General features: G+C 37.5%; 1 protein-coding gene across 2 annotated transcripts; it reads left to right on the top strand.

The window, feature by feature from the left end:
• The first annotated feature begins 20,395 nt into the window (after positions 1 to 20,395).
• Positions 20,396 to 54,181, top strand: HECTD2 (HECT domain E3 ubiquitin protein ligase 2). 2 transcript variants are annotated; one of them, XM_032191300.1, is made up of 21 exons: positions 20,396 to 20,684; positions 25,862 to 25,991; positions 28,895 to 29,033; positions 31,501 to 31,603; positions 32,485 to 32,574; positions 33,151 to 33,215; positions 34,013 to 34,058; positions 35,148 to 35,257; positions 36,654 to 36,802; positions 38,112 to 38,235; positions 40,135 to 40,231; positions 41,153 to 41,260; positions 42,288 to 42,420; positions 44,286 to 44,374; positions 45,755 to 45,913; positions 46,401 to 46,475; positions 47,478 to 47,565; positions 47,824 to 47,930; positions 49,127 to 49,242; positions 49,994 to 50,137; positions 51,984 to 54,181. In XM_032191300.1, the coding sequence occupies exons 1-21, from the start codon at positions 20,445 to 20,447 to the stop codon at positions 52,102 to 52,104; spliced, it is 2,433 nt and encodes an 810-aa protein (XP_032047191.1). In that variant the 5' UTR covers positions 20,396 to 20,444; the 3' UTR covers positions 52,105 to 54,181. The 2 variants fall into 2 exon arrangements, 1 of the variants encoding a protein (XP_032047191.1); XR_004253480.1 differs by lacking the exons at positions 41,153 to 41,260; positions 42,288 to 42,420; positions 44,286 to 44,374; ... (5 more) ...; positions 49,994 to 50,137; positions 51,984 to 54,181 and adding an exon at positions 39,343 to 39,456 and having other exon boundaries at positions 40,135 to 40,197.
• Positions 54,182 to 60,948: the final 6,767 nt, after the last annotated feature.

Consider the following 60,948-nt stretch of genomic DNA (forward strand, 5'->3'; position numbering starts at 1 on the left):
CAGGTTCAATTTTAACCCCATTCTTTTTGCAAATGACAATTTATTTAAATTTATTGAAAAGTAACATTAGCACCAAACCCAAAAATAATCTGACATTTTTTGGCAACTGAGGGAAAGCTGTAACACAAGACAGGAAAAAAAGCTTTCCTATGTTATTGACCTGCTCAGGGCAGGTGGAGATTGGCATGGCCACTGATGTAATTTTATCTCAGGCTTTGCTTGATGTCTTGCTACCCCCCGGTGAAGCCTGAAATGCAGCACACTGAGCTGAGCTGTTGTATGGCCATCCTTGTGCTGTGCTGGAAGGAGGGACGGGGCTGACATAACTACTTCAGGAGACATGGGAGATCCTTCACACAGTAAATGTGGTGAATTTTGGTTAAAGTAAATAAAGCTCTTTAGTCAAGGAGCTGTTACATGAGAATGTCTGCTGAGGCCAGAGTTAGTTTCTTTAGCTTTAAACTTGACATTTTATCTTCATGTTTTTCTAACTCATTTAACTGTGAGACGTTGGTATTGGAGTCAATCAGATATGGAGGTTTATTTGTGCTGTTATTCATATCTGTTCTCATACTTCATTGGTTTTTTAGGCTGCATGACAGGGAGAGGTGAGGTCTATCTTTCTCCTGCTTGTGTGTTAGTTATTCTAGCATGGGATTGATAACGCTCAAGGTTTATTGCTTCAATAATGCCTGCAGAGTGCTTTCTCATCATTGCTTGGATGTGTTGGAAAGTGCCACAGGCCTGGAGCAGAGGCTTGAGGCCTGGGTTTCTGCCCATGGCAAAAGAGCTGCTCGGCACAAAGCAGGGTATACATAGAAGCTCCACCAGTGCAGCCCGTGTTGTCACCAGGCCTTGGGAAGCAGGACCAAAGCTCAGCCACAGCCCAGCTGCTGCCTGACCTCCTGCTGCCAGTGAAGGAGAGATTTCAAGCATTTTCCAGAAATATGGTGCTTCCATAAAGGTTCCCCTTTTCATCAAATGGAAGACACTTGTGCTGCTGAGACACTCTGGGCCAGTGGTGGGAGTGAAGGCAGACAGAAAGGTTTTTGTTTTGTGGTGGGGAGGTGGATAGCTCTTCATGTTCAGTTATCGGCTTGAACATTACTTACCAAATCTGACATCTGAAGCATGATTTGGCTTGCTGAAAAACCTACAGTTGCATTCTTGCTGAGGTGATGCAGGAAGGGCAAACAGCATGTAAGTTCTTATGGGCAAAGGCCAGAAGTCCTACATGGTCTTCTCCTGATACATCTTTTGGTAGTTTGAGAAGTTTCTGTATCCAAGATTGCAATCAGGCTATCAGGCTCAGTAGTCTCAGACTTATATATATATTTTAATTTCTTATTAGTCTGTTTAGGCTTATGACCTACCACTCTGCAACAGTCAGTTCAACAATTTAATTTTACAGGGTAAAAAAGGGGAAGAAAAAAACATAATTAAATTCCTCTTTTTTTTTTTTTTTTTTTTTTTTTTTTTTCCCTACTTCTGCTACAGAAAGACCTTGTATTGTGAGAGTGAATAATCATCTCCAGGCAGACATGTCCCTGCTTGCTGTCTGTGCCCTTCTAATGTCCTAGCCTAGCGCTGGATTGATGCCAGTCGTGGATTAACATGCATTTCCTTAACATGGGGAAGTGGGACATCACATGAATATTATCTTTGAATTGCCTCTGGCTGTTTTTGCCAGCCATCTGTCCAAACTCTGCAACAACAGCCATTTGTTTGGGCTGAATACGGTGCTCTGGTTCAGGCCTGTATCACTACTCCTTTCCTTAGGACCTCACTTGCTCCCTCCACTCTAACCAGTACATCCCAGCACACAGCAACCCACATGAAGCACTGAATTCATGTTTTTGTTGTATGCCAGAAGGAGAAAGCTGTCACTGAGACAAGCTTGCTCTAAAATGGCCAGTGGCCTTGGGCTCAAGGCCTACACACCAGCAAGGCAACAAGCCCTGGGTGAAGCAAGGGAGCAAGAGCTTGGCCCGGTCATCTCACGAGTGCCCTGAATGCCAGCTGCTGCTGTTATCAAGACCTCTCTTTCTTAGCTCTGAGTGGAGAAGCCCTTATCTCAAAGCTCTTGCAAAAATAAGAAGAAAGAAATCTACCTTTCCAACTGCTACCCCAAACCATGCAACTGATAGATCCTAAATCTGCTCTCCCAGGTCTCAGTATGGCTCAGTAGTCAGTCTTGTGTATGTGTGTGTATATATATATAAAATAATAATAATAATAAAAAGCTTCTGAAAATATTATACTGAGGCAAGCCAAAAAGGCTATGATTTCTACAGGACAAACATATGAACTGTGCTTTCAAAAGACCTAACCCGTAGTGAAGTACGGTAATTGCCAACATGTGTATCTTATTTTCAAATGGCAATTCAGCCAATTTCAGTTAATAAACTGAATTATGTATTTGTTTACAGTACTCTATTCAAAAGAAAAGTCACATTTATAATAATCACATGCACATGGAAGTTCTTTTATTCACGTCTTATCAGTTGTTCATGCTTTTAGAAGATTCCTCTTATTCCAATTTCACTGAAGCAAGAATTATTTTAGTTCAGAATATGATTAAAGAAAAATTAGTTAAGCAAGCTTGTTTACTAAGCAGCGCAGATGAAATGAGAGTCATTGTTGCTCTGTATCAGATCTGTTCTGGGGTTTCTGCTGACAGACAAAGCTGGTGTGCTCTGTGCCTGCCCCACAAATCTGGCCACGTGCCAGTAGGACTCGGGAGCTGCAGCTGGAGCAGCAGCCCAGTGACCAGCATCACCTCCTTTCCTTTTGTCCCCCTCTTTTCCAGAGCAAGTGAACGTTTCAGACTTTTGACAGATCCAAGTGCCGCTGTCACTCAGTACAACCTTGCAAATAATGTCTTTCAAACACTGCTCTCCACATTGTCCAGATTGCGTCATTCCCACACAAACCAAGCCAAATTAATGTATTTTTAAAGTCCCTATTACAAAAGCATAGAAAGTGTGTACATAGCAGTTTAAAGGAGAAAGGACTTGCTGCCAAAACCAATGGAGAAGTTAACACCATATTCAATTGTTTTTAACAGTTGCAAAACAGAATGTTCTCTTTTCCAGTCCATTTAAGTCTTATGATGGGTTTAGCCAAAATTATGATTGTATTACCAGAAGGAGGTAAGTAGTGATGGATTTTCTGCTGGAATATATTTTTTTCATTGTTGTGCTTCAGCTTTCATGTGAAGAACCATTTTCATTCATCTAGTCTTTACCTAATTTATATATTTATATTCTCTACCTCTTTCCTGTGTTTTGCAATCCCAAAATAAGTAGTTAACCACACAAAAGTACTTTAATATTTCTGTCTGCTGTTGTTCCCCTAACTCCAAGCTCCTAGCAGGTAGAACAACTGCGAGATATCCTTACTCCCTTTGAGTGATGCCTCACTTCACAAATAGCTTTACTGACATCGGTGGATGTCCTCGTTATGTCTGGCAGCAGCTATCAAACAGATTTATCAGCCTGGTGAGATTCTGGCAGTTCCAACAGGGTCACCAGCCTGACAGAAGTACAATTGTTTATACAGTTTATATGGTCGGAAGCCCAACAGAAGTGGGATAAAACAGGAAAAAAATGAGAAAGGCTGCGGTAAAAGCTAAATAGCTGTGAACACAGATACTGTGATCTGCCTCTCATTTGTAAACACTGCTGTTGAATTCTGTGAAACTCCTTTAAGTGTTTTATCATCTAAAATAGAGAAACAATTTTTTGCATTTGATTATAATCTGTGCACATCAGGATGGTTCATACATACAAACATTAAGGACACACTGCAAAGAGCTCCAAATGGCTATCTTCAGATACCATCTCAGCTTTGTTGCAGAAGTCGTTGCAATAGCTTTTATGGACAGATGGAAAATATTATGCCTTGTTTTTTTTTCAGCTACAATGTCATGAGGGATTTTCCTTTAAAAGACTTAATCTTGATCATACCATGCCCCCCCAGATTGTCCTACTTGTTCTGTTCTCCCAAAAGAAGCACCTGACAGGCATTTATCCTTGTGTTTGCTAAATAATACAATAAGAGGTCCATTTAAATACAGAGCTAATCCCACAACATTTCCTTTCATTTCAGCTACTTTGTTGTTTCATCATGTTAATTAAGTATTTAAGAGGCCAAAATCACTGTTGTAATAGTCAAGGAATGGGAGTTAGTTAAGCTCCACATCTAAAACTAATAAACTTGTCAAAATCTATAGGGTCTGATAATAACCAGCATGTTGTTTTGTGATGATAACTCCATCCTTATAGAATGCAGCACTTCATAAAACTTGAATTATTCCGTATGTCTGAGTACTATGAACAAAGATGCTAGGCACCTGGGAGACTGGCTGTGGGAACCGGTAAGAGCTAAGAGCATGCAGAGCTATCCAATTCTCAGTCAGAAAATGTTGTGTGTGTGAGTAATGGCCATGTGTGGCTAGTGAGGGAAAAGCTGTCTGGATTATCTGAAGCAGTGAAGTTTGGTTCCTGAGAATAGTGATTTTAAAAAGTCAGAACTGATCTTGGGCATCCACTCAGAAGTTGAAGGACAAGCAGTGGAAATGTGAAACTCCAGCTCTGTTCTCCTTTGAGGTGTTTCTCCAGCTTCAGGCTGTTCCAGTGATCCAACAAGCAGCCTGGAGAACTTATTACCACTGTTGATCGTACTGTTTGTTGCTCTTTGACTGCAGTGCTCTTAATTTTGGCTGCTCTGTCAACACAGAGCTGCCCGAACCACTTAATGTCCTCACCTGGAGGACTATACCAGCAAGGGGTAGGCAGGCTGCCGCCATGAGCCCTTGTGTTCCTGTAGGCCATTCCCCCTGGCTTTTGTTATTCAGGTTCTCAATCTGAGGGTCCACCTAGACGCTCAGCTAGTCTGTGAAGGTCAGGCAGAAGCCAGGACACAGGAATGCTCTATTCTAGTTGTAGCTGATGAGAAATGGTCTGCTGAAGGTTGAATATGAGTAGAGGAAGAAGAAGGATCTTCAAAGGGTAAGATGAAGAACCTGGACTTTACCTTACTTGTGTTTCCCTCAGTGTGCACAGCACATGAAGGAACTGTGACAAGAGCCTCCAAAAGTGTGTCTGAAACAACATTCACTAACAGTAAATGAAAATTTGGTTGTGCACAGAGTTGTCCTGACCTTGGTCAAGGTACATGGAAAATATTTCCAGCTTTGTACTGCACACCTTTTCATTTGATCAAATGACAGTCTCTGAATAAGTGTTGGGTTTTGAAGGTTCTTTTATTACCTCTGGGTTCAGCAAATTGCGAATTTAATACTGGTGGAAGGTTTTTGTTTGTTTTGTTGTGTTTTTACCACGACAGTGAAGTGACGTGTAGCTGAAACTGTTTCTCAGCTCCACACATAGAGGTGTCTAAGCTCAGGCAATACACAGTTTAAGCTTGAAGAGTGAGGAAGGTAGGGATTAAATTTTAATAGTCCTGCTTTTTTTTTTTTTTTTTTTTTTTTGACTTTTAGCTAATGAGGCCATAGCTGGATAGCTGGTTAAGTGCAGGGTTTCCAAACCCTGTTTCATTTTAAACTGTGCCACTTCTTTAAATGGGGGATTCTAAAAAGTGAAAATGAGGAAACACCAGAAACAGGAACTTTAACGGTTGTATGAAGCCAGTTTTATACTGTAAATGCAGACAATCTAGAGAAGTGACAGGATTTGCCTTTAGTATAGGTCTTGTTGAAATAATTAGCACTAAAGAGATGAAGCTTTGAAGAACAGAGTCCTGATATACCATGAAATATTCATTTCTAGTAAGTCATTTAAATTAGAAGTGTTGAAAAGGGAAATTGTTCCAAGACTTCTCACAAAGTCTGTTGAACACTGAGTTGGGAATAAGGAGGGGGAGAGGAGAAGGAGGGTTGTTTTGGGTTTGTTTTCTTTTTTTTTTTAAATTAAAGCCTGAGATGGAGCTTACCATGTTTATCTTAACAATGAACTCCTTGGTATTTCTCTTACATAGTCATATGATGCTGACCAGAACTTGGAAGGAAATGTTTGAAATTTATACCTAAGCTCCTTTTCCCATTCCAGAAATCTGTATTGTGGGGTATAAAGTAATATGAACCAGCAAGACTGCCCAAGGTGTTGGTTAACACTGTTCTGAAAGATTTATTACCACCCAAAACATGAGAAATTCTTCTCGGTCAACTGACTTTATAGTAATAAGACCTTGATTAAAAAAAAAAAAAAATCATTCTGTGGCAATGTTTGAAAAAAAAATCCCTTTGTACTGTGTTGTAACAGGCTGCCAGCCAATGCCATCCACATGTCTACTTGGTAGCAGAAAAGATTTTCAGCATGTCTTCTTACTAAAATGAAACATTTTATATACATTTCAAAAGCATCTTGGCATTTTAAATCAGATGATTGCATACATTTAATTTTACTTTGAAAAGGAAAACAAGGTTCACACCATTTATAGTTTGGCTTCACTTCATATCACTAACTTTTTCTCTCCCTTTTCAAGCGTCTTTCAGCAGAAACCCCACTATGCCAACCAATTTTAAGCAGAACTGCTTGGATTAAATGCGTCTACATTTATGCAGCAGAAACTAAAGGGCACAGTGCTACAATTTAGGGACGTGCCATCAGCGGAGTTACAGACATGAACCAGGGGTCTGGAATCTGCCTTCCCATGTGAGCTCAGCTCACATGAGCCCCGAGTTCATCACCGTTAATGCTTTGCCCACAAGACTGGAACAAGCAACGGGAACAGTCAGATAGTCACTGGAGACATTTGCATCGTGAGCAAATGGAAAATTGCTGGGGCAAGGATGTCTTGTGTCCTTGACCTGTGCTTCCAGTTGTTCAGCAATCTGTTTCCATCAATTATTCTTACTTGTATTGTGGTAACATCTAGGAGCACCAGTATGGATGAGGACTGTGTCATCCCTAGTGTGATACAAAGACCCAAGAGACCTTTTCTGTTTGGGGTGCATTTGCCATGACCCATGGACACTGACAGCAGACTGGCCTCTGACTGATTCTCATGAAAAATCTATGCCAGAGCCCAAGGTGAAAGGTTTCTGGATGCAGAGCACCACCAGTGTATTGCAAGGAACTCCAACAGGACCACATTCAGCCTTAGGACAGGCTGCTTGACCCTCCTTCATCCAGAAATCCCAGTTTATGGCCATCCAAGAGTTCATCAAGCATGCAAGAAGTATAAGATGAAATACTTCAAACTCACTAGAGACTTAACAGACTTAAGGCTACTGGGGAATTTCCAACCAGATTGTAAAAAGATACTGAGCAAAGTCCTATTTTGGAAACAGTCTATTTGCTAGAAAACAGGAAGCTTTTCTCTTCTCTTCCCTGCAAACTATTTCTTTGGATCACTGAGCAGCCTATAACAAAATTATTTCCTTATCTCCATCTGTTAGCATTTATTTATAGTCTTTTGTATCATACACAGATTGCCAGCTTTCTTTGGGACTGCCCTTTTATTCCAGTTTTGTACAACATTCAGCACAACAGCTTTCTAACTGAGGTTTCTAGGCACTCCAGAAACATGGATGAATATTGCCTGCACACAACTCTGCTGGCTTCTCAAGTGCAACACTTGGAAGCATGTATAAAAATCCAAATTAATGTCATTTTACCTGGTTTTTGCCTTTTCATCTGTAGGGGCAGTAAAGTGAAATCTTTCCTTCCAGAGCTGTTGCTCTGCTGACAGAGCCAGTCACCTTCTCAGCAATGCTGCTGAGAAGAAGGGGCACAAAAGAGGCTTCTAGAGTGTCACCTCTCAGAGGCAGAAGGAAATACTTGCAGCTACTTCCTAAATGTGCTGTTGTTTAGGGATGATGTGTTACCCACAAGATCATAGGAAATTCTGCCAACTCATCTTCTCAGGTTTTTGTAAGTGTTGTACACACACATATTAAAGATCATGATTTTTAAGCTAGCTACTCACCTGAGTAGATTTAAATAGGAGAGGAAAGGAAAGGAAAACACCTCTTTTGAAGAAAACTCATTGCTCTTAACCAATACATACATAGCCACCTCTTGCTCTGTGTAGCATAAAAAGTCATTGTAAATATAAAAATGTGACACAAAAAAAAAAGGTAATATTTTAAAAAAATCACTTAGTACTTTACTAATATTGCTATTCATGGTATAAGAAAAGGGAGACTAATTTCTCAAAATTCATTATTAAGGTTACAAAACCTTTATTGTTGTGTGGGTTTGGACTGTTGATTTTGGGAATGCACCTTTCAGATACATTTATAAGTCTTGTTTTTATGCCAAATAAATGATTACTGTGTTCAAATCTATCCCCGCTGGTGTCCGCACAGTATTATGTTCAGCGGGACAGGCAGTTCTGGGTACTCAGCATACCTCTCGTGTGCATCAGATGCTGTCAACATTTTGGCATGGAATTCACTGGAGTCCCACCTTCTGGATCCACCCTCATGGCTCTGCAGGGCTGTGTTACTCCTGTGGGCAGAGGGAATAGATGGTTGCATCATCCCCCTCATGCACCTGTCCTGGATGTATTTACTTGTGCTCTACCTCTTCTGTGGGTGCCAAATTCACGGTCCTACAGAACTGGGATACCAAGGGGTTTAGCAGAGTAGCTTGAAGTGTATGTTGCAACACGGGAGTGTAAAATCACAAGTTTTAAGGGTTATGACTAGAATTATTAAAATGAAGAACAATAACGAAGTAAAGCAATAAGTTTAATTGTTTTTATTGTAACTGGCAATTTACTAAGAAGCAGGTTGCTCTTAATGAAACTATTCATATGAGTAAAATGGGCAGGAATTGGTTCTATAGCTCTCTAAGGCTGAAATCTAATCACATTGGTTAATTTGTTATTTATCCAGAACATTTTGTTTATTACCTTATTGTCCTTCACAAGTAACTCTGCGTATAAATTTCTCTGCTCCCTCTCTTCTGATTATATGACTGTGGAACCTGAATGTAGCAATTTAAATAATTCAGTGGCTGCTGCTCTCTGTAATCAGCATTTCAAAAAGGGTCATGGATACCTTTTCTAAAAAGGTTGTCAGAACAACCCTTCTTTTCTGGCTGCTCTCTTAAATCACAGTCATTGTGTGCCACCCAGAGTTGGGATAGCAGAGCCAGGGCACATCACAGGCTGGAGGAGAGCAGTAGTCACTGCAGTCCTGGTATATCAATCATCTCCTTCCATGTTTTCTCCAGAGATGAGTGACTTTATATACAGCTAAATAATAAAAGACTTCTCCTGTGACAAAACACAGGGAGGAAAGCAACATCCTCAGTAGTTACAGAAATAAAATGTATGGCAGAAAACTGAGATTTAATGTGGTGCACATGCTTACCTTTATGTGTTTTATTTACTTATGACTCGCTTCCAAACAGATCATGTATCATCCTGTGAGGGACAAAGGAGAGGGAGGGATAAAAATGGCAACCTAGTCCCAGCTTACCTTGCTGGCAACAAAAAAAAGGCTCACCTTAAAGTGTTCGGTGCTAAGTTGTCCCTCTTCAGTGGGTGCTTCTACTGGGACTGACATTCCCTCTCCCCCTCCACATGTGATAACACTCTGTATTTCCATGTGCTCAACAGTATTTTTAGCACATATTGCAATTCCCTAGATGGGAAGCAAAACCACAATGTTGTATCTCAGTCCAATGGAAACACTTCAGACTGCTGCCATGAGCTGGTACTTAAGTCATACATCCTTAATTATATCAGATACCTACTCGGATCACATTCTTTGTCCTGGAAGCTTGCTGTGCTACGTCATGTCTCAAATCACACCACAAGCAAAAAATATTCACTGTACCTTTTTTGGGTAGTTCTCACAATATGCTACCTATGTAAGCATTCCCGTCCTGTGCTGCAGGCAGCTGGGCACCAGAAGTAAATTTGGAGTCCAAATCCCAGTTGAAGGGGTCCCTGTTTGAGCGTCCCCCCCAGGTCAATTTTGATGCCCTTTCCTGTACCACACCTACGTCAATGGGGTGAACACCAGCCTTGGGGCTGGTGCCTGACTGGCACAGCAGAACCACTGTGCTCAGCCCTGTTGCTGGCCCTCCCAGCACTGGGATGTTTTTTCATGAATGGTCTACCAACTTTCTTTGGTTTTCCCCTTGTTACAGCATAGCCGGATCTCCGGGTGACCACAAAAAACATCTCTGGAAACACAAGGGAAGGGAAGTGGTGGGATGAAAGCAAGTAGCTGGAAGGTGGGGAAGGTAGACAGCTTCTTTCAACACCAGAGCTGGTTTGTGTTACCTGAAATCATTCATGAACAGACAGCCTCTGCTGTCTATCAGCAGGATGAATAACTTACAAAGGAAAACCCCAGCTTATATTAGTCTCATTTGAAGACGGGTAAAAAAGAAATTCTTGGGAGCTAGAAAGCTGTCCTGTTAGGAAAAATGTTAGGGAAAAAAAATTGCAATTTTTAATTTTTCTTTTATCTTTTCAAAAGCAAAGGATTTATAAAGAAGAATCCCTTGTGGGCTTGATATTTATTATTTTCTTTTTATTTTTTTTTAATGTAAAATTAATTTATCATTTTGAAATTGTTAAAAACCACTCAGATTTGTATACTGAGGTGTTTTTTTTTTTAACAGACATGATTTGACTCAATCTCTAGGGCTGTAGTGTTAAGAAAGTGGATCCCTGAGTTTTCTGTAAATAAGCTTTTAAATAAATAATTCACAGAGTACATAATGACCAGAAAATGTTTGCTATTTCACAAGGACAGCTGTAACAGGAGAGGAGGAGACCTCCTGACAAGGTTCCCATCAAATGATGACATGAGATATGTGACCTTCCTAACAGTATACTGGAGCATTGGTTTGAAAAGCAAGCTCCTGCTGGCATGATTTCAAAACCTGACCATAAATTAGTTCTCATCCACAGCTGTCTGAAACCCAGAGAAATTAAATCAGGTTCTTTGCATTGCTTCGTTCTGACAGGAAGGACAAAAATGTTTGTGTGTCATGATTACTGTAGGTGTGCATTGCTAAATCTTGGCTGCTGAGTAGAGCTTGATATGGTGTTGTTACCTATTATTTTGATGTAGCTGAATATAATATGGAGTAATTCTTACAGGAAAAGGTATTGATGAATACCTCCGTAAAGAGGTATAGCCAATGAATGTTGAAATTCTGTTATTTTTCAGAGGAGAAAAAAAAAAAAAAAAAAAGAGAGTAGTGAGAATATTGCATTTTGTATGAGCAAATGCTTCAAATTTATAAGCTTGTGACTGGTCTTGATTCATATTTGTGGCTAGTTAAATTCAATGGAACTAAAGAATCTAAATTTTTAAAAGATATTTTTTTTTCTGTAACCATTTTGGTAAATTCTCTTTGTTTAACAAACATGTGGAATGTTCCTCCCAAAAGGGCCAGAAAAAAAAGAAGCAATCATGCGCATTACCTTGTATTGGCACAAGTGCTTCTAACAAGAGTAAGTTGCTTACTGAAAAAAAAAAAATAAAAAAATTAGTTATGAATTTGACAATCATATTAAGTGAGTAAGTTGAACTGAAGACTCATCACAAACTTTGCATCCTGTAAGTATTCTTAAAATTTAGAAAATTAATTAAAACCTAGGTATCATAATAGGGGGCACTTCTGATTTACATTTAAACATGTTTACAAATAATCATGTGCATTCCCTCCATTTGTTACGAATGGAAGCCTGTGCTTGAGGCAGGTCCCTGACCAGATGGGTCCTCATTAGATGTGTTCTCTCTCCCTTCCTGTCTTCCAAGGTGCTCAGAAAAGAAAGTGAGCAGGGTGTACATCACGTTTACACTGACCTGCCCTCTTCTGCCACTGTTGGCAGGGCACTCTGTCCCGTATTTTACAATCTCCTGGTTTCATTTGCTAGCCTACTAGAACTCAGATTTGATAACTTTAGAATGTGGCAGAAGACATTTCTTTACCTGTGTGAAACGGAGCAATTTTCTTCACCTGTGGTTATATGTTTGGTTTATTATGTGAGGGGCAGTTTCTGGCCATTCAGTGTTGTAGATCACTGAATGTAACTTCTGTTGGCATAGATCTGTTTTCTTAACTGTGATGCGTTGGACTTCAATACTCTGTAAATGTGATTGTGGATGTAGAGCAGTGCCCTGCAGTAATCACTCAGAGGAGGCTCTTCCTTGCCTACATGGGAGCATTAGAGGCCCTCCATTGTGCTGAGGATTTTGTCAGTAATGTCATCACTACAGGTATTGTTGTGCTCACTTCAGGTGTTTTGTCATTTTTTTTTCCCCTTACAGTGAATGCATAAGGATAGTTCTTTTCCACTGCAAATGACTGTTACTAACAAATTTTGTCAGGGGACACTGCCCTTGGGTTATTATTACCTGTCATCTTATTCCTCACTGATCAAGGCTGTAAGGTCAGAGAATGGAGGGAGGGAAGAAGGTGCTACAGTAAGCTTTTGTACAGTTAAAAGAGCCAAAAAACTAAGACATCTGCAACTATTGCATAAATAAGCCATTTGACACCTTTAATAGCTTTAACACACTCTTTTTGGAATAAAATTAGCATCTGTGCTGACAGCTTACATGCCAAATTTCAGCCTGATTCAAATTTGAAAAGTCCTGGATAAAAACTGTGAAAAATCCAGAGTTTATAAACACTACCTGATCCTAACTGACAGTCTAAATAGATGGTAGTTAAGCTGCACTATTTATATAGTGCACTACTTCATACACTGGAAAGACAGACAGTAATCGCCTTCTTTAGAAGTGCTGCACCAAGTATATGACTGGGTCACCTGAAGGGTTATTATAAATAGAACGACTTGGCTGAATACAAATGACATTATAAGTTGTCACTGCTGTTTTGGGAAGGAGACTGTACTCCTGCTATGATCTCCAGTAAATCAGATACCTCTGTACTCAATAACAGTGAATTCTGCAATATCAGCTGAAAATACAGGAGAAGGTGCTATATGCACAGCCACTTCCTTACCCCTCTCTGCTTTGCAGCACAGGGCAGATCTGCACCCATCTTGCTATCTGCGTCTTCCACGGGTCAGAGGTCTACAGGAAGCTCCACAACACATCCTCTCTGCTCATTTCTTCTTCCAGAGAAGTCAGAGCGTGCAAGGTGGAGGAATGGGATGAGCTCCCTCCATCACACAGATGGAAAAGGGAAGCGATGCTCTGCTCACAATGACACCGTGAGATTAAACCACTCTCAAGAAAAAAAGCCTTCAGATTTATTTCTGGAAGAGAGTTTTGAGTTTCAAGACCAGTAATAACTTATACGGGGACCTGGTATAGCTGTTAGTTTCAATATCTCTTATTTACATATGAGAAGTGTTTAATGCCAGGATTCTTTACTGCTTTGCTTTGTATCTTGGGGACTCCACTGAGTGTAGGTCTACAGACCCAGTGAGGGTCTACAAGATTATACAGAGGGGAAGATCTTTGTGAGCGATGTTGGAAGAACTATTGATTTATTTATTTATTTTAAGGAGAGTAACTGTGGGTAAAGTACAAATTGGAAACATTTCTTAAAAGAGAACTACTTGGGAAGAGGTCATATACATCAATCCTATTATCTAGAACAATGCTTTGCTTTTACAAAGTTTCCACTACTCAAGTTAAACACCGCTTCTTTTATAGAGGAATTCTGTATGGGGCAAGGGCAGAAAATGTGATTATTCAGTCCTGGGTGAATGTTTCCTCTGAACATCATGACTGAAAACCACAGAAGCAAAACAGCATTTTTGTTCATTTATTAAGTGAACTCAGTTGCCCTTATATTTAGTTGTGTTAGCGTCACTCCTTTTGTTCCACACACACCGATGGGACTTGGTACTTCAAGTTTGAAAAGAAGGTTTACTGGAATAGAGGCTGTTTAGGACGGAGCAAGTTTTGGCTGAAGATGAGTATTTCTGTGAAAGCAGTTAGGCAGAGAACAGAGAGCTGCTGGTGTCAGAGTCAGCACTGCCCAAGGACATGTCCCGCAGGCTGCTGTAAGGCACAGCTGCAGGTGGATCCACACCTGCCTGCAGCTCCGTGTGAGGAACAGGATCTGGGGAGAAACATCCTCAGGGCTTGCTCCACTGCAGCGACGGCCCTACCAGCATCCAGCAGCAGAGGCCCCCCTACGCTTTGGGTTCCCGGAGGCTTGTAGTAACAGAAGACGAGCAGGGCTGGTTTACCTTACAGAGCAACCTGATTCACCAGCAAGAACTGTGTCTTTCTGAGGGTGGGAGCAGTAGCTGATCCACCCCTCTGATTTTAGTCAATGTCCTGGGGCTGCCCGGACCTTTTTCTCTGTGAGATTCAAGGCCACTGCGAGTTGCTTGGACCTCCATTTATAAAAGTTTGTCATTGTCTTTAAAAAGAAATAGGAAACACGACAAAGCCTGTCACATTCTGACATTACAGAGGGAACACCAGATAATGCATTTAAGGTATGAAATGCTCAGCAGCCTTCAAGCATCCAGCTCTTAGTCCTGCCACAACCACCCTATGAGGTGAACTGTAGTTCTGTCATCTGCCCTAACAGTTTCCAAGTACTGCATACATAACTTGTCCCCACACTTCTTATTTTTGCGGCTCAAAACCTGAGCGTTTCTCAGTGCTCGCTGTGAGCTCAGATCTGCAGCCTGGGCTGGGCGCTGGAGGCAGCTGTGGCCTCAGCCTCTGCCGACCTTCTCCCAGCTCTGCTCCTTTCCACTCTGCCTCAGGAGCAGAGAGGACAAGCAGATTGAAATGATTTACCTCTTATCTCTCACTATTGCTTCAGTTCATGGATGTTTACTTCTTTTTTTTAAAGCAGATCAGGCTGGTCACCTAGCCCAGGAAGTATGCAAAGGTCTGCAAAGCCACACTGAACAGCAATCTTAATTCTAATTAGTATTTTTTAATTTTATGGGTCATATGATGACAAAGGTAGACAAGCAACTTTCTGAATTAAAAATTACATACTGCCTCAGACCATCCCCTCTTTAGCATGGCATACTTTATTATTATTATTATTATTATTATTATTATTATTATTATTATTATTATTATTATTATTATTTCATGTTTGAATAGAAACAGGCTAAAATCCTGTGTCTAGTATCTGCCTCTATACCATTTAAAAATAGTTTCCAGATCGGACATGACAAAGACAGAGGGTATCTCCTGGCCTCAGCTTTTGTCCCTTGCAATACTTGAGGGAAGGTCATGCTACTGCTATGTCTCATAAGATTTCAAGTGAAGTTAACTGAAGACTGAAGTTTAAAGATTGAATATGGTGGTAAACATATATTCAGGACAAGAGCAATTCCCAACTAACGCCACTTTTCTGGAGAGAAAAAGAAAAACCCTAGTAAAAGTTGTGTGGTTTCTAAGTTCAATCTCCTCGCTTGGTGATTTTTTTCCTAGCAGTCTCTTCTAATGTTTGCATCCAATGAGTTATCACAGATAACCTAACTCTGCACATCACTAAAATATCCACTGTGTTTCTAAAAATGGAGGACAATGATTTTTTTTCAACCCAAAGGTCCTGTTCCCTGGTAAGGGGTAATTTAATATTCAGCTTGCTCCAGTAGACAAAAAAAAAAAAAGAGTTAATCACTGACCTAAAAAATCAGCTGTTGCCTAGGCACCAGTGACCACGAGCCTTTTACAGTTTGCTAGTACAAATAGTGTATTGCACCAGCCAGTGATGACGAGGAACCTGAAATGCAAATGTAATGAGGCTGAAAAGGCAGAACTGCGTATTAGCTTTTCTTTCTGTGTACTAGGCAAGCACAAGCAGGATGTATCCCATCTGATGATGCATCTTCAACCAAAACTTTACCATTTACAAAAGAGAATGATAAAAAGATAAAACTGAGTATCTGATGAGTCAAAACAACACCTCAGTAATTTGCATTAAGTGCCTCAGATGAATTAGCTGAGGAAATCTCTGCACCACTTTTCTAAATGTTTGTAAACTCTTTAAAAACATTCTGAACAGAGGAGAATAGCCAAAAGGTAAGTGAGACCTTAGACCAGTACATCTAATGTTAATCATAGGAGAAATTATGCAGACTTAGCTGGGGAGAGCTTGAGTGCACCTTGTGCACATGCCCTAGAAAAGAGAGAGCTTTTCTGCCTTACAGGTAAAGGCACATGATCCAAGGATGAAAAGGTAGACTAAGACAAGCTCAAGTCTGACATAAATTCTTCTTCTCAGCAAGAATACTAACATGAATCGACTAGCTTGTCAACAATGGCAGACAGATTTACAATCATTTGGATTCCATAGGACAAAATTTCAAAAATTCATGCTTTAGTCCAACTTCAAGGGAAAAGGACAGCTGCCAACAGGGGAGGTTTGGCAAGACTGGGATCATCCTTACAAACCCTGAGGATGTCTTGGAACAGGTATGACTTGTGGGCAGACATGGACTTCCATCTTCCCTAGCGGGTGATGTAGGCAGGTGGCACGGGAGGGTAGAGCAGCTCGGGAGTTCAGAAGTCCTGTGGTCTCTGATTTTGACATGATTCACATGGCAAGTATGGTGAACCCTCCAACTGAGTCAGCAGAGTAACAGGTGGGTTTCAGTGGCACCCTGCCTAAGTTCTGTTAAAAGGTCACTGAAAAAGATGCTTTTTTGTAAAACATTTCTATTTCAATGAATCAGGTCTTTCTGTTGAAACTGAAATGTTTTGCCGAAAACCTGTTATGTTGGAAAATTCCCAACCATTTATCTCTCTCCTACTCCCATAGAGAGGAAATGGGTTGTCTCCAGCTTTTGCTTCCCCTTTCAATGTTTCAGCCATCCTGTGCTTCCCCTTGTGCCCACTCGTGGTCCATCTCATAAAGCACACATCTGTTAAAGGGTCCAAATATTTTTGTACTAGGGTGTGTAAGATTTTCAGACTATGAAGAGGAAAAAAAAAAAGTACTGCTCAATGAGAAAGAAAGATAGAATAGCTGTGTCACGAGAGTATAGCACCAACCAAACAAAAATTCAGCCTATCTTTTCTAAAGGACAAAGGCCACTTCAATTCCCTAAGTGTCAGCTTGCATAAGGGATCTCTGACATTCCTGTAAACACTAGTAAAGCATTTGAGGGCCAGCCAAAACCAAAAATTATTATTATTATAAATATTATTAATCATTAATAATAATAACAATTACAGGCCAAAAACACCCCTACCATTCCTGTGTTAAACCAAGGCTGAGTTTGGCTATGGTTGCATTCTGACTTCTGACTGCAGAGGAACATGTGACCAGGTACACTCAATTATTTGTCACGAAAATACTAGCCAGGAAATTAAGCCTGTTGTGTGTGTGCATGTGTGTGTGTGCACGCATCATTCCCAAATGCCAGTCTCTGCGAGTGTATCTATTACTTGTAAGCATTTACTAATCGTTTGTGAACAAATGTTAGCAGTTAGTTTGTTTCCATCTGTCATTCCTGTGCCGGTCTGTGCCTGGCCACGTCATTGTGCAGAGATGTGCAGTTGACTTTTTCCCCTTCCTGACGACTCAAACTCTTTGGATAGAAGGAATGTGTTTGTGAATAATTCTAAAATAAATTGTTGTGGTCTCCTTCTGCTTGATCGGACCAGCACCCTGCTAAGGTTGGACTGTTCTCCCTTAAGTACAAGAAAATATGCTGAGGGTCATGTACTGCCGTAGTCACTCAAGGGTGTTACTGTGCTTTATGTACGCTTATCTGAGCCAGCAGCAGGGCATGCCAGCGTGGGGTCCAGTGCAGGCTGCAAAACTCATCCAGGAACCAGTGTGAATGTGTAGGCCCAGGCAGCATGTACTTGGCATGAGGAACAGCCTGTGATTTAACCTTAATATTCCCTGACTCCCCCCAGGATAATGTGAGGTAGCTGGCAACATGTTATTTAAGACTTTTAGGTTGCTCAAAGGGATTGAAAGAATCAATGAAAGGGTCCTTGGAAGGATAAAGGAGGGAACACAGTAATATTGTCTGTTAGAAGACAGGCCATCTTTACTCTTTTTTCTGACTGCTCCATTGCCCACTACCCTTGTTTATCACTTTGGCAATGAATGATTGCATGATTACATGCATTGCTTCATTACACACAGCACTGCTGCAACCAGCTAGCATCCATCCATACTAGCAAATTTAAAGCCAGTTTAGATGTGCCTTTCCCAGCTGTGGTTATATCTTTGACTATGTTGTAGAAGATACTGATGATATGGATGTAGATGATGATGTAAATGTAGATGATACAGGTAATACTGAAATACTTTTAGTTACAAGCCCTAGGCAACAGGTGTATGCTACCTTTATTAGAAGTAGGAACATGCGTTTATTTCTCCTTCAGTATAAGGTCCTTTTACTCTTTTACAAAAATAGGAACAAAAATTTTTAACAGATTTATGCCAATTTTCATAATTGTCCTTGGTCAAAATATTCCCCTGAGTTTGTTTAGTTCAACAGGGCACTTTGGTTTAATGTAGCACAGGTTTGATATTTCTGTGGACAGCAAAAATTGATATCTTGCTCTGGTGTAGCATTAGTTTTTTGTGAAATAATCTTGCTAAAATGCCATTTCAGTATTTTTGAAGCTATCAAAAAAACAGACCCTTATAGCTCAACAGAAATGAAAAAAAAAAAAAAAAAAAAAAAAAAAGGCATTATGAAATCATTTGTATATCATTTGTATACTTTCTATTTCCCTCTGCTTCTTCTTTCTCTCTGCAGGCTTAAGGAAACAGACCCTTTCCATGTTTCCAGTTGGCATAGCTCCACAGAACCACTATGCCAATTACTTCCAGTTGAGGACTACCACTGGGTGTATAGCTGCTTGTACTGAAGTTGTTGCAATTACTATCATTATGTTATTTCTCGGCAAGGAAAAGAAAAAAATGAGTGAGTTTTGGGGGGCTTCGTTTAACTGCAGTGTTTCACTTACTCATGCCAACCACTGAGAGCAACTTGGAGGCAAGCACAGTGAGAAGTGAACTTCTTGGAAAGAATGGCTTTCAAATTTAACTTGGTAGGGAGACAAAGGGATTTCTTAATGAAACCTAATAAACTTTAGGTCTGCCAGTTCCTTCACAAATGGAAAGCATTTTTCAATGTGTTAGATTACCACTGCAGTACCAATTATGCCTTTGCTTTTATGCATCATACAGAGATCTTTACCACAGCTCCAACCTGCAGGAGCTACTTGTGTAATGCCAGTTCCGAGGAAAAATCAATTGTGTGGTTTACCTCTATCCAAGAAACCATCTTTAAGATTTCTTGTACATAACTATTCGCACTCCTTTGATTCCTGCACTAGGAGGGGAAGTCTCTAGGCTAATTAAGATCTGAAAGCAGCTAGCTTTAGGTGGCAGCTAGTAGTTTGAAGGACCTAAATGTTTTGTTGCTCAGTATAAACAACCACAACAGCCCTCTCATGTAGGACTCCCCACAGCTTTGCTTACCAAGTCAAGTGGTAGGTCAGTACCCCTAGACATCTACACTAGATGTTGTATTATGACCAGTTCAAGACAGCGTGTCTTCTAAACATTATTATTATTATTTTATTTTTTTTTAAACAGCAAAGCTTCAGCAAGCCCAGGGTATGGCACTGAGGCTCTGAAAATGGGTCATGCCTCAGACGTCCTGAGCTTCTGCTGTTGCTGGATCCTGGCTGCGCTCTGTCTATGCCAGTGAGACACGGAGAGAATCTTTTTATGCTTAGCTTCTTTATTTTCCTCATTAAAGAACGTGAAACTGTAATTATATTACCATGTGGTAACAAGGCGCTGTGACAAACCCCAAACCCTGCTTGCGAGTGTAATGCACACCACCGCTGAGATGATGAGGAACGGGAGCGCCACGCCGGCACCCACCCCGAAGTCCCTTATCCGTAATCCCTCATTAATTACTCGTCTACTTATTCACTCGCTGTCCTGCACCAGCCCCCTCAGGCCCGCGGACCGCAGCGCCGGGCTCGCCCTCCCCCTCCACGGCGGCTGCGCAGAGCGCGGAGCACAGCCGCGATTCCCATACGGCCGGCGCCCGCGCTCCCCGCCCGGCGCCTTTTCCTGCGCTACGGAGTTTCCGTAGCCGTGTCCTCCGCTGCCCCCGCGCGGCGCCCCCGGTCGCCAGGCGCGTTTCTATGAGGCGCCTATAAACAACATGGCGGCGGCCGCCCCTCCGGCTGCCCGCCGTCTGTAGGTGGCGCGGCGGCTGAGCGGGGCGCGGGGGCAGCGGGGGACGGCGCCGCCGGCCGCCTCCGCCCCGCTCCGTCCCGCACGCTCCCACCCCGCTCTTCGCCGGGCCGCGGCGGGGGCGGCCGGGCCGCGCTCCGCCCCGCCGTGCGGGGGTGTCTGGGCGCCCGGGAGCAGCCCCGCTGCTGCGCGAGCGGAGTGGAGCGGCGCGGAGCTCCTCGGAGCGGCTGCTGGCCCGAGGGGACGGGGTGCGGAACCGGCGAGGGGCCAGGAGCCGGGAGCGGCGCCAGGAGCGGGGCCATGTCGCTGCCGACACCCCCGACGGCCACGGCTGCCGCCGACCTCCCCCCCGGCCCCGGCCCCGACCCCGACCCCGGCGCGGAGCTGCCGCCGGGCGCGGAGCTGGGCCAGGGCAGCGCGGCCCCGCCGGGGGCCGAGGAGGAGGAAGGCGAGGGTGAGGAAGAAGAAGAGGAGGAGGAAGGGGAGAAGGAGAGGGAGAAGCTGCCGCCCCTCCCGGCGGCATCCAGCGCGGCGGCCGGGGTAGGTCGGGGCTCGGCGGGCGCTTGCTCCGCGCCCCGCTCCGGGCGGGCACCGCCGGCGGCGTCCCTCGGCTGCCGAGCCCGGGGCGGCTTTCATTCAAGTTTCTTAAAAATAACGAGCGCGCCTGGAAGCGGTGACATAACGGAGCTATAAATTCTCCCTCTACTTATAGTTCTGTAACATTTTACGACGGTCTGCTCGCTCGGGTTAGTCATGGCTGAGGATTTGCAGCGCTGTCGGTGGGGGTTTGGGAGCGGGGGCTCCGGCTCCTAATGCGCGTATGGCAGCAGCTAGCTGGGAGAGGCTCCTGTATTTTTAACTTTTTCTTTAGAAGTCTCTTCCGTTTTTTGCGTTGTGTTGAAGCCAAGATGACGGAACAGCTCGGTAAGTGATGAATGAGTTAACGCGGGTTTAAAAAACTAAATGTTGAGAAAGGTATTTGCCAGAGCAATTTAGTTTCAAGAAACCTCATTTGAGATGTTTAATCATATTTGAATTACGATTTTCTTTCTGCTGACTGTACAATATTGTGAAACATAAAATTTTCCTGGCATATGCCACTTATTGTGTATAACTCAATGTTAAAGCTTGTTGTAACTTATTCAGTCCATCAATGAAGCAAACGTTTTATCAACCCTATACTAATATAGTTATGAGACTACAGTTCAATGGTTCTGATAAGTATCAGATTTACTAGAAATTACCAGCATCAAATTACCATAATTTGAGTTTAAAAGATTGAGTGCTTAACGTTTATGACTGTCATGAAATAATTGTGATGTTGAACCAAGTAATTGTAGTCAAACTGCAAACTCCTTTGAGCAGCTCTGCCAATTTGTGTTTTGGCTAAGATGTTCCAATCTTCTGAGAGGCTTTCAGCTTCCCAAATCTGTCAGAATTTGGGAGGATGTGTTTGTTCTTGTGATTCAGATAGAGATTTGGGAGAAGGCAGTGATGGTCAAGTACCTGGGAGTGATTTTCACCTTTGATAAGGTGCAGCCTCTGAAAGGTGCTCCATTTCAGCCTTGGAATGGGAAATGCCAGTCCCTGAGAGAAGATAAACAGTGATGGGTTACAATGTGTCAGGCTTAGCTTAGGTAGTGAAAAATGCATGCAACTGATCAGCTGTGCAGCATTTCCAAGGTCCTGAAGAATCAGGAGAAGAATTTGGTTTGTGACTGGGCATCCCACATGCCTCTCTGAACTGCTGTCTGCAGGTATAAATAAGTTGTCTGAGATGACCTGCTACAGAGCAGCTCGGATCTGGCTAGGTGTGATTGTTTGTCAGATGCATGGGGGACTTTGAACTTACGGAGATGCATGCAGATCTTAATAGTATGTTACAGAGGGAGAGCTGTGTGGAAAGATGTAACAGATCTTTCCACAGCCCTGGATTTCTCTGTGTGCACCAGAAGGCTGGTTTTGGTCCAAATGTACCAAATAGGGAATGCGGATATGCTTTTGCAACACCTTTATGTGTTGAAAGAAGGTATTGGATTGTTGGTCTGCTGAGCCCTAGTGTTGACCAACCTACGCATCTAATTACAAGGATTTGGGGAGTATGGCGTGAGGTTCATCCTATACAAAATGCTTTTAATTTATTTTGTATTAGAAATTGTGTTTCAACATCGAAAATGAATGTTGCTGAATCAGATTCTCTCACACACTTCTAAAGACAGACATTTTCTCACCGCCATCCTCACTAAACTGGAGAAAAGTTTATAATTCGATAAGGTGACTAAAGGGGGAAATTGTCTTTAAAACTTGCTTTTTTTTCTGTTAAAATTCCTTTTCTTTAAAAACAAATGCCTGATACAAATAAGAAAATACTTCCGATTATGTTTGTTTTCTCATTGTCTCTGCCTATTATTTCAAAACTTAGAGCCATCATATGATGACTTACTTAGTCTCCGTGTGAGAGTGAGCCTCAGATATCCTTGTCTCAAAACATCTCCCCAGGTAGTTTGTGCAGTTTACGTTTTCTTCCATGTGCTAAGGACCCACCATAGATTTGTGCAACATGACTATAGCTTCCTAGAAGGCAACAGGAAGGTGTGACACATCTTTGAAACTTTCTGTTCTTCACAGTAGCTCACAGCAGTTTGTGGAAAAGGTCAAAATTTGAGGGAGTCAATAGATAACCACATCATACATTAGGGCATGAGCATGAAAGATTTCACATCTGGCATTTAAGCTGGCTGAAAGTTGGAAGTGTTTATGTGACTACCACTATTGCCATTCACATCGTGGCTTTTTCTAGCCAAGGACCACATGGAGTTACTGAAGGAGGGATAACCCTTCTGTGTGTTTCTCTTTTGCTTACTTTCCTAAGGGAAGTTGTGGAGCTAAATTACTCCATTAATAAATTAATGTGGTCCTGCAACGTGCCAAGGTTTTTATGGGTTGAATAGCGGTTAAAAAATAATACATAAGGGGAGGTCGTTTGGATGTCAGTATTCAGATTCTTAAATAACTTCCCACAAATTTATTTTCACTTGCGTCCTGTAAGCAGGAACAAGTAGCGGTTTCTGTAAAGCAAAAGCAGTCTGATGTTACACCTTTCAAAATATGAATGGAAGGGAAAATTTTATTTTTTGAGTAGGCTGTTGCACTGACAGCTGCCTCTGGGTAATCTGAGCATCCTCTGTGTTTTCTGACACTCCTGGTCTTTGCTCACTACATACATATGGGTCTTGAGTGAGTTAAGTTAGGGCTGAAGAGCAAGGATTTCAGAAAGCTCTTCTAGATGGTCTTTTTGTCTCTTTTTCCGCAAACACTCTATATGTGCTCTTTGCAAGCAGTTTGACTTGCTTTCACCATCTGGTTTCATTTCAATAATGAAAACCATAAATGTATAAAGTATAAGGCTAGTACTTCTCCAGCCTTATGGAGGGCTTAATGCTTTTGAAAAAATTCAGTAAGAAGCCAGCAGCATTGTGAGTTATTAATATGCTCTTAGAAAAGGATTAGAGGAGGATTAAAGACGGCTTTGATCCACTTCCTCCAAGCATGCCTGTTCCGTATGTGGGGGTTCAGTTTTCTGATGGCTGTGTGTTTGTAGCATTTTAGGCTCTAGAGGCTCGTTGACCTCCTACAGAGTTTTATAAGTATGACACAGTGCTGTACACTTGTCCTAGATTACTCTCCCAGGAGATGTCACAGATCCTCTTTAATGAGCATGTACTTCCCCAGTGTTCCTCCAGGGCTTTCCAGCAAAGCCTTTATCCATATGTTTGTTTAACATTGTTGGAGCTGCACTTGAAGCAGGATGGGATGCAGTGGAATAGCGCATGCAAGCTTTGCTCTTTCTGAGTGCTTCTTAGGACAGTGGCACTAAGAAGCTTTTAAAATAGCCATTCGACTATACAATTGCAGTGGCACGGCTGGAGTGAAACTGGAAAGCTGAGGAAAGGTTATGTCAGTCCAAACGGCTGTCACAGTAGCCTGCTTCATAAGAGCTCCTCTTATGATTTCTCTATGATAACTGCTCCCTATTACTCATAATGAGAATCATCCAAACTCCAGGTTTTCTACCTAGAGCATGTGTTCTTGTGACATAGCAGATAAACTTTAGATCTGGATTTGTTTAAAAGTCCTTTTTCATTTAGTCACATCTTGCTGTGTTTACTCAGGATCTGGACTTCCCACTCGTGTGCCAGGTGAGTTTTAAGAAACATCTTAGTGATACTTTAAGGCTTATAGAATAATAATTTTTAAAATAGCTAATATGAAAATAGTAGCGGTAATTGCATTTTGTTTGAACATTTGTTGCATACAACGCATTTGGAGCTAGAAATTGAAAGTTGATATTTTTAAAGCTAGAAGTCCTGCTGATTGCTCAGATTTGTAATTTGCTGAGTTATAAGCCATGGAAAAATGGCTTGTTTTGACACGGTTATTTAAAATTCCTGGCAGTGTACCAACTTGCGTACACTGTAGCATGGCAGGTTTATGGGCTATATTATTACCCTCCTGGTGGTATTTCAGGATGTTGTGGTGGAAGTGAAGTGCTTTCCTCAGAACTCGGGCTGTGTATCTTAGTCAAAATCTATTTCTTTTAACAGGAAAGGGAAATGTATGGGGTTTTAAAGAAGAAAAGGATATGTTAATTATTCTGGAATTCCTACTCTCATTTGTGGGTTTGTTTTTGGTTTATAAAACTACTTTTTTTCTGACTGTGAGCATAGATACTAGATGTCAGTCAAATGAGTCTTTAGGTTAATGTAAGGCTCAAAATCACAATGTGCAAGAAGACTGTACGTTTTTTAAGTAGATCTGCCTTTGCTGGACATCAGCTGATCTCTTGGAGCTGAGATGCAAATGAAAACTTCCATCACACGACTTCTGTTGTCTTGGACAAGCCCCTTAACTTACCTGTGCTTTGCAAATTCTCTAGTGTAAATAATTATATCTAACAGTCGCTTAGTGACTATTGGCACATTGTGTCAAACATTGATTGGCACCAACCTGTGAAAGTCTGTTGTGTTGCTTCATTTCTCTTCGCTGTTAAAACACATTAGCATTCATTCCTTAGAAAAAGTTTGAGCAGACTTCTTGGCAGCAGTACATGCTGATACTAAGCAATTTTTTATTTTTATTTTTTTTTTAGGATAGTGTTAAACAAATGTTTGTTGGATAGCCTTTCTTTGGTGGCTGCTGATGCTGAAAACTTTGAATCTGGTGTTTTTATCCAGGTAGTCAGTATTTAAATGTTAGTAGCAACAGTCTACACAGAATCTTTGTTTCCGTATTTCAGTTTTGGAGGAGTTTGCCTAAACTTCAGCATATAAGGGTTACTTGAAAAAGAAATGTGTGACACTTGTATCTATTTAAACTGAGCTGGATGCAGTGAGGAATATAAAAGTATTTAGAAATTAGGACAAGAAGTTAGAATGCTTTCAACAATATATATATTTTTTTTTCTCCTGAGTTACCTAGGGATATATTATATACTACAAACTAATGCATGAATTGTTAAATGTAATGGAATTGTATGTTACTTCTCCTGATTCAAATTAAAACAAACTTGTAGAAACATCATGTATGTCTCATTTAGGTATTAACACTCATATTTCAGGATAACAAGCATTTAAATATTCTTTGTCATACCCCATGAGTAAGATTACTCTTGCAGGAATGTATTAGCCTTTTATAGCACACTGTCATCTTAATTGCAGGGGTTGGAAAGAGGAGCGAAAAATCAGTTTTCTACTTTCAGCAATTTCATCACAACTATCAACCAAAAGAAAGAAGGCACCGGAAACAGAAATTCACCTACGCAACTTGTTATACCTAACATCAAAAATGGTAAGAGAATAAAAGCCTTGTGTTACTTAGCTACCAATCTAAGAAGGTGCTCAGTGTTCCACCAATATTTCTATTGTGATAGTGCCAGAAAACTTAGAAATCTGGATTTCATTAGATTACATTGTCCTGTACATGGTATACTCAGTAATATATATCCTCGGTAGAGGTCATGTCTTAGAGACAAGTTAGATAAGAAGAGCAAATGGACCTGAAGGATAAGTTTTAAAGAAAGATACAGATTCAGAAGTCCATTTCCAGATACTGCTTGTCGTAACTCCAGTCAGACAGTAGATTTCTCTAGAATCTGACAGAATTTTGTAGAGATTTTTTCTAAATGGGAGGGATGGCAGCGATGAGGCATGCATAGGGCTTTTAAGGGAGACTTGCTGAGAGTCCCTGCTTTTCAGTGAAAATGAAAGCCAGTGATAACAAAACTCACAGGCAAAGAATGGTAAATTCTGAAGAACTTTAAAGGTGAGAGGGAATGTTGTTGTGATATGAGGTAAAGCTAATTGATGGAAAGTTTTCAAGTGGAGCTGTGTATTCAGTATGATAGGCTAGAATCATGAAGGCTGATAAATAGTATAAGTTAGAAAAAAAACTGTGGACAGGTAATGTAAATTTCAGATTTGTAGAGAAAAAAGTGGCTTATAATGTGCAGGACTGGTTTCCTTAAAAAAAAAAATCTATATTCTTGCTAGCTGTTCTGAAAATGTAAAATGGAAGATCTTTTTTTTTCGTAACTTTGCTCATGGAGTAAGGAGGTGCCTACTTTTAAAAACAAAAATGCAGGGGAAAAAAATCACTCAAACACAAAGGACAGTTATGTGTAAATGAGAGCTCGAATAGGATTTTTTCTTTTGCTCAAGTCGCTTTGTACTACACAAAGGAAATGAAGATGACTGGAGATGACCACTGAAGGCTTCTCCCACTGTTGTATGGAAGAATTTGAGGTATTGCATATTTTAACTTACCAAGGTTAAAGTAGAAGTGGTGTACTTGAGGACAGAACTCGGGGTAAGGCAAAAAGAAAATGCTGCAAAGCTGGAGAGAGCTCTGCTCATTCTTTGAAAGTATAGTAAGACCTCATTAATAAAGCCGGAAGAACCACCTTCAGGTGGTCATTTCTCTCACCTATATATTTAAGAAAAATCTTCATATGTAAACAATTGCACTATTGTTGGAGTCTGAAAGATTTCAGAGAAATAAAAAGTTTTTCTTAAACATTTTTCTCTAAAAACTTAAGTTAACATTTTTCTCTAAAGCTGCAAGTGACAGCTTGTCAGTATTAACTACACAACTTCGAAGCTTTTTAACTGAAACGTGCATTAAGCTGTTTCATGGACTACTAGATAATGTGTGTTTCATATATGAGAATTCTTAATTGTTTCCTGTCCAATTTCATCTGAATAGTTGCTTAATACAATCTTAGATTATGATATGAAAGTCTGCTGCTAACTAAAATTTAGGACAATGTAAAATTAAATCTAATCTTGTGCCAGGCAATGTGGAAAATGCAATAAGCTTTTACAGAATTCATGTTACTTCTTGCATCCAACAAGAATGGTGAACTCAAACACAAGTCTTTCTTGAAATGCCCCTGGATCTTGCTGCACATGATACTGTCCTGGCTGTAATTAATGTTACACTAGTACTTAATTTTTAATTTTCATCATCCTAATGTATGGCAATATTTATTATAGTCATGGATATGTTCTTGAAATTGAGAGCTCAATGTCTAAAATTGAGCAGGCGTTCTAGTAGTCTGTGTTAGTCAATTTTTTCTTGTATCAACAAGATTTTCCTCCTCAGTTTTTGATCATTTCCTAAGCAGTCATGCACTGCTGAGTCTTTTTACTTAATGTAACTGGGCAAACAGCCAGAAGTGATTATTTTTTCTTGTCTTGTAATACTGGATTATTGATGTTTATAAACTCAGCACATAAAGTTTCAAGTTTGTCCTGAATGGAATTCATCTGACAGATCTTAATGAATATATTTGAATCTCACACAGGCAAATAATTCTATTTACAAATAAACTGGAATTATGGCAAAGCATACAGAAGTTGACAGTATTTATTAAACATATTATTAAAACTCAGTTTTAGTATATCTAATTTAAGCAGTGTATTTCAAAGCAAACTGCATCACTGACAGGGTGCAAGTTACTAAGTTTAACACCTGCAGCTTCAATTCACTGTAAAGAGAAACGGCTTCTGTCAGCTGCTGTCTCTTCTACAGATGCAGAGAATATTTTCCTCATCTCAGTGTATTCAGCTGCTTATAATTCAATGTTTAATCCATCCAAAATTGAGAAGACAGATCAAGAGTTAACTTAAAATTACTTGCCTTGGAGCAGAAAAATAATACATAGTCTTAGTTTCTTTTAAGTTAGTTCATCTGCATAAGCAGAGTGCTTACATCGTGGTATTGTTGGGGCACCTTGGCTTGAATTAGTATGTCCACTTTTTTTTTATTGCTGCTCTTGTCTTTAAATTGTTTTAAGTTTCGGCTGTGAGATTGGACAAGGTTAAACATCAGAGCCATAACTGGGGATGGAGAACAGCCCTGATCTATAGTCTGCTGATAAATGTTAGCTGAGTTAAATCACAATGACAGCTTCTCTATCATTATCGTGAGGTAGAAGAACCTGCCTTTGTGTTTTGGGGATTTTATTAGCATATATTTCCCTGATGTGATAAGTGAAGAAGGCAGGAGAGTAGTGATACTACTATTGTATTTAATTCAAAAATAAAAATTAAAAAAAAAAAAATCAGTGTAGGCTTTGGAGTTTTTTCCTAGTTCCTGTACATCTATATTTTACTAGCTGAATGTTCATTTATATGATTGCATTGTGTTTATTGTTCTTTGCATCTTTTTTTTTTTTTTTTTTTTTTAATAAGTGAGAGATCTACCACCTATTTGTCTCGATGTTAGACAAAAGCAACGAATCTCTATTGACACGCTACCCCAAGAACTGAAAGCACCCATTCCTCCTGAACCTTCCCTTCCTATCCGAACCAAAACTGTGAAAGATTTCCAGTAAGTTGCACTGGTATTTCTAAAAGCATACTTTCTTTGGACTTTTTTTGTCCTAATTCGTACATCTGATTTTTCTTAACCTCAAATGAGTTACGTTCAGTTCAATAAGACAATCTCACAGTAGTAGTCGTTACTTTGTTGTCATGGTGTGATTGGTAAATCTATTACTGTGAAAATTATCAAAAGAGTTTCTCTAACTTGACATTTGTTGTTCTGTTCAATAAACAGCAAAGCTTATATTTCAGAGTTTCTGACGTTCAGTGGATGTTTGGTTTTAGAACAAGTACGTACGGCTTACTTTAGGCTGGAAGTGTGTTGCTTGAGTTTGTTTTTCTTTTAATATCCTTGAGTATTTTACTGGTAGAGAAATATTGGTCAGGAAATGGGGAGGAATATTCCTAGGAAGAAGCCTGATCTATCTCCTTTTTTTGAATAGATCTATCTATTTTTGAATAGATAGATGGGGAAAAAAAAAAATCAAAGTTGCTTCCAAAGACACAAGCATAGACTTTTGTCGTAGTTCCACTCAAGTAGGCAGCCGAGCTCCACCATAGCCACTCTCTCACTCCCCCTCCTCAAAGAGGAACGGGGAGAAAATACGATGAAAAGGGCTCAAAGGTTGAGATAAGGACAAGAAGATCACGCAGTAATTATTGTAACGGGCAAAACAGACTCGGCGTAGGGAGATAGTAAGATTTATTGCTTATTACTAACAAGCTAGAGAAGTGAGAAATAAAGGAAAGAAACCAAAAGCACCTTCCCCCCCCATCCACCCTCTTCCACCTCCTCCCCCCAAGCAGCGCAGGGGAACGGGGGAATGGGGGTTATAGTCAGTCTGTAGCGCTTCTCTGCCGCTCCTTCTCGATCACTCTTGTCCCCTGTGCTTTGGGGTCCCACCCATGGGATGCAGTCCTTGATGAACTGATCCGGCGTGGGCTTCCCACAGGCAGCAGCTCTTCCAGAACTGCTCCAGATATGGGTCCGTACCACGGGGTCCATCCCTCAGGAGCAAACTGCTCCAACCTGGCTCCCCTACGGGCAGCAGCTCCTGCCAGGTCACCTGCTCCTGTGTGGGCTCCTCTCCATGGCCTACAGGTCCGGCCTGGAATCTGCTCCAGAAGGGGTTTTCCACAGGCCACAGCCTCCATTGGTGCAGGGCCACCTGCTCCACGGTGGTCTCCTCCATGGGCTGCAGCATGGAACCCTGCTCCACCGTGGTACTCCATGGGCTGCAGGGGGACATCCTGCTTCACCATGGTCCTCACCACAGGCCGCAGGGGACTTTTGCTCCGGTGCCTGGAGCACCTCTCCCCCTCCTCCTTCATTGACCTTGGCATCTACAAGGCTGTTCCTCACTCCTCTCACTCTCCCAGCTGTTGTGTGGCGCAGCGTTTTTTTTCCCTGTCTTAAATATGTTCTCACAGAGGCGCAAAACAACATCGCTTATTCTCTTGGCTCTGGTCAGCAGTGGGGCCCTTACCAAACATGGGGCAGCTTCTAGATCCTTCTCACAGAAGCCACCCCTATGGCCCCCTGCTACCAAAACCTTGCCACATAAACCCACTACAACTTTTCATTGCTCTTTTCCATGTTTGAAGTCTTGTGCATTCAGTGAGGAGAAGGAATGCTTTTTGATTATTCAGTGTGTTTATTTGGTGGAATACCCCTATTCAGGTGTTCTGAAGAGCTGAAATTGTTACCATATTCAGATTTTTGTATGTATTGACTTCTGTCTAATTATACAACTATCAAGAGTTTCATTCTTTCAAGTAAAGTATTAAAAAGTCTGTAGTGTTTTTGGTTTGTCCCATTGATAATTTCTTTGTGCTAGATATTAACTTTATTTTTATGACAGAGGAAGCAATCTGGAATTTGTATTGCCAGCATTATAGTTCACTAAGATAAAATTTGCTTTAAGTATTCTTTAAAATGTCTAACATTGGACAAAACAGGAACTTGCTTTACAAGGTCAATACTTAAAAGGATTTCAAGGGTAAATCCAGATTTTCTTGTCAAATAATGTGCATAGTCACATACAAAGATTAAGGATTATTTGAAAAATGGAAAGATAAATAACGTTTGTTACAGTAATAATGAAATTGACTTGTTTAGGAGCCTGTGTACTTAAATGAATAAATTAGTCTCAGAAATCTTATCATGTCAGTGTTTCTAAAACATAATTCTGTTCTACTAATGATTTGTCTTAGCATACTGAACTGTGACACCATGAATTAACATTTTGAATAAGACATTGCTCAAGTATATCAAACACAAACTATGCTTTTGTTCTCTTGTAATGCCATGATCGTATAATGACAAGGAAGATGTTAGATACTGATATTATACTTGTCTGTCTTTTAAATGTGCTTAGTGAGGAAAGCTTGGAGTTATAGCACAGTCTAAAGTCTAAGTGGCTGGGAAGATTTAGCCCTTGTTATTACCTGTCTTTTTAATGCGTTCTCTCTAGGGATGATATAGAAAAGTCAAAGTCATCAGGAGACTGGAAAGCTGTACATGATTTTTATTCTACAACATTTGATTCTTTCCTGGAGATAAATGCTGCATTTAAGGTAGAAAATAATTCATAATATTACTTAGTAGTTACCGTGATTTGGATCCTCAAAGCATTTAGATGCACATCAGTTAAAGGCTTGCAACTAGTTGCTCAAACCCACTAGGATTGTTTTATTATGATCTTACCTGCCTTTGGTACACAATGTGTTATGGCATTGATTTATTTATTCCAGTTTAAGGAACAGTATTTCAAGTCTAAGGTACTATATGTAAGGTACGTTCTACACAAATTACAGTTTAAAAATATTCAAGTTGATGCAGCTAATAGGCAAACCTGGAAACAGAAATTCCCCGTCCTTTAAAAAAAAAAAAAAAAAAGTGATATGCATTCAAGTAGTATTGCTGCTCTGTTATGTTGGCATATTCAGTGTTCCTTGGGCAAGATCATATATTTGTGAAAAGTTTCTGAATATAAGCTAAATTAATATTTCTTTCTTACTACAGAGCAAGATGTGCTTTTGATGTTTAATACGAACCTAAGCAAAATAACCTGCGACACTTAGTTACGTAATGAATATTGAATGGTTGTAACTTCATTCTTGAATGAATCGATCATCTCGTGATCGATTTACACCAAAGATAGAAGATGAACATTCTGTGCAATTTATTATTTGAGACCCTCTACATTTTAAAATAGAACAATTAGGTAATGGAGTTATGTGAATAATGTTAAAGTGTAAGATAAATGTTCTTTAGTTTCATCTTTCACACATTAATAAAAGTGCCTTAGAGTCTTATGTTTTGATAAGGAAAATAAATATATATATATCTGTATGTGTTTTGTTTAAAAGTGCTGATAAACTTTTATTTTGAAAGACATGTCAAATACTCGAAACATTTCAAAACCAAAATGTCTCGTTTATTATCTAACTTGCAGAAAGATACCAATTCTGCATTTAATACCATTGAGGACTCTGGAATCGATGCAAAATTTGTGAATGTTGTCTATGATGCCTTATTGAATACTGTAAGTAGAAAAAAAGAATTCATGTTTGATAATCTATCATTTCATCAAGTAAACTTTCTGAGAAGCAGTTTATACCAAAAGTATTTCTCAGATACGTATGATTTCTGAAGAATGTCTCCAAACATACTTGAAATTGTCCTGTGAGGATTGCCGTAAAGTCATGAAAATTGCTCTAGTAAAAGACAACAAAATTCTTGCTAGTATTAATGCGGTTCATCCTGTGGTAGATCTCAAAGAGTGCTTGGAAGAGAAGACACCAGTGTGGTGGGACACTGCGTGATGAGAGAGATGGAAAATGTGAGGATGGGAGTAGTAAAAAGTAGATACTGTGTCTAGTAAATGCAAGTCAGGAGTAGCGTAGAAATAATCTGTACGGCTTTTAAGTTGTTTGAAGTTTTGAAAGCCATGGTAGATACAACTTCAGGCCTCACCTAATAGCCTCTGAGGAAAGATATAGTCAAAGATTTCTTAGCTGGCTTGAATCACAGGCAAAACAAACTTGCCTTTTTGTACACTCTTATACCAAGCATGTATAATTTGATCAGATATGATTTTTCCCTGCTCCTTTTTCCATAGCCTCAAGATGTTCAGAAATCAGTCCTAAAGGGAATAATTAATGGTCTGCTACAAGAATGGAAAGGGTAAGGATAACCAATGTTTGCGTTGCTGTTCCAACGCTTACTTAGAACTGGTATACTTCCTATATTTTACTCTATTGTTTTAGCCAAAGAAATAAAATGTTCTCTTAAAACTTAACTTGACTCATAACTTGTCTCCTTTTGTCAGGCAAATCTAATGAGACTTAGCTTGAGCTCTGTAAGCTGACATTGAACCTCTGAGAAGCAGATCTAGCCATATATCCCCGCAGAAAATCTCAGCTGCTTGTTGCCAGGGCAGTCTTTCAGGAATCCCAACTGTGAGATGAATTAGGGAATTTATCCAGAGTAAAAGATATTCCTTCTGACCCTAACGATTATATAAGTTTTAACTTATATAATTTCTTGACTCAAAGTTTGCTTTGTAATATCATTATACCATGTAGTATCAATATCATGTTTCAGCAGCACTGAAAGGGCAGTACAGCATGCAGAAATGATTATCCAGGAGGCATGGAGAGGACAAGATCTTAGCAAGAAGTAATAGAAGTGAGAATGTAGCATACTTAGTATGATTCAAAAAGAGATGTAGCAAGAGACAGCCCTTTGTTGCAACTCATCCTTAACCCTACCTGTGGCTAGTGCTTTCTCTACTTTTTTTCTTCTACCTTTAGAGAGTAGTCAGAATCTTTGAAACTGTCCTTTCAGTGATGATCCTGAATATGGTATTCAACACGTATTGACAAAACAAAGTTAAATCCTAGGGTGTCTGATATCCTAACTATTGATGTGTATATATATTGTATACATACAGCATTTCCAATACATTCATTGATTTGTAGGCCGCGAACAAAAGATGATCTTAGAGCATACTGTATACTTCTACAGGTAAGAAAAATACAGTATTTTTAGTTAAGTACATGTCTACTTAATTTATAATCTATAAACCAGTATACTATGCAAACAAGATACTTAGTATAACTGATAAATTTCACATTTAATTTCCTATCATGAGATTGTATTAACATATGGAAGAAGTGTAGGGTATGCATGATGGGAACAAGAGTTTAATGGCAGAGTTGATGGGGGTAAGATTGCATACATTAAACCCATGAACTGAGAACACAGGCATGCAATTGTTTCCTATCACTTAGTATTGAAAGAGCAAATGTTGTAGACAGTTATTTCCTACTTATTGTCAGATCTCCTTTATTGCTATGTTGCAACAATGATCTTTCCCAAAAGTTTCAATATATGCACTTTTTGGTATTACAGTAACTTTCACTAGTATTGCAGTTTATCCAGCAGTCTCCCTCCAATCTATCTTATGACTCCATTGTCTGATTTCTGTCTACATTAACTGATTACCTTTCCTACTAAAATTGATGAGCATTTGTAGCAAATTCCCCCTTTAAGCTTTGCTAGTGCAGATGACACCTCTCCACATGAGAGAATCTTCTGCTGTTACTTGAAAGATCAGATAGTAATTCAGTTTTTGAAGACAACAGCTTTCTTCTCTGGGGTGGCACGTTAGCTGTGAATTATGAGGAATCATTCTACAGAAAAGTGGGAGTGTGTGGACTCGTAAGAGGGAAAATAAGGAGTGCGTGGAAAGACTGGAGAATCCTTATTACTGAGATTGAAAGCTCATCATGTGGAGTGTAATTTATGTGCTATACAGTAAATGATAATCCAGAAAAAATATATTGAATACTGCCTTTGTTACCTGTGGGCTTTCTTTTGAAACACAAAAAAAAAAAAAAAAAATCCATACTTGTGCATTATAGAAGATGCAGATTTTTCATTTGAATAGAAGTTGCAAATCATTTTTTCGTAGTTTTTACCACTGTCACAGCAATTTTCTGAATTATTTTCCTGCGTAATTGTATTGACAACAACAAACATAAGAAACAGTCGTAATGACGTTTTCCCTTTATGCAGTTTGTTAACCTAACACATTTTTTTAATCTTTTTCAGAATCCTCAATTTAGTAACACTTCTACTTATGTCATCTATGCTCACTTGCTAAGACAGATAGCAGCCTTAACAGAAGCTGACCATCATTTCCTAGTGCACTGGTCTAAAAAGTAAAAAAAACAATAAAAAAAAATAAAATTAAAAATTCAATTTTTAGGATTACAATTGTTACTGTATTTCCATGGATGTTGACTGTTTTATATTATATATAAATTATATGAAAGTTGACTACAGAGATTGTTTTGTTGTTTTCAAAGTACATTTGGACATAGTACACGAAGTGATACTGATTTATAGATGCAAACTGTATATAATGTATAAAAATGATTATGCAAAAAAGCTTTGATTGCAAAATAAGCTAAATTATTTTTACATAACTTATGCAAAAAATGTAAAATTTTTAGATACATGCCTAGATAATGATATCGATATAAACATCTTTATGGTCTTCCTTTAAATAAAGGTGTTTCTTGCATTATTTCCAAAAGATACTGTAGCTTTGCTGTATTACATGAAAACCACAAATAAAATTAAGTCCATGCTGATAGCGTAATAGAGATGGTGACAGAATGTAGTTAAAGCATTAGATTTTAATTACTTGAAATAATTCTAATAACATCTAGCTATTAGTCATGTGGGGGTAACTGCCAAAAAAAGTGTTTTTTGAAGTTTGTATGCAGGTTGCCTTCCTTATAATGACTGCACCAAAAGTTCAATTTCGGGTTTTTGGGAAAAAAAAAAAAAAAAAGTTTGTGTATGTTCACAATTCCCTGTCTCTTAGGGAAACTCTTAATTAAGGACTTTCTTCTCTGCAAGGATGAAAATTATATACATATATTTCTCCCCCTGAAATATGTCCAGATTTGCTTAATACTGTGTTACTTTATTATTTCATTTGAATCAGTATTTACAAACCAGATGAACCCTTTTGGTTAAGGATGCAAAAGGCATATTGATGTTCTTATTCTTAAAATAAGTATTAGAATTTTTGAAACATTGAAATAGAAGAGCTTTTATTTGCAAAATGATGCTTTAATAAATCTACTCATGTATTATATCTACACGTATTTTTGCTGTATTACAAAAGTTGTGCAGCACATAACTTTATATGTGCACTTGTCACAAGTGTATGAAGTATTTTCCACTATTCATTCAATAGGGCTAAGTATCTCAAAATCAAAAATTGAGACTTCCTCAGTATTCAGATTGTGGAGTGAAAGAGAGAGGGGATGTTTATTTTTTGTTTACTTCTGTTTATTAAAGTCAAGAACAAGTGATGATTCTTTTGTAAATTTTTTAAAGATACAGACATTAAAAAGTGTATTTAAATGCAGAGCGTTGCTGCATGCCAGTATTTAAAAGCATGGTTCTTCGAACTTAATCTTTGGAACTTAGTTTTTAAAATGGGACAGCATGTTCTTCAGCAAATAGTATTGAAATCTGATAATATAGGCTTCTGTTTGAACAGCGATCACATGAGAGTAACTGTAGCTTGTTTCTTTTTAGGATTTCACAGAAGAGGTTCAAGCAAGTGGTGGACAGGTTACTGCAATTTATTTCTTTGCGCCTGTTTCCTGCAAAACCTGAAGAATTTCCACCCATGATGAAATGTACCTGGTGGATTCCATCAGCAACCAAAGTCTTGGCATTATTTAGTAGGTTTTTTCCTTAAATTGTGTATGCATGTAGATGTATATGTATATATACTTGCATTTTGTATGTGTATGCATGTACACATATGGGAGCAGAGGAGGGTGGTTTATCTCTCTCTCCACTTACAGTGGAAATGGACATTGGTAGTAACACAGTACAAACTACAGTATAATAGAGTGCCAAAAAACAGTAAGCAGGAAAAAAAGTCTATTGGCAAGACCTCATACTTGCTTTTTACTAGAGGATAATTGCTATGCATCATTTTCCTGTAATAAAAACAGATCATTAGAAGAAAAATCCACAGAGGTAACCAATAGTAAAGGTTTCCCTTAGATTTATAAAAATCTTTTAAACGTGCAATTGCTACAATTTCTTCTGTAAGTGGTTTAGCTTCACAGATTTTTTTTAGGATCTAGGTATCTTAAGCAATGTGTATTCCTCCTAAGTTCAAAACTACAGCATAGAAAAAGTAAATCCCTGTCCAGCTCAACACAGAGCACAGCAAATTTGACCATTGTAAATGCAGTCTTTCTCCTCTCCCAATCACCAATAGTTCAGTGGTTAGAGCATCTACTATAGAAACGGAAGACCTAAGGACAGTACCCTTTTCTTGAGGGGTAGAAAGCCCTTCTTTGCTTCATGCTTCCTAGGAGAAAATGAAACCATCAAGTGAAAGTTAAGATTGGAATGAGGATGTTTTCATTTCTCTGGCTACTTAAAATAACTTCTGTATAAAAGAACTCTGCACAGCCCTCCCTATACAGTGGCACAGTTTAGACATACAAGTTCAGTTGTATCCTAGAACATGATTCTTCTCTTGTGTTCTGTAGTCACCTGTGAAAGAGTTGCTAGTTCATTAATTCTGCACATATTCCTCTGGGAAAAGGGATTTTAAATCATTCAGAATAGACCACCTGATATGAAGGTGTCTAAGAAATCTATCAAACTGGTTTTCATTGACTTCAGAAGAATATATCATTCTTTGTCTATGAAACTTTAAATTAGTGTATGTCATTAGGTGGGATACAGTCAGATACTGTAGCGTAATTGCTCTTGAGGTCAGAAATATATCAAGTTTATTTTACCATAGTTGGGCTGATCTGGGAAATTACTATTTTTAAAAGCTATTAATATGATGCAGTAAGTTGTTATGTTACACTTGTAATTCTGTAGCTAACACTCTGACAAAGTTATTAGTAGCCCATTTGTCATCTTTTCTGTCATCTTTTTCTTTTACTGCTGCTCAGAATGCTTAGAAAACATGTGCATAATCCAGGCAATACTTTGAAAGACTACTGTATTTTTTTGTAGATGCTGCAAATAGTCTGATTAGCCCCCCTATTATTTCATATATGGATTTCTATAATTCTACACTTGATCACATTGATCTTATGGAAGAATATCATAACTGGCAATGTTATGGAAATTCTCACAGGTAAGGAAAAATTGGCTGTTTCTTATCATGTATTATTTTAAAGCACCACATCTGTGTGTGTGCATAGCCACACTAAATGTATTTTACTGGAAAAAACATAATATAGCTACTGTTTGCAGAAACTGTGTGGATATGATGTCAACTAATAAATCTCATTCTACCTTTGCAAACTGGACAGAAGAATAAAATCCAGATCATAACATTAGTTTATTATGTATTGGTGTAGATTCAGTGATGTGTTAATTGTATCTTAGCGTGAACATATTTTAACTTCTAACACATTCATAGAAAGTGGCGCAGTGTGCATACTTAACACTTATTGATGGTATCAAAATATTCTGTTTGTGGGTCTGATCATATTTGCTCCAGTAAAATCAGTCATATTCACTTCTTTTACATGAAACTTAAACCTTTACAGGCTCAAGGCAGCCACAAGTATGATCTAGAAATGTGGAGAAATAGGCATTAAATCTTCCTGTTAAGTTTTAAAATCTGATTGGGAAGGAGGAGGGGAAAAAAAAAAAAAAAAGAAAAAGACATGATAGCAATAAATGCACAGTAGTCTTTGAGTAGTCTCAAAGCATTGGAATCTGTATACTGCTGAGCTTCAGATTTTTTTTTTTTGATTTTTTTTTTTTTTGCATGGGCACCATCTGGCTGCTTTGGCACCCACATCCAAACTTATAAAAGGGCTGTGAGATTTCCACCTGCTCCAGTTCTTTTCAGCTAGCTGGGACATGGGGTATATATCAAAACAAAGTTTGTGTGATACATAGCTTTGGAAGTAATGCAGACTAGCTGTATTATTCTTAAAATATGTTTAGTTCTTGTACTGTGTGAGAGCCATATTTTTTTCCCAATTTTACGGCCTATAAATCTGTATTGTTTAACTTTAAAATTATAATAATAAAAAAAATAATTCAAGGCTCTATGCTTAGTATTAAGTAGGACCAGTATGAATAAGTCCCAGCTTACTTTGCACATAAAGTATTTTGAAATACACAGTTCTTCCAAATAAGTTGACACTGCTTGGTAAAACATTTTGTGTTAGGATTTCCAGCAGATCAACTGAGAATCTTTTTTCCTCATTTTCTTTCTTTCCTAAAGACATTAGAATCCGGAGCTCCTCGCAGGCAGGATTCAGGGTGCACATGTAGAGTCTGGATTCAAGATGCACACAGAGTCTGAAGCTCCGGGTGTCTTAGTATGAACTTCTGCTAGGTGATGCATGAGCTAATCAACAAAAAACTTACTGAAGTAACCAAGTAAAGTAAATCTTTTACCGTAATGATTTCTGAAGGTTTTCAAAATTGTTAGTAATATTTGACTGCAGTGGAATGTAGCTGTAATCTGATATTTTAGAAGTCCCGAGCATTTGTAGCCCTGGCTTAAATCAGACGAATCTGTAGAAAATCAGTATTTTGTGAAAATCAGAGCAGAAAATAAGGCAAAACAGAAATACTTCTGTGTACTAATGAATGCTATACTGAGATAACTGTTTAGTTTGTATTAAATAATATATTCTTACTTTAATTCAGTGTAGCAATTAAAATTTAGTATTTAAAGCAGAAAACACTTCTTGCCATCTATTATTGAAGATTGCTTTTTATTACGTCTATAGGTGATAAACATAATAGTATATTCAGGATATGTATTATTCTATTGCTAAGTAGAATTTCTAGTAGTATTTATAACTAAACAATTTGAGTTCTACTGAATTGATTATCTATGTATACAATGAAAAAACAAAAACCCCGGCAGCTATTTCCAAATCAATGTCAGCAGAGGGAAGGTAGTTACTGAACTGTAATGTAAAAATTCTCTCCTCTTCTCTTAAGAAAGTACTATGCTAGTTGCTAAAAATGAAATTTTATCTTTTTTTTTTCTCTTGTCATTCAGGTTTTCTTTCTGTCAATATCCATTTATTATTTCTATAGCAGCAAAAAAGGTTATTATTCAAAGGGATTCAGAACAACAGATGATAAGTATTGCACGAGTAAGTCATTTCATGATAAATGGTTGTGTCTAATAAATTGGTATCTTATCAGTTTTTCTTAGGTAAATATTCCATACAGCCTTTCATCACAACTTGTGATATATTGGCCTATCCTGAAAAAAAGAACTCGAGCCATTTTTCTATTACTAGCCTACTAATGTCCATGCAGGATTCTCTCAATATTTATTTATTTTTTATTTTAATATGCTTTGTTTTAAGATGCTTACAAACATCAGCGTCATGGAGAAAGTTACAGTAAATGTGTTGTTGGCTTTTGTGTTTTGTGTTGTTTTTTTTTGACTTCTGGAGAAACCAGATCAACATAACTGTGTTTGATAAGAAACCAGCATGTTAAATTGACTAGGTAATTAAGGAAGAAAGAATTTTGGTCTCTTTCGTATTTCATTCCATGAAGATGTGATGTTGTGGAAGACCAAAACATAACAAATCACAGAAGAGGTACTGCTTCTAGGCAACCTATTGCTTTTTGAAAGAGATTTTGTCTGCCTCTATTGGTGATAACTTTCTTCAGGTGCTAGGAGTTACTGTTTTCCTCAGTGCTCGATGTGGCAGCACCACTTAATCTGTTCATTGTTTGCTAGATGTATGTTGTGAATAGCTAAGTGAAGCATCAGACAGCCTCTGGAATCTTGTGGTTGTTTTTAACTATTTTGGGAGTTTAAAAGTTTGCCATGCAATTGCCACCTGCTTGTTATATATCCTGATAATTTCACATAGTGTGAATGATGTTTGCAGTCAAAAAGAAATGACATTCCTCTGTATCTCTTAGCAAATACTGAAGCATCTGTTGTATCAGGGTAATTTAATGCAAGATACTAAGGACTTCTTAAACTTAATAAGTGTGGTACTTTGTTTTTTAAATGAAGATGTGACATGTATGATGTTTTTTCATTCGAATAGCAAAGCCTTGTGGATAAAGTCTCTCGCAGACAGAAACCTGACATGAATATGTTGTTCCTAAATGTGAAAGTGAGGAGGACGCACCTTGTTAGTGATTCACTTGATGAGGTATTAAAAACGTAGTTCAGTGATGTGTTGCTGCAAAATAGCAATTTCATTTAGATTTGATAAATCATATTTAAATATTCCTGTGCTAAGATAGGGAATACATATATCTATAATACAAAATAAAAGAAACTGAGTTACTTTTTCACAGTAGCAGTGCTGCAGATAATATTTGCAGCTGATCAGAATATAATATATGCAGATGATCAGAACTTTATTTTCTGTTCTTATACTTTTCCATAGTTAAGTTCCTAATGAAGATGCATGCTTGCATACCACGTGGTGTGTGTGTGTGTTTGCAATTTTTGTCTTAAGAGTAAAGTGCATAATTATCAGATTATGTAGGATCTAGTTCCATGATAAGGAGCACAAATAATGACTAATCATCTAGTCACTAGATGAGTTTGTTCTGTTCTAATTCCCAGAATACTTTTTATTCTTTTCCTTCACTAGCTTCTCTATCTTAAAACAATTATTATAGGCTTTCTTTTCTTAACTTCTTATCATAATTTTAACTGATTCCTCATTCTTGAATGTAATTTTTCCTTTTTTAGAATTGAGAGACAGATGTGTACATTGAAGTAGGCGATTCTTCAGTATCCACATAAACTTGTTAATTATTATTTAATGAAATCTAGTTCCCCACTGCTTCTCAACACTAAAAACATCCTGATAGTATTGAAAAAGAAGTCCAAATATTGAAAACAAAACAAGACCAAATAAGTTCTGATTGTTTATGTGCGGAAAACATAAGTTTAAACTTTTTTTTTTTTGCCTAGATTAAAGCCTGTTTTAGCTTCTTTTTCTAAGACAGAAGAACTCAGTGGTGATACTGCTGTCTCTCAGGCATTGTAGTATTTTTATTTACCACGTTGAGATAACCAAGAACAACTTAGAGTTTCACCTACTAGTGGGAGGTGATGCAATAAACAAAGCAAGAGTGGTATACAAAGAGATTTGTTCTTTATGACTGGAAGCACTGATAATATGTTAAATGTTCTCTATTTTTCCCCATCCTATTTTGTAATAGCTAGCAAGGAAGAGGGCAGATTTGAAAAAGAAGTTGAAAGTCACATTTGTAGGAGAAGCTGGTCTTGATATGGGTGGCCTGACAAAAGAATGGTTTCTTCTTCTGATTCGTCAGATTTTTCACCCAGACTATGGTGAGTTTAAATACAATTTGAAAATCTGTTGATTTTAAAATATCAAAACAGTTATGGATAAGAATTCTTCGTTAATCCAGTATTAGACCACTTACTTGTTGATGTTAAATAAATAAAAGCAGGCAAGTTAAAACTGTCATAAATATAGATGGGAAGACCTTTTGGCATAGATGACAGCAGAAGAGAGTGGGAAGTTCTGAAAAGCTTGGAAGGTCTTGGCTTTTGGCAGGGAGTTTCAAGTGTTGGTGAAACATTGACATTTCATTTCAGTGGTATAACAATTAGTGAACAAATCTCTGATCAATGGAAAGGTTTGGAATTAAAAGTGGGATTCAGCTTTTTAATACTTAAATCACGCTAAATCTTGTTTCAGAAACTGGAGGCTCAATGGGTTTGGTTTGTTAGTATCCTCATGTTAGTGAGCATGCTGAGTAGAAAGTATGGGGGGATTCAAGACTAGCAGTTGATTTTTCTTGAAGTTTTTCCCCTGATGTATCTGCTGTGTTGCAGTGTTTCCAGCTCAACCCAGAGACTCAGTTGCCTGCCCCATGTGTATTACAATGCATTCTTTGTCTCAGTGTGGGTAACTAGTAAATGGGGTTTGAGACCTATTTTGCTCCAGTGTCACTGCCATCTTTCAGTCCTTAAATGCAAATATTCAACTGCTTCTGGTGAAGGCCTTGTCTAAACTTTTTGTTATGCGTTCCTCATTGGACCAAATTTCAAAAAAGAAAGATAGATCTTTTGGGAGAAAATCTTTGTAGTAAAAAACGGCACATCTGAAGGCAGAGTTCTGTCTCTGTTTCCATAAAGACCATATATCCCTGAGACATCAGTTGGAGTTTTTTTTGTTTTGTTTTAATTCAAAGAAGTTTGATTTTCATTTAAATAATTTATTCCCCAGCTTTATCTTCAAACCCAAATGAGATGAGCAATTACATACACGACATCCTTAGAACTGTTCAGGGCTCTGGTTTCTATGCTGGCTGTGAAAACAATATTAAACTATCAGTGTATTCAATTCCAACAAATTAAAAGCAGTCATTGCATTTTATTTAATGTAGTTATGCATTGATAAAGTGGATTTCACTGTTAGTGCACTCTCAATCTAGAGTGTAACTGTCTTGCTTCTCAGAGAAATAAATGCATCTTGCCTAGGCATCTTAAAGCTGTTATGTGGCTTTCATTGTGTAGGTTTTTACCTTCTTTTACTCTTTAAAATGGTATGTTTTGTATCTGAAGCAAATAGCAGTCAAACGACATTACAGTCATGATTTTGGTAGGATCTAGCTTTTTACTTAGACCAGCAGGTGGCTTTTTTAGTGTGTTTGTGTTTTTTTTAATCTTCTTTAAAATACTTTTTGGACAGATTAATATGAAACAAAGTTTATGGTATTTGTGTTGTGGGATTCATGCCAATGTTTTTAAAGATTGTCATCTGCTATTGGTATAGAAAAGTAGGAAGAGATGGGCTTACATTGCAGCAATAAAATAGTTGATCAGACAGATATGTTTTTTGGCTGTACAGGTTAGGAAGTACAGTGGCGAAGCAGAATGCATAGAAACCACGTAGAATATCCACAAGTGGAGGTGCTTATTTAAGAATGCAGTACATGGCCAGGGCTGATGGGCTTAGTCCTGCTTCAGGGCTGGAACTGCTCTTGTTGGCCTTTGCCCAAGGATCTGTTGCATAGGGCCTTGCTGCAGAAGGGATGACACAGAACTGAGAACCAGCCTGGAGATCTGCACTTTTAGAAGCACTTAAAGATGCGTGTGTAAGAAAAAAAAAAAAAAAAAAAGAATGGTTTTGTGTGACCTTTTATTAAAGATAAGGGTTGGTGAAGTGCAACTTACCTCTTCTACAGGTATGTTCACGTACCACAAGGACTCACGTTGCCATTGGTTCAGCAGCTTTAAGTGTGATAACTATTCTGAATTCCGACTGGTTGGAGCTGTATCCTTTTATGTCCTCATGACAGTGCTAAACAAGCAGCGATTTAATTACAGCGACAAAATAAGGCAGGAAGATCTAATCAGAATTCATCCTGATGTATGTACAAGTGTGTTGAATTTTAAATGTGTAAAGAAAAAGCCATTCAAGGAAGCAGCCTAAAAAAAATGGAAGAAAATGATTGATATAGATACATGGTACATTTTACAGTCAGAAAATAGTACAATTAAGATTGCACATGCAACGTTTTTTGTATGTAAGTTGTAATTTTTATATACTTCCGGGTTCCATTCAGTAAATAAAAACATAAATGAGCCTGGGTGCATTAATATTTTAAGTTACTATTGATCAGTATGTGGCTTCTTTTTAGCCTTATGGCATAAGACGTTTTCCTAGGTTTTCTGATGTGCTAATTTATGAAGTCCTCATGCGTGCAGTTAATGATAATACATGCTTATAAATCCACTAAGATGAGGTGATGATGCCCCCATTTTACTAGTGGGAAGCTGAATCATGAACTGGATTCTTCTAATTTTTGGTATTAATTTCAAATTTGTACTATGAAGTGTTAGTTCGGGTAACTGTCATTGTGGCTGTTTATGCCTTCTTTAAACAACTTAAGGACACGGAAGGCATTTTCTCAGATAGTCCTCAATAGCTTTATGTGACAGTTTGCTAAGGATAACGTACCTGCTATGAAATGAACAAATGATGAGGTGCAGTACATAAAATTTAAGCTATTCAGTATTACTTAATATGAGTATGGTAGGCTGTAATAGCGAGTCTGGTAGTAACAAGCACAAGCCTAAGAGGAGGAATCTGTTTCTTATATTTACATATGTCTTTTTAAGCTTGAATGATAGCCTGCTCTATTCTATCCCCATCTACTTTGCCCGGACTCTAGACCTGTGTATCACCAGGTGTACCTAAGTGTGCTAGCAGATAAGCTGTAGTGCCAGTGCAGGTTAGTAATAACGCTTTTAGATGTATTTCAAATAAAATTTTCTATACTGAGTGTTCTTTGGAATTTGGGGATTAAAAATAAAGTTTTCTTTAAAAAAAAAAAAAAAAGAAAAAAACATTTTTCATAACAATACATTAGAACAATTTATTCAGGAAATGCTGGTATAGAATATGATGGAGATTTTCAAGTGTTCTGGCAGTATGCCTCATTTGACCATTTGAACTATTGCTTAATTGTAACACAAAATTGTGTTAAAAATAATGCCAGTCCAAAATAAATTTAAATTACTTCAGTTTTAGTATGTTAGAATATGCTAGAGTATGCTCAGTTAAAATTTTAAATATTTTTTCCAAGTTACCTAAAATGTTAACTATAATGAAAATGTGTGGTTTTTTGCCTTTAACATCTGACCCATATAGCTTATGGGACTTGCTGTCTATAATAGCATCACCTTGGATATTCGTTTCCCACCTTGTTGTTACAAGAAATTGTTGAGTCCTCCTATTGTTCCATGTGATCATAACACACTTGTAGGCATCTGTGATGTTACATTGGATGACTTGTTTCAGATTATGCCTGTAAGTATTGTTTTTTAGATGCTAAATTGGTGACTTAGAACCTGTTCTATTTATATTTAATGCTTGGGAGGCATTATTATCTATTAATTACCTATTGATTATCTGTTTCTATTTAATGCTTTGAAACAGTCTGGAATTCTTACAAACACCCTTTTTTAGCACCAGCTGATACAGTCTCTATTTTTGCTGCCAAAAACATAAATACTCCTTGTGTTGCAAGTATTGCAGAATTTTTATAGGTGTTCTGGAAGTTAGAATAGCAACATTTGATATGTTCTAGATACCCTTTCCATAGTAAAAGGAAAAAATTTAAATTTATGATTAAAAAAAAAAAAAGGCACTTCTAATATGCTGATTAAGTGGTGTACGTTTTGAAGATGCAGCCGTTTCCAAGATAGCTTCTTTATAAAGAACGATTTTTGCATATTCTTGCAAATACATCATTTACTTTTGTAGGTTCACTAAAGGGTTTGTGTTCATGTTGTAGGAATTGGCCCATGGACTGAATGAACTTCTGTCCTACGAAGGCAATGTTGAAGAGGATTTTTACTCAACCTTTCAGGTCATTAAGTGCTCAACTACAAGTGATTCTCAGACTAGTTCAGTAATTTTACCAATATTTCTGCAATGGAGTGGTTGACAACTGTGTGTGGTTGCTTATTGTTTGGTGTACAACTGAGTGAGCATTAAAGCTTGCTTCAAGAACCAGTCTAGTACTTGGTGCACAGAGTCTGGTTCCATTACGGGGCTTGACAGCATAAGTGGATCAGAGCATTGACTGCTGGGGTCCCATGTCTAGCTGCTGCTAGAATTCCAGCTCTTAACTTGCTCTGACACTAATGCATTGCAGTCAGTGACCTACCTGATTGTGGAATTCATCTGTCTGCAAGACAATTCTTTTTCTATCTGACCCAGTTGCTTGACAAAGCTCACTCCTGTTATTCTACATGTTTTGCCTAGGAAATCTCACTTTCACTATACTTGCCTGTTCAAGGTATGATGGTTTTGCCAGACGTGTATGTGTAACAGTCAAGAAATGATTGTATTTCTATTCAATCAAGAAAGTCTTTCTTTTTCATTTATTTGTTGTTTTAGGACACATGTATTTATTAAAATTTCATCCTGCTTTATGGACTTGTATTGACCTTTTTTGCTTCAGCTTTCAATTACATTATTATAATACTATAAGAGATTTTTTGTAAAAGCAGCTATTTTTGAGTTGCTAGGTGAATTACAGTGCAAGAAATACCTTCTTAATTATTTTTGATACAACTAAATTGTTCTTAGGCATGTTCTCCTTCCACTTTGAGGCTCCACAGTCTGCAGCTTGATATGCTACTGTTTAATAGGGAAAATTTTTCTGCTTTGAATAACAATTTCTTGAGCAATTTATTGAAAACTGTATTAGTTAACTAAAACCAAACAAGTAAAACAAAGCCCCTCAGGATTACAGCATGTGCTGAAGAGAGACAGGAGATGCATGGAGCAATAAATACAAGCTTTGTACTCTGTGAGTATCTGAATTTATTTTCCAGAACTGAACTTGACTTTTCTCTTTCTACAGGTTTTTCAGGAAGAATTTGGTGTTATAAAGTCTTATAACCTAAAGCCAAATGGAGATAAGATTCCAGTCACAAATCAGAATAGGAAAGGTATTTCAATACATATTAATGACACACATGTGGTAGATTTAAATTTATCATTGTTTTTACTTTTTGTAAACCTAGGTTTTATTTAACAAAATATGAGAAATAAATTCCTGTGGTGTTTCCTGTTAAGTCTAACAATTTAGTAGTACGTAAGTTTAAAACTCATTCATTTTTATTAATACAGTACAATTTTAGAGGGCAAACAAAATGTTATTTAAAATCATTGCATTGTAACAAAAGAAAATATTTCTCTTTTCTTAGAATATGTGCAGCTTTATGTTGATTTTCTTCTCAACAAATCGATCTACAAACAATTTGCAGCTTTCTATTATGGATTTCATAGCGTCTGTGCTTCATATGCATTACTGGTAAGAATAAAATATCACTTCTGTTTCAAATAGGTGGCAATGACTGATCTAAATTATGTATGTTATTCTTGATATCTGCTTTAGATGGTTTTAGCATTCATAAAGCATCTTGAGTAATCAATATAGTTGAACAGGAGAAATTAAGTGGGCAACCAACTGTCATCTTTTTTAACAGGACACTATGGAGAAATAAAGCTCCACAAGTTAAGTTTATCAGCTGGTATTCACAGACAAATTACAGGCTCTTGTATCTGTTTATTGAGAGTCTCTGAATTTCTTACAGTTATGAGCAGTAGTGCAAACATGTGCGTGCACTCTACAGTGACTGCTCTGAAAGCCATGTTACTTTTTTGCAGGAAGAGCTTTCAGTGAGATTGAGGTTAAACATTTCTGTGTATACAGTCCTATTGGGCTTTTGGAATGTCTTTTGTATTTTATGCCATTCCTTGTGCAGGAAGAGAAAGAAGAGACAATTACAATTTTCATGAGAATTTCTGTGTTCCTTTGAAATTATCCAAGTATGACAGGCTTGCAGCAAAGTGAAATGTGACTAACTGCAGTCGATTTTCATTCTCCTTCCCGAAACTTCCTTGGAATGCCATGAAGTACTTTCATGCTTGCAAAAGATGGTGTAGTAAACAAGTCAGAAGTAGGTTCTACTGTTGTAAGTTTAGTTGTTGTGAAACATGATTTACAGTTAAATGTACTTGCTTGGCACAAAACTATGCACGCCTAAAAGTAAATTCTGTCAGTAATTACTACTTATCAACCTATATTGGGACATTAAAATAAAAAAAATGAAAAAAAAAAAAAGAGAGAGAGAGATCAAAACGCTCTCTCTGAATCCCATATGTAAAACCTTAATTTTTTTTCATGACATATTTGTAATCTAATCTGAGGACAAGCCAGTCATTGAAATAAATATAAGAATGAAAAGGAATTGAGAAACAATAGAAATGCATTAAAATGTAATGTTATCCAGTAATTTGCTTTTTACAATATACAGTAATAAAAGATTCCTTCAAGTTCTAAGGAATTCATTTTTCTAGAAAAACAATATGTATCCAGTTAATTTATAAACTTATATTCAGTAATATCCTGTTAATTTTTCAGTAATGCTATATTTATTTATTTATTTATTTATTTATTTCTCAACTTAAATGAATATTAAATATTTTATACTTAATTTCTGACAGCTACTTCGTCCGGAAGAAGTTGAAATTCTTGTATGTGGTAGTCCTGAACTGGATATGTCTGCTTTACAGCGAAGTACTCAATATGAGGGCTACCAGAAAACTGATCTCACTATACGGTAGGCTTGATCTACTATATTTTTTTCTCATTCAAATTATGGACTTAAAAAGCAGCGTTGCATGGTAGACTGTTGGGAATAACCTATTCAAGTGTATTCTGAAAATGGATCATAAATAATTGAAACGCTAAAAAACTTATTTCCAAATGAGGCAAAGATGCTATTAAATTAGTGTCTTTAGACACAGTAAAACAAATATACTATATAAATAAGAAGAATTAGAACCTTAATAGTATAGTGTCTTGCTGGACACATTAAAAGTGATGTAAGTTGCAAATGGAGGTAGTTTCAAATCCTATACAGTGAAATCCAAGTCTTTAATCTTATTATCCAGTTTTCTAATTTGTTTTCCTCCCAATTCCAATTAATAATGAGATATATACTAATAACTTAGACTTTTTAATAGAAATTTTATAATAATATAATAATACATAATAATTATATTATAATAATATAATTATAAAATTTATAATAATATAATAAAACAGATTTTTTAATAGAAAAGGGTGTTTTGTCATCACATGACAACACACAATTACAAAATTCATAAAATATTATTGTACTTGTTAAGTCCTTAGGAACTTACTTAACGTTGCATATTAGGATAATATTGATGCCCTTTGTTTTACATCTATTCAGTTTCTGGTAAGTGTCAATTTATCATATACATGCAGTTGTGTTATATCCTAATGCTGTTTTGGCAGGATATTGCATCTTAAACCATTTTCTTCTCCTTTGACCCTGAACATAGATACTTTTGGGATGTAGTACTTGGATTTTCTCTTGACCTTCAAAAGAAGCTGCTACATTTTGCTACAGGAAGTGACAGGGTACCTGTGGGAGGCATGGCTGATTTGAATTTCAAGATTTCAAAGAGTGAAACATCAACTAACTGGCAAGTATTTTATTTTATTTTTTAATTTTTGGTCTTAAATTATTTCCTGAGAGTCCTTACTGCTCTTGAGTGTCTTTTTGAAGAAGAGCAAAGAGTATAAGGGAGAAACTGCATGACCTCCATTAATTTGTCTTTAAAATGTTATTAAACTCATCTATTGATAACATAAATTTAGTTGATGATCGTCTAATACAAATTCAATTCTTCAGTCAGTGTTTACATTTGAGTCCATGAATTCTTTATCTTTGAAGTTTCCTTAAATGTTTTAATTCTAAGAAACTGTTTAATTGTTCCCAACATGACAGCTGAGCAAATGAAAATAGAGGGTGAATCACCATGACTTTTTTTCTGAATTTTTGAGTCTGTTTTGTCATTATGAATAGCAGTCCCTGCAGTTACCAAAAAACGCCTTGCATTCTTTCTTGATGGTCTAAATAAGAATTTTGATTTGCATTCCTGGAAAAGATGTAGCATTCCTTTAGGGTCTCTGGTGAGTAAGTGTATAGCTGATACAGAGGTTGCTCATATGAAATAGGACTGAAGCAGCCTTGTAACTTCATCATGAAATTTAAATTGTTCATGCCAAGTTCTTATGCTTCTGGTAACCTTTTATTTTGTACTGAAGTGAACTGTAAAATTCCTCATGCTTTCCAGCCAGTATTCTCCTTTTCAGTAGTGGAGAAAGTCAGTTTAAACAACTTGGAAAATTGTATAGAAATACTTACTGGTCTGGAGCTCACTGCTAAGCAGTAATTGTTGACTTTACCTATGTTTCTCAAACTTTTAAGGTGGTCAAAATACTTTAAAGGAAATACATTTTTATAGACAAAATTCTGGGGAGTTTTATGTGGAGAGCTGAAAAAAAGGCATAGATGAAATCAGGTTTAAAACAAGCAAATAAAATTTATCTAATTATTGTGGTATTTCTAATGCTTTAGTTAATTGGCCAATAACTGGTTCCAGTAATATGTTAAAGGGACATGAGCAGAAATGAAGAAAAATCAGTCAGCATTGAATCTCTGTTTAAGTTCATTCTCCTGCAAATTGTTCTTTCTTGCAACTAAGAACATGTTTTAAAATAATGTACATTTTAAAATTATGTAGATCTGTGCTGCAAGATGTTTGTTTCAGTTAGATGGCCTCTACAATGATGACCATAAGCATGTTGACATCGTATTGCTCACACAATAGGATCAAAGACACTAATAGCCGTAAGAACTCTCAAATCATTCAGATCCAAATCAATTCCAGTTTCCCAAGTTGCCAAATTCTGAAGCAGGACTCCAGTCTGTTTAACAGATGTTTGCTTCCCTGTTTAAAGTAGGGATAAAAACAGTTTGTATCTCCAGATCTGGAGTGGGGTTTCACTCTCTTTCAACAATACTTGCTAATGATCAAATGCCAAACTAAATATAAATGGAACTAGAGAGCTTACTAAAATCACAAACTTACAATCTAACTTGATTTTAAACTTGACAAGAGTTTTTAGAAAATTTTCAGTGCATTGGGTTAATTCCAAGTTCCAGGTGGAGCTTCAGGTCAACTGGCTGAATAACTGTTTTCATCAGAATAATCTTTCCAAGTGCAGAGCATGGTTTCCAGCGTTTCAATCAATATATATGTATTCAATCTCAGCTTTCAGAAGACATTTGCAACTTGCAAAGGGGTGAGAGTTACAAGCAAACAAATTTTACCTGAGTACCTCAGGTGCATGTGACCAATAGTGTTGTTACTTATAATATTTCTTGTACACGGTTTCTTATGTAACTAGAAATACGTAGGCAGATGGCAGTGCCCTGCTTCTGTTGTGTTACTTAATAAAAGGATGGTTTTGTTTTTGTTTTAGGTTACCAGTGGCCCATACTTGCTTCAACCAGCTTTGTCTCCCTCCTTACAAGAACAAGAAAGAATTGAAGCAAAAGTTGATCATTGGAATTTCAAATGCAGAGGGGTTTGGTCTAGAATAAAATCAAATACTTAAGAACAGCATTTTTATGTAGCACTCACTCTCTTCTAATTGTGCCTTTAAGCTTTTTGTTATGTCTCTTGATACTGTGCAAGTCTTACCCAACTTATATATTTTTTAAATATGAAGTGTATGTTTTTTCCTTAATGGCAATACATTTACTGCTTGCTTTGTCACAGAAAGTAGTTTTCTTCATACAAAAGCTAGTCTATTTGATAAAAGAAACATGACGAAGACAATTTCAAAGTTATAGTTTGTTTCTGTTTTTCCTAATAGCACTTTATCATTAATTGTAATTACTTTACATCACATATATCCCACTGGGAAATGATATATAGAATATTTCTTTATTACCTAGTCCCAGTGGTAGAATGTTTTCAATTAACGTGAATAGTATAAAAGAATGTAACTTACAGCATGTAGCCATATTTTCACAAAGACAAATAGGAATTTTAGTCTTTATAAAATGTATGCAGTTTTAATATTCTGGTTTTCCTTCTCAGCTAAACAGGCTGTCTAAGAAGCATGTAAATAACTGCCTGTGAACAAATAGGGTTTTGATAGTGCCATTTACTGCTAAAGATTTATTTTTTATGAATAAGAGGTTTTAGGTGTTCAATATTCAGCTTTTACAGATCAACAGGATTGACTGTACAAAGAATGTTAAAAAGTACTTTCTTCAGCTTGAGGGAACTCAAGGCCAAACTACAGATATTAAGCAACTTGTAGGTTCATTCTTTGGAACTGACAGCAACTAACCAGATTTACTATAGTGTCATGGTAAACCAAACTAGATATTTAAAGTAAATTCTGCAAATGTTGAAATAGTTCAGGGAAAAAAAATTAAATCTCCAAAAATGAAAAGCTAATATATAGTTGTTGTACTATTATTTTTCGTCAACTTTGTTAAAAGTCTTAAATAAGCTATGACGAGTGAATACAATAGCATTTCAGAAGAATGTTGAAGCTTTCATTGACTTGAGGGCCAGCATTTAAAGACAACGTTTTGTGTTTTTACTGCACAAACAACATGAAAACAGTTCTTGATATGAGTATTCTGAATTAGTAAATTAGGAGCTGGGGAAGAAACTAGTTCTAAATTGCAGGTGTAATTATAAGTCTGGGTTTTATTCATTAAACAGAAAGAATTTATCAGCATGCAGTATAGTATTTTTTTATATGAATAGCTACTGTATGTTCTATAGATTTTTCTTTCATCTGAATGAGGCCCAGATCTTTCAGAATATTTAGGCATTCAAATTGCCAGCTTTCCCTGTTGACTTCTACTGGGAGTTGAATGCTTAAATAGATTGTAGTGTCTGTACTCAATTACTTAATAAGAGTAAAATTACATTCTTGTTTTCCCTTCATATATAATTTACATAAAACCAACAGATTTTCACACAATCGACTAATTAATTTTCCTAATTTGTAGTTTCAAAGCTGTTGTGAATTTTCTTCAATATCTAAGTGCAAATTTTATTTCGTTTTGTTTCCTAGAGAGAAGGTACTGGTGATTTTACTATTTTGTTAACAAAGAGATGAATAGTAGGGTATTTCTAAATATTTGCCATTCTATTCATAGTGCTTTCCTTGAAATCAATATTAAAATTTCCACTGATTTCAGCTTGTAATGAAACTAAATTAGCATGGAGAGTGTTAAAAGCAGCACTTCCAAATTGTACATTGTACGTTATTTCTTTCAAATGAAGCTTTGAATTTAGAGGATTTCAGATGTTAAGAAATAAAACTTTCACCACTGCACTAGGCACACTTAAAATTGCTTGAAGCTAACACTTGAATGTGGATGTAGGTAACAAATTTGGAAACAAACACCTCCCTTTCCTCTCTCTGTAGAACTGGATTAGTAGAATGTCAGCTTATGAATAAATAACTATACAGTTTACCTGAAAACATGGCAAATTAGCCAAAATATTTTTTTATGGTTTAAACCCACTTTTAATAATTATGTATTATTGTTAAAAATAAAAGCTTTATCTTCTTATTTTCACTAAATTGCACTTTGTGTTGGGTTTAATTTTATTTATTAATTTTTTTTATTATTTTACTGTGTAAAATTACCTCAGAATTCTAAGAAAAACAAAACACAAACTATTGTATTTGCATCAGTTTTTAAATAAGAGTCAATGACATTTTATATATTTCCTGGTGTTGATAAATTAAACAGTAAATTTTGTATTTGTTAAATGAAAGCATTGCACTGTATTTATGAAACAAACCTGATCATTTTAAAAATTTTCTTCAACGATGGTTTTTGTTCTTTTGTCTTGCCCTGTAATCCAGCAAATCTCTTCTTTTATCTCCATCATTGTTTTGTAATGTACAAAAGAAATCTGGTTTGTATAAATTTGTTCATTTCTAAGTATCTATTTTTATGTATTAAAGTTGTGCAGTCATTAAATCAAGTATTTCAATTTCTGGTCTTATTTGATTTCAGATTTCCAAAATGGATCTTAATGGCTTTGAAAACATGATCTAAATCCGTTATTTTGTCTTATTTTTCTTTTGAAAACTTTTCTTTACTATTACAACTTGGTTAAAACGTTGTATGGCTTACTGAAAAGGAAACGAAGTTTATAATACCAGGTGTACACCCAGAAGTGTATTCCATATATACAGTCAAAATTACAAGTCTTCTAGTGTAAACCATGGTGTAACAATGTTGTATAATAGTGGATCCCGAAATCTTTTTTTTTTTTATCTTTTTTTTTTGTTTGTTTCCCTCAGTTGTAAGATTTTTCTGAGGTACAATGCGAGACAGAGCCAAATTATTGCATGTTCTGTCTTTTACCAGCTACTTTTAACATTTAAATCAAGAGGGACAGGGAGCAAGAACATCATGCTTTCCCATAGCTACTATTAGTCCTAATCACAGGACTAATATCTGACCAGATTCTTGGTCTCCTTCATACCACTCGAGCTACCTACAGATGGCAGCAAAGATGAGGATCAAAACTACTTAATTAGAAGTCAGACTTTCCTCTTAATAGTAGAGATTAGAAATACAAAAATTCTTTAGAATACAATTTTTAAAAATAAATATTAAGGAAACAGTTATAAATGTATTTCTCTGTGGTTGCAGTTGGTGGTGGGACTGGCTAACTTGCTCCAAAACCAAATCCTATGTTTCTTATTTTTCACAGATGTGACAATTAATATTCTTTCAGAATCCTTCCCTAAATAAAGAAATAAATCTGAAAGATCTGACAGCTTCCTTAATGCCAATTTGCATGTCATAAGTAGCAGACTGTAAGAGTATTTGTTTTTCCTGTTAGAGCACTTAGATCTCTTCCAAGATAGCTTTTCTTTTATGTTTGGGTCAAGTAATTTTCCATTCCATTACAATTTTTTTTTTCAAAATCTGTGCTGTAATATGTGTTGGTGAAGTTCCTTGGCATCCTGCCACAGATGCTTCACTTGCATGCGTTAGAAATGTTCTAATTCATAGTCGCCTGGATTTTGTTGTTAAATTCATGAGTAAAATTGGGCACCTGGAAATATGCACATTTCAAATGGTTAATTAAATTTTTGCTAAGGCCTTTAAACCCTAAACCCCCATCGTGTTATGTAAAATATAACAGGGGAACAGGTATGGCAAGGGTTATTGTAGTTAGATATTTCCTGGATATTTAGGTGCATTCCTAACTGTAGAATAGGTATTTGGTTCAAAAGTAATTTGTTCTACAAATGTACATGTAGGAAAGAACTCTGAGGTCAAGGAAGAGGGAGAGATTGCGTCTCTGAAGAGATGTTAGAGTAGTTGCTCCTTAAATCTGGAAGGGTTGGAGTTCATGTAAATTGAACAGCTCCTAACATAGGTTAGGTATTAGAATCTTCTATAATACTAACGCAAAATAATACCTGTAGGTGTTAGGTTATATGCCTTAATGGTTTTGTTGCATCTTTTAGGACCTAAGTTCTACCACAGCAATACTTCATTTACCATTTTTCTTGTTTGCATTATTATTTATGATTCGATATTTTTAGCGAGTGATGAACAAATTTTCTGATGCACTATTTTCTTCCAATGAAAGTTGTCCTAGATCATATAGATATAAGACTTTAGTCAGGTTTAATTTAAGGGCTTCTTGCTTATATGGTGCTTTGACTCCAGAACACAGTTTCTTACTAACCAGGAGAAATGCACCTGTTCTCACTGAATCCTTTGTAGCTTTGCACTAGCATCTTTGACTGCTATCACACCATAATAATAACAGTCCAGTCTCAGTTGGTATCTGTAGGTATTATTGGAACAGAAATATTTGTAACTGTGTGCAAGTTATTCAAACCATCTTGTCAATTAACAAGCTTACCTAATGTTTGTTTAGAGTCTGCTCTAGTTAAGTAGTCCAGAATATTAATTCAGTAGTGATAGAGTGGAGAGCAGGCACTGAAAGTGTTCTGTCTTCTGGACAATTAATGCAGCTGGATAGAAAGCAGTCAAAGTACAGTCATTAAGAAGACTGTGGACTAAACACGTGGGTCTTGGTTTTGGTTGTCTTCCAGTGATTTTAGGTCACCTCAAACCTTATTTATAAGGACTTATTTATAAGGACTGTGGTGGCAGCATGTAAACTGTTTGGAAGTTTAAATAGCTGGCCTCAATTATTAGCAGGAAGGATGGATTGATAGGGTAGTCACTTATGCCAGTGTAAACAGAAAACACAATATTGTCATTTCATTTACCTACTTCATAAGAGATCTTTTCCCAAGTCTTTCTGGATACCAAGATGGGGGAGTATCCTGCTCGGATTTTGAAATTAGCTTACAGGACATATTTGGTGATAACAAATGCGCCATACTCATTTTCAAGCATTTCACTACTTTAACAGGAAAAATAATTATGGAAGATGAATGTTACTGGTGTACAATAGAGATGACTTTAATACATGAGAAAGAAAGCACAGAATCTCAAATTCATCTCTGATTTTCGCAAGAGGAATAGTTGGGACAATGCAGATAGCTTTCCATTTTAATTGAGTAATTGCTATTTCTCCTCTTTCTATATGATTTATATCAAGCCATCATAAAAATAAGAGTACATTCACCATTTTGCTTTATCAGTTTTCAGTGTTCTGTTTAGCCTATTAGATTTTTGGTCAGATTAATTTTTGCAGCTCTGTGTTTTTCCTAGAAAAATCATTTTACACCTCTTAAGACACATCACTTCTTTGTAGCCACCTACTGACTTTGAGGGAACTGTGGAGGACTTTTTTGATTTCTCTATTAAGAACAGAGAGAAAGGTAGCTGGCAAGAAAAAAGTGTTGTTTTGAAATAAATAACAAAGTAAAAGCAAGAAGGGGAGGGAGGGTGTTGAGTGATTTCTTGCTTTTTTAATCTTTTTTTTTTTTTTTTCCCCGGTTTGCTTTCATGTACCAATTGATGACTTCCATCCCCCATTGGATGGGGGATGGTAAAGGTAAAAGTACAAAATGGAAGCAAAAATTACTATTATGGTGTTTTTCTAGGAAGTAAAAAGACTAAATGTAAAGACAAAGAGAAAAAAGGGTGGATCAGAACAATGCAGAAACAAGAAAAAAAATCTTGGGAGCAGAGGAAAAATGTGGACACTAGTGGAAGAGAAAACTGACCTTCTCATATAATGGCTCTGTAGAAATGCTCGTTAGTCACGCAAATCTATGTTTATTCCCTTTATAATTAATTAGATTTAATTTTTATAATGATTTAACTGTTTGATTGCTCCCCTAAAGAGTATTAAGAACTGGAATTATTTTAATTCAGTTACCATATCAGGTAAGAAATCTAAAATTTAAGTAAACCAGTATTTTTCTATGTGCACAACTGTATCATGCCTTACAGAATTGTCTGGTTACACTAAAATGAATAATATGCTCTGCGTATTATTCTGATTTTTGTTATAAATTTTTACATTGAAAGAAAAGCTTTCCCAAGCACCAAAAGCACTTGATATTCATGCAGTCTGAGGCTTGTAAAGTAATAACATTAATTTGTGTCTGCTGCTTATAAAGAACCTAATTGCATTTTGGTTTGGGTGGTGGTATTCTAGGGTTTAGAATTTATTCAATATCATATTTTTGTATATTGACTTAAAAGCATGAAGCTATTAGCTGAAATTGCATATTCTGGAAGGTGAAAACTCTTTCCAGTAGTGCTACTGGAGATTACTGTAAGTCTGTGAAAATGATTCCAAGTTAATAATTACTTTGCTCTGTTAGTTGCCAGATAGGGACTGCAATCCCCTGGGGTATTATGGCAAAGCTGTACTTGAATTTCTGAGGGGATGTTTGCTTTTGTTCTCTTGGTCATCTCATAACCCATGCTCACCAAGTTCGTACTGGTAATGGATTCCACATGCCTACAGATTTTTAAAATTTATTTCTTGTACTAAAATATTTAATACCCATTAATTCTTCCTTTCAAACATTTTCTTCAATAGTCTATTTTCTTGACAAAAGACTCACGCATAGGACTAAAATCTCAGTGAAATGAGTTTAGAAGACAGTTTTATTTTCTTGTGCCTGCTTTTAAAACTAAACATCATCCTAACCAAAGCTCTTCAGACAGTATCAACTCATCTATGCTGAAAGCTGTGTTTTCAGTTTCTCATTCCCTGTTTGTTTGTGTTGTTTTTTTGTTTGTTTGTTTTTTGAGTTTGTTTGTTTTTTGTGTAAGCTGCTGTTGGCATTGGTGTGTAACCAAATAAAGATGCAATAAGAGCAAGTTTTTATATTAAACTTATATATATATATATTTTTTTTAGCTTTGTCTGATTTTTTCCTCCCTGTGTGCTAGCTGTATGTATGTGTTTATTTCATTTGTAACTGCAATGGACACATTTCATACACTGCAGTTGTGAATCTGACAGTGTCATTGCTTGTGTCATTTTTCATATCTTCTTAAAAAGAAAAAAATAATGTGATTTTCACTTCCTCGTTGGGGCACCAACTGATAAATCTTTTTTTTGTTTCTTATGGTGAAAAGGTACTCTCAGTTTCTTTTGCCCTTTTCTTAATTTATTTGTTGCTAACTTTATTAGCAGAGCTTAATAATTATATGACATAAGCACAGATGCTATGCTTAATCATGCATTCAATTGAAATTTTCATAGTTGTAGGTGTACCATGAGGAAGAAATTACTACTTTCATGCAGCATAACCAATCCCTGGCTAATTTCTCCTGTCATTACTTATAGCAACAATCTGTGTCCTTTTCACAGTAATGCTGCCTTTCACTGTCTTTGAGATCTACTGTCATTCATAATACAACTGAGATGTAATTGTAGCAAGATAAAGAAATAGAAGCTTTCACTTTGAACTTCCCTAGATTACAGAATCTTCCCTTTAGGCTATTTGTGACATACTTAAATTTTCTCTCCTTTTTTTGGTTTAGAGCTCAGGTTTAGCTTTGTACTTTCTTAAGACATAGGGTAATTTAAGAGCCATTTTAGAAATTAAACATGAGTTATGCGACTAGCTCTCATCAGTCCTTATCCTAGCTACATGCAATGTCAATCCTCTATTTGCAGTGCATCTACACAAATCAGAGTGATTCTCATTAATTCTCATATTAATGAAGAACACATAGATAAAGCTGCTGGAAAAGGACATAAGAGTTCTGTGCCAAGGTTGCTGCTCAGTCTTGTAAATGTCTTTGCACCTTGTTTGTTTGTTTAAAAAGAATGGTTCAGGGTAGTGGCAGAGGGAAGAATAGAAAGTCACTGTTTCTGAGACCTAAGAGAAAAAGTCATGTGGGATAACTCTACAAGTTCCAGATCAGTCATTAAGCCAAATAAAATCAAACTATAATTTGATCTCTTCTTCCTTTTTCTTATTACTAGTTTATCTGAGTTACCTTGGGGGTGTTTCCCTGTTTTTGTTTTTTTTCCTATTAATCTTGTTGTAGCCCATGTTTACCTATTTTCTGGTGGTGATGGGTTTCACATACTTTTAGATTTTCAGGATTCAGATATAAATGGAATGGTCAAGCCTTATTTATGAGATGAGAAAGAAAGTTAGCCTTGTTTTGGGCCATATGAAAACCCACCCAATTGGAAAACATTTTGAAGGCTAAAGAGTTAACAATATTTCTCAAGTTGATCTAAATGGACCGATCTTTAACCAAGCCTGATTCCAATGCTCTGGGAGACCTCAGTGTTTGCTCAGCCAGTGTCACAGCCTGTTGCTGTAACAGAGCCCCTGCTGAGGCTGCCGTGTGGGAGCTGGCAGTGTGCTTCACTTGGCAGCACAGTGCCAGTGGTGCAGAGAGCTGGCTGCAGCCCTTTGCTTGAGATATTTTCATGCTTCTCAGTTTTTCATTGTGGGATCATTAGCACTTCACAGAATCACAGAATCACAGAATCACAGAATTTCTAGGTTGGAAGAGACCTCAAGGTCATCGAGTCCAACCTCCAACCTAACGCTAACAGCCCTCCACTAAACCATATCCCTAAGCTCTACATCTAAACGTCTTTTGAAGACTTCCAGGGATGGTGACTCCACCACTTCCCTGGGCAGCCTGTTCCAGTGCCTCACAACCCTTTCAGTGAAGAAGTTCTTCCTAACATCTAACCTAAAACTCCCCTGGCTCAACTTAAACCCATTCCCCCTCGTCCTGTCACCAGGCACGTGGGAGAACAGGCCAACCCCCACCTCGCTACAGCCTCCCTTGAGGTACCTATAAAGAGCGATAAGGTCGCCCCTGAGCCTCCTCTTCTCCAGGCTGAACAAGCCCAGCTCCCTCAGCCGCTCCTCGTAGGACTTGTTCTCCAGGCCCCTCACCAGCTTTGTCGCCCTTCTCTGCACCCGCTCAAGCACCTCGATGTCCTTCTTGTAGCGAGGGGCC

The sequence above is a fragment of the Aythya fuligula genome, chromosome 7, assembly GCF_009819795.1.
Source record: "Aythya fuligula isolate bAytFul2 chromosome 7, bAytFul2.pri, whole genome shotgun sequence".
NCBI lineage: Eukaryota > Metazoa > Chordata > Aves > Anseriformes > Anatidae > Aythya > Aythya fuligula.

Bases quoted from the DNA above. Each gene is read 5' to 3' on its own strand.
- HECTD2 (XM_032191300.1), top strand. From the start codon at position 20,445: ATGTCGCTGCCGACACCCCCGACGGCCACGGCTGCCGCCGACCTCCCC. The intron at 31,604-32,484 runs GTAGAAAATAAT...TCTAACTTGCAG, and splicing joins AGATAAATGCTGCATTTAAG to AAAGATACCAATTCTGCATT. The intron at 47,931-49,126 runs GTAAGAATAAAA...AATTTCTGACAG, and splicing joins GTGCTTCATATGCATTACTG to CTACTTCGTCCGGAAGAAGT.